Below are 72,089 nucleotides of genomic sequence, written 5' to 3' on the forward strand. Positions count from 1 at the left end.
GAAGTGGTAAATCCGAGTGACCCCCGGGTGGCAGAGGTCCTCGTGGAGGGTTTGGAGGTGGTCAATTTGTGCGTTGGCACATGTGCCGCGGGATAGGGCATCGGACGGCTCGTTCAGCTTTCCGGGCCGGTACAAGATCTCATAGTTGAAGGTGGAGAGCTCGATCCTCCACCTTAAGATCTTGTCATTTTTAATTTTGCCCCGCTGTGCATTATCGAACATGAAAGCTACCGACCGTTGGTCAGTGAGGAGAGTGAATCTCCTGCCGGCCAGGTAATGCCTCCAATGTCGCACAGCTTCCACTATGGCTTGGGCTTCCTTTTCCACTGAGGAGTGGCGGATTTCTGAGGCGTGGAGGGTTCGGGAGAAAAAGGCCACGGGTCTGCCCGCTTGGTTAAGGGTGGCCGCTAGAGCTACGTCGGAGGCGTCGCTCTCGACCTGGAAGGGGAGGGACTCGTCGATGGCGTGCATCGTGGCCTTTGCGATGTCCGCTTTGATGTGGCTGAAGGCCTGGCAAGCCTCTGTCGACAGAGGGAAGGTCGTGGTCTGTATTAGGGGGCGGGCCTTGTCTGCGTACTGGGGGACCCACTGGGCGTAGTACGAAAAGAACCCCAGGCAGCGTTTCAGGGCTTTTGGGCAGTGCGGGAGGGGAAATTCCATGAGTGCGCGCATACGTTCGGGGTCGGGGCCTATTATCCCATTGCGTACTATGTAGCCCAGAATGGCTAGCCGGTTGGTGCTAAAAACGCACTTGTCCTCGTTGTACGTGAGGTTCAAGGCTTTGGCGGTCTGGAGGAATTTTTGGAGGTTGGCGTCGTGGTCCTGCTGATCGTGGCCGCAGATGGTTACATTGTCGAGATACGGGAACGTGGCCCGTAACCCATGTTGATCAACCATCCGGTCCATCTCCCGTTGGAAGACCGAGACCCCGTTTGTGACGCCAAAAGGGACCCGTAGGAAATGGTATAATCGCCCGTCTGCCTCGAAGGCTGTGTACTTGCGGTCACTTGGGCGGATGGGGAGCTGATGGTAGGCGGACATGAGGTCCACGGTGGAGAAGACTTTATACTGGGCAATCCGATTGACCATGTCGGATATGCGGGGGAGAGAGTACGCGTCTAGTTGTGTGTACCTGTTGATGGTCTGGCTATAGTCAATGACCATCCTTTGTTTCTCCCCTGTCTTCACTACTACCACCTGCGCTCTCCAGGGACTATTGCTGGCCTGGATTATGCCCTCTTTTAGTAGCCGCTGGACTTCGGACCGAATGAAGGTCCGGTCCTGGGCGCTGTACCGTCTGCTTCTAGTGGCGACGGGTTTGCAATCCGGGGTGAGGTTCGCAAACAAGGACGGGGGTTGCACCTTGAGGGTAGCGAGGCCGCAGATAGTGAGTGGGGGTATGGGGCCGCCAAATTTAAACGTAAGGCTCTGTAGATTACATTGGAAATCTAATCCCAGCAAGGTGGGGGCACAGAGTTGGGGAAGGACGTTAAGTTTGTAGTTTTTGAACTCCCTCCCCTGCACCGTTAGGGTAACTATGCAGAATCCCTGGATCTGTACGGAGTGGGATCCTGCAGCTAGGCAAATCTTTTGTGCGCTGGGATAGGTGGTCAAGGAACAGCGTCTTACCGTGTCGGGGTGTATAAAGCTTTCCGTGCTCCCGGAGTCGACTAGGCATGGCGTCTCGTGGCCGTTAATTAGGACCGTTGTCGTCGTCGTCTGGAGTGTCCGGGGCCGAGCCTGATCGAGCGTAACCGAAGCGAGCCGTGGTTGTAGTAATGGGGTGGGGTCCGTTGTTGCCGTCCAAGATGGCGTCGGGGATGGACAAAATGGCCGCCCCATACATCGCACGTGGCTGGGGGGGTCACAAGATGGCGGCGGGGGTGGACAAAATGGCCGCCCCCATGCGTCGTACAGGTCGGGGGCGGTCCAAGATGGCGGCGCCCCTCCTCCCCTCGTGGTGGTCGGGACCCAAAATGGCGGCGTCTGCGGGTCGCACAACGGCGCCCCTCCTCCCCTCATGGTGGTCGGGACCCAAAATGGCGGCGTCAGCGGGTCGCACATGGTGTGCTGGGGGGTCTGGGGAGCGCTAGGACCGCGAGCGCTAGGACCGCGCGGAGCTCCCTCACCGCGAGCGCTAGGACCGCGAGCGCTAGGACCGCGCGGAGCTCCCTCACCGGGGACAGCGGTGGTCGGGGCCCAAGTCGGCGGCGCCGGCGGGTCAGGCGTGGGGCCGCGAGCGCAAGGAGCGCGAGGAGCTCCCTCACCGGGGGCAGCGGTGGTCGGGGTCCAAGTAGGTGGCGCCGGCGGGTCAGGCGTGGGGCGCGGGACGGGGGTGAGGGTGGTGTTAGGGACGCGAAAAACCCCCTCCTCTCCGTGGAGAGTGTTGGCCGGGACCCAAAGCGGTAGCGCCGGTGGCGGGTCGTACATGGGCTGCGGGGAGGGGGGTTGGGGAGCGTAGGCGGCGTGAAGAGCTCCCAGTTCTCCCGGGACCGCGGTGGTCGGGACCCAGAGCGGCTGCGCCTGCGGGTCGCACATGGCGTGCTGGGGGGGTTGGGACGCATAGACTGCTTGTAGGGCTCCCTGTGGCCCCGGGACGGCGGTGACCTCGCGGGATCGGCACACCACCGCATAATGGCCCTTTTTCCCGCAGCTTTTGCAGATGGCTGCGCGGGCCGGACAGCGCTGTCGGGGGTGTTTCGCCTGGCTGCAGAAATAACAGCGGGCGCCCCCGGTGCGACTCGGCGTTTGGACTGCGCAAGCCTGTGGGGTGTCCGGGGGGGGGGGGTTGGGGGTTTGCCGCGACGGGTACGTACGGGGCCCAATGGCCTGCCGTGCGATCGGGGCCGTAGGCACGGGTATTACGCGCGGCCACGTCTAGAGAGGCTGCTAGGGCCCGGGCCTCTGAGAGTCCTAGCGACTCTTTTTCTAGAAGTCTTTGGCGGATTTGGGAGGATTGCATACCTGCCACAAAAGCGTCGCGCATTAACATGTCCGTGTGTTCGTTTGCATTCACCGACGGGCAGCTGCTGGTTCGTCCCAAATTCAGCAGCGCGGCGTAGAACTCGTCCATCGATTCTCCAGGAGCTTGCCGTCTCGTCGCGAGCTGGTAGCGAGCGTAGATTTGGTTAACTGGGCGAACGTAGAGACTTTTGAGTGCTGTGAACGCCGTCTGGAAATCATTGGTGTCTTCAATGAGGGTGAAAATCTCCGTGCTCACCCTCGAGTGCAGGACCTGCAGTTTTTGTTCGTCTGAGACTCGGCCGGTGGTCGTTCTGATGTAGGCCTCGAAGCAAGTCTGCCAGTGCTTGAAGGCTGCTGCCGCATTCACTGCGTGGGGGCTGATCCTCAGGCATTCTGGAATGATCCTGAGCTCCATAGTCCTTTTTAGGCACGCTTAATAAATTGTAGCGCACAAAGACTCCATGAGACAAATAGAGTGAAGTCGATGAGGCTTTATTAAGCGTGTCTGTTCCCCAGCAGCTCGATAGTAAACTGGCCTGCGGGGGAAGACACCGGCTTCTTATACTTCGCCTTCAGGGCGGAGCTTGAGGTCAACGGCCAACCAGGACCCGGGATCTGTCAGCCAATGACATTAGGGCTTCCAGTCCCACATGACCCCCAATACATACTACCACAGCCCCCTAGTAATTGACCCCTCTACCCTGGGAAAAAGTCTCTGACTATCCACTCTGTCTGTGCCCCTCATAATTTTGTAGACCTCTATCAGGTCGCCCCTCAACCTCCTTCGTTCCAGTGAGAACAAACCAAGTTTATTCAACCTCTCCTCATAGCTAATTCCCTCCATCCAGGCAACGTCCTGGTAAATCTCTTCTGCACCCTCTCTAAAGCCTCCACATCCTTCTGGTAGTCTGGCGACCAGAATTGAACACTAGGAGAATTAAACACAGAATTGAGCACGGTAGCACAGTGACTAGCACTGTAGCTTCACAGCACCAGGGTCCCAGGTTCCGTTCCCCGCTCAGTCACTGTCTGTGCGGAGTCTGCATGTTGTCCCCGTGTCTGCGTGGGTTTCCTCCAAGTGCTCCGGTTTCCTCCCACAGTCCAAAGACACGCAGGTTAGGTGGATTGGGCATGTTAAATTGCCCTTAGTGTCCAAAAAGGTTAGGAGGGGTCATTGCGTTAGGGGGATAGGGTGGAAGTGAGGGCTTAAGTGGGTCGGTGCAGACTCGATGGGCAGAATGGCCTGCTTCTGCACTGTATGTTCTATGTTCTAAGCATCCTATCTGGCTGCATCACAGCCTGGTGTGGCAACTGCTCAGCCCTCGATCGTAATAAACTACAGAGAGTAGTGAACATACCCCAGTCCATCACACGAACCCGCCTCCCATCCGTTGACTCTGTCTACACCTCCTGCTGCCTTGGGAAAGCAGGCAGCCTAACCAAAGACCCCTCCCGCTTGGGTTATCCAATCTTCCAACCTCTTCCATTGGGAAAAAGATACAAAAGTCTGAGAACATGCAATAACAGTCTTCCCCACTGTTACCAGCCCCCTGAATGATCCTCTTATGCACTGAACTGATCTCTCCATGCTTATTCTCTACTGTGTAGCACTACACCCAATGTATATGTCTATGTATTTACATTGTGCATTTAACATATGTCCTATGTTTTTCATGTATGGAACAATCTGCCTTAACTGTACGCAGAACAATACTTTTCACTGTACCTCGGTACATCAAAATCTAAATCTAAGCCTTGGATGTCCTGACACATGGCGCTGACATCTTGCCCAAGGTCACCATGCTTTGTCGGCATCATCTGCTGTGCCTGAAGGCAAGTGGAATCCTTCGGCTGTCTTTCCAGGCATTGCAATGTTGCTGATACCCCCTCCTGTAGCTCCTGGCTCTGCTTTTGCATCTGCACCAGTGATGGAATCATCTTTTTTCAGAAGCGCAAAATTTGTCTGGGTGACAGCTGTTTCCTGGGATCAGGCAGCCCTCCGACCCTCCGCTCCCTGGAAGTCACAGCCTCCAACTGATGTGCTGCAGCATGTGTGTGGTGTTCGCCAGTGGATGATCCAGGAGCCTGATCATGAACATTACCCATCAAAGTGATAGTCTCTTCTATGGTGGATGATTCTTGTGAAAGCAGTGGCGAGACATCAGTGTCTTGCCTGGAGTTGTGCTCTGGGATGTTCTGAGGGTCTGGATGGTGGGCCTTTATTGGCCTCCAGTTATTGGGGACAGATGCGATGAGTGAGGGAGGGAGTGATGCCAGAGGCATAGAGGTGGTTACTCACCTGAGCTGCTTGAAGGAAGTTGTTCATCATCTTCCAGCATTACATACCAGTCTTCTTGGTGAGGCTGGCAGAACTGACAGCCTCTGTCTCCTCATCCCAGGCCTTGTTCAGAATGGCTGGCTTGAGTCTCCAGCCCACCTTGGAAAGAAGGTGTCCCTCCTCTCCTCAATGACATCCAGAATGCATTCAATTTCTGAGTCCAGGAACCTTGGTGCTGGTATTTTAGCTGCCATCATCTTGGCTCAGTAAGTAATCTGACATCACTAGGTTAAAGTCCAACAGGTTTATTTCGAAGCACTAGCTGACTGGTTGCCAAGTTCCGCATGAATGAATACGGCCTCAACTGGGACCTTGGATTTATGCCACATTACATTGATCCCCCACCATCTGGCCTGGATTTGTGAAGTCCTATCAACTGTCCTGGCTTGAGACAATTCACAACCCTTTCACCTGTGATTATCCCTCTCTCCAGTCGCTCTGTCTGGACTTGTAAAGACTTAATTACCTGCAAAGACTCACATTCAAAGTATCATCTTGCAGTGATTCGAAAGCTAGTGATTTGAACTAAACCTGTTGGACTTTAACCTGGTGTTGTAAGACTACTTACTGTACCCACTCCAGTCCAATACCGGCATCTCCACATCATCATCTTTGCTGGAATGACAGCCTGTGTTGAATGAAGCATTTAAAAGCTCCTCCGGTTTGTCAGCCTCTGAACGCAAATCCCGACCCCAGCGAATCAGACGCCTGCGGGGCTGGGAATCGGGCAGGCTGCATGAGGGCTGCGCGCTGGCCCATTTGCATAACATGAATCCCTCCCAGCCAGCACTCCTAGCGGGAGCGTGCAGTTACCACAATTCTCCACCTGTGGCAGAAGTTTGTGCCGGATTCTACGGCCTCCCAGCCCAGTGTTTGCCGGCGGTGGGAGCTGGTGTTATGTTTGCTGGTGGCAGGATTCTCTGCTGCCATTACTGTCAATGGGAATTCCCATTGAAGCCATCCCACGCCACCGGGAAACCCGTGAGAGGGGGTGCACTGCAGACGGGACCAGGGAATCCAAATGGCCGTGGAATTTGTGTGGGTACAATGATGTAGAGGTTCATTATGGGGAATAGAAATGGTATGTTGAAGCACCACTTCAGCAGTTGGATTTTCCTGCAGCCATCTCTCCTGCCCCATTATTATACAGGTGCAGAGTCCCTGAAATGCAGCTCAGGTTTGCATCAGACCTGACATTTCGGTCCTTCTGGCAGTCAGTGGATTTCAATTCAATTGCAATTACTGCAAGAATTGAATTCAGTCTTCAGCTGCACACATGCCCACGTGAAGGCACCATTGTATTTGAGCACCTGTGTCCTTAGGCACCTCAAATTTCCTGCTCAACATATCCTGCCTCATTTGCATTCCTACTAGTGGTGCAAGTCAAAGTCAACCCTCCCCTACTTTTCCGATCTTTACACCCAAGGCATGTTTGCTCCATGGGCCAAATGCCCAGAAAGTATGACATCTGAATGTCTTGACAAATCACCAAGGTCCCGAAGATCATTCTCATCTGGTACATGGTTAGGCCTCTGTACGTTCCAGAGCAAAGAGGCGTACCTGGGGAGGATGAGATAGCAGACAAGGCGAGAACTTTATTCAAATTGTAGAATCACAGAACCCATACGGTATAGAAGGAGGCTATTCGACCCATTGAGTCTGCAATGAACCGCCGAAAGAGCACCTCACCTCAGCCCAATCCCCCACTCTATCCCCATAACCGCACCTCACCTTTGGATGCTAAAGGGCAATTTAACATAGCCAATCCATCTAACCTGCACATCTTTGGACTGTGGGAGGAAACCGGAGCACCCGGAGAAAACCCATGCAGACACGGGGAGAACATACAAACTCCGCACAGTCACCCAAGGTCGGATTTGAACCTGGATCACTGGCGTGTCAGATAGCAGTGCTAACCACTGTGCCACCAAATTAGGATTTGAGTAGGAGTCATTCTGAAGTCAAGGGTTCTGAGTCTGAGTGTTAAGAAGTAAGATCCAAAACTGAAAAGAAATACAGTTTGTAGCTGCCCTCTCTGAATTAACACATTTTTGTGTAGCAATTTTTATTTCCAATCCTTTTTGAAGCCTCCATAAAAGAATAACAAAGAGAAGCAAAGGAAGACCTTGCATTGTAATAGCTATGTGCTTACTCCAATGAGGGGGTCATTCAGTGTTCAGTTAACAACATGCTACTGTCTCGCATTTGGCAACCTTGAATTAATGGCAAGTGATGTTGCATTCTGCCATCCATTTATTGAAGAGGAAATGGTGGACAAGAGATGGTTGCGAGGAACAAAGAACAATACAGCACAGTGTCATGTGAGAGTACCTTTAAGGGATGGGTGTTTCCTACTGCAGTGATGTCAGAGAGTGGGTGGAGCTGGGCTGTCTGTCAGCTTTTTACTTTCATTTTTGAGCAGGCTGCAGGGTGTGTTTTAGTTTTGTTTTCAGAGCTGGATAGCTGCAGTCACAGCCAGAAGGTGTATGAATCTCTCTCTGTAATCTAAAGACTGTAAATCAATCCTGGTGATTTAAAACTAATAACAGTAGTGACTTTAACCTGCTGTGCTTCTGGTAAAAGGTGTTTCAAGTCTTATGGATGTTAAAAGGAAAGCTTAAAGGATTACTTAGTGTTGTATTCTTTGGGGGTTGTATTTGAATTAATGGTTGCTAAGATGTTCACTGTTTGTTTTAAAAAGGTTAACTTGAGTTCATAGAATAAACATTGTTTTGCTTTAAAAAATACTTTTCCATTTCTGCTGTACCACACCTGTAGAGTGTTCCCCATACCACAATCTATTAAAAGTTGTGGGTCAGGTGAACTCCATGCTACACTTTGGGGTTCTCTAAACCCTGGCCCATAACAACAGGAACAGGCCCTTTGGCCCTCCAAGCCTGCGCCGATCACGTGTCCTATCTAGACCAACCACCTGTATCCTTCTGTTGCCCGTCTGTTCATGTGCCGATCCAGATAAGTCTTAAAGGTCACTAGCGTATCTGCCTCAACCATCTCACTTGGCAAAGCATTCCAGGCCACCTGGAGAATGACCCTCTTTACTATTTTATGCACCATCCTCATTGGCAGCAAGAATATGGAAACTATTTGAAGGTTGCAGCTGACTCATATCTTGTTGGCGTGGATCAGTCCTATTGTAAAGTCTCAGGCAAGTGGCACTCGGAAGCGACAACTGTAGAAAAAAGTTAGATTTATTTCCTTATTTATTTACACCTCCCACTCACCAAAGTGTCTCCTGCTCCCGGCCCACACTAGGTAGAGCATCAGGTCCCTGGGTCCAGGGTCAGAGTTCAAAGGAATAGCAGCGAAGGAGGACACACCCCTTTTGAATGGCACTAATTGCTTTAAAGCCGTTGAGTTGGGAGTGGGGGGGGGGGGGCGCTGATGTTGGACATCGAGGGTGGGGGGGGAGGCACAGACATCAGACATCGACACTGTTGGGTGTTCATACATGGGGGTGGCCAGTCATGGGTTTTCCAGACATGGAGGGAGTGTTGGACATCAGCGGGGGTGGAGGTGGTTGTATATCGGGGAGGGGGGGGGGGCGTGATGTCATGCTAAAGTCCTTGAATCTCACCTCTCGAATCCATGCTCATTTTTTCTGCAATCCCATGTTCACAATCAGAATTCTTTCCCCAACACAATGCTAAAAAAGCACTAATCAAAGTCACAGATGACATTTTTTATGAATGTGAGCATTCTTCCTAATCTTTCTCGGCCTAGCTACAGCATTCAACATAGTTAAGCATGGCAACCTTCTCCAATGCCTCTCCTCCTGCTGGGTGCAATGGCCCTTGCTTGGTTCCATCGCATTTATTGAATCATGGGCAGAGAATCGCCTGCTTCACTTCTCAACCAACACTGTAACCTCTGGTATTCCCATAGGATCTATCCTTGCTTCCTTCTATTTGTCATCTATAATAATAATCTTTATTGTCACAAGTAGGCTTACATTAAAAACTGCAATGAAGTTACTGTGAAAAGCTCCTAGTCGCCACATTCCGGCGCCTGTTCGGGTACACGGAGGGAGAATTCAGAATGTCCAATTCACCCAACAGCACATCTTTCAGGGCTTGTGGGAGGAAACTGGAGCACCGGGAGGAAACCCAAACAGACACGGGGAGAACGTGCAGACTCCAAACAGACAGTGACCCAAGCTGGGGATCGAACCTGGGACCCTAAAGCAGTGAAGCAACAGTGCTAACCACTGTGCTACCGTGCTGCCCCTGCCCTTTGGTGATATCATCAGGTTCTACATGCACACTGATAACACTTTATCTGACCTCTATCCCCCTTGACTCCTCTGATTTGTAACATTGCTTGTTCAGCACCAGGTACTGACAATATTGAATTCTTCACCCCTTCAGTCTGGCCTCATTAAAACACGAGATGGATTTGTAGGTATAGTATTATTTATTTTTAACCAACTTGCAAGGCTGACTCGCTCCACAGAGATTCAGAACACACAAGCGGCCTCCTGGAGCTCCAGAACCGAGTGATATCGGAGACAAAGAAATCTTTACAAATCTCATTCAAATGGCATCAAGTTTCACATACAAGATTCCCATCGGTCATCCTATACACCTGACCTGGTCATATATCCTGATTGGCTCACTTCGCATTCCTTAACCCTGGGCCTCTTGTTACCCAGCATCCTTTTCCCCCTCCTTGCCATGCTTTCTGAATCCCTTTGTCCTTTGTTTGTGAACTCACTACTATCAGACTGGCTCACATCTACATTATTGTAACTAATATTTGAACTAACTATTTTATATCACATTTGTTTGTTCAATTCCTCAGTACTAGATTAACAGCCATTTCCTCCAACTAAATAATATTGGAAAGATTGAAGACATCCAGTTTGGTCCCTGCCACAGATTCCATTTTCAAAACACCGAATTCTTGCCTCTCCCCGACAACTACCTGAAGTTGATGAAGACTGTTCGTAAACCTGGAGTTGTATTTCATCCCGAATCACATATGCGTGTCATTACGAAGACTGCTTACTTACACCCCTGTAACATTGCTGGACTCTGACCCTGCTCCAGTTCATCTGCTGCTGATCCTTATCCATCGTCTGAAGATAAAATTGAGGCAGGCGACGGCAGGTACCTGGGAACATCACCACCTGAAAGTTCCCCTCCATGTCACTCACCACTCTGACTTGGAAATATATCGCCGTTCCTTCATTGTCGCTGGGTCAAAATCCTGGAACTCCCTCCCTAAGAGCCCTGTGGGTGTACCTACACCTCAGGGACTGCAGCGGTTCAAGTAGACAGCTCACCATCACCTCCTCAAGGGCAATTAGGGATGGGCAACAACTGCTGGCCGAGCCAGTGACGCCCACATCCCATAAATCAATACAAAAAGGATACTGACTCAAGTACTCTTCAGTTGATCAGTAACCTGATGAGGGAGGTTAGATTTAGGATCGGGCAGAGCACAATGGATGAATGGATATGAGATAATGATATTTACATTCACTGGATAAATGCCAACATTAGAATAATTAAACATTTCTGCAATTATGTATGTAAGAAGTTGGCAATAACATGTTTGCTATTATCCTACTTCCACTTTTTTAAAGTAGCTATTTGTAAGCATAAAATCATGCACAGAGAGTGCCAACCTTCAAAATACTGAATGAATACAACTTTATCATTACTTCCAGGCTGAGCCACCGTAAATTCCAGGAGCCATCAGCAACACTCCTGAAACCTAACCCTTTTTTCCTGTAAATTGTGTGTATTCACGACTTCTTGTTGCCTGAGGCTCAATGGTAAAAATTTTTAAAATACAGCAGATTTTATTTGATAAAATTTTTTAAAAATGCAACCAGATAAATGGAAAATAATACCTCAAATGAACACTGGTTGAATTCTTATTTTGCCATCCTATTCCATCCCCATTGATTTTTACTCATCCCTTTGAGACATCACCCTACGCCAAAGGCCTTTCTCGTCATTCGGCTGTTTATTCCGCCAAGAGCTGGATTGAACTGTCGGGAGGCACCTCTCTGCCCGCTTGTGCTGGAAAAATTACCCAATCATCATTTACGAGCAATAAACACAATGTCCTTGCACCCTGAGTGGTGCATTCAGTTATGAGCTCCAAATATCAGGGTCGACATGTCAGCATTCCTGACAAAGGCCAAGAATTTTTTTTTTAAATTATTTTTATTCAGATTTTTATCAGAACATAATTTTTGCATAACATTAATAACATTTAACACAACAAGGTAAATGTTAACATTAAATACAGAAAAAAGAACAAGAATATGTAACATCCCCCCCCCCCCCCCACCCCCCCAAGTTGCTGCTGCTGCTGACATTTAGTGCTCTCCTAGAAAGTCGAGGAACGGCTGCCACCTCCGAGAGAACCCCATCATGGACCCTCTCAAGGCAAACTTTATTTTCTCGAGACTGAGAAACCCAACCATGTCACCAATCCAGGTCTCCATGCTCGGGAGCTTCGAGTCCCTCCACATTAAAAGGATCCGTCTCCGGGCTACCAGGGAGGCAAAGGCCAATACGTCGGCCTCTTTCGCTTCCTGAACTCCCGGATCGTCTGACACATCAAAGATCACTTTCTCTGGACTCGGCACCACCCGCGTGCCTAAGATCTTGGACATTGCCTTAGCAAATCCCTGCCAGAATCCCTTCAGAGCCGAACATGCCCAGAACATATGGACATGGTCTGCTGGGCTTCCCGCCCACCTCGCACATCTATCCTCAACCCCAAAGAACTTGCTCATTCTGGCTGCCATCATGTGTGCCTGGTGGACCACCTTAAACTGGCACATGATGATGAGGAATTAACCCTGCTTAGGGCATCCGTCCACAGGCCCGCATCTAGCTCCCCACCTATCTCCTCCTCCCACTTGCCCTTAAGTTCCCCCACTGGGGCTTCCTCCTCCTCCTGTAGTTCCTGGTAGATGTCCGACACCTTCCCCTCCCCTACCCAGGTGCCGGAGACCACCCTGTCTTGTATCCTGCGTGGGGGTAGCAACGGAAATGTCACCACCTGTTTCTTAAGAAAGGCGTGTACCTGAAGGTATCTGAAGGCATTTCCAGGGGGCAAATTGAATTTCTCCTCCAGCGCTTTCAAGCTGAGAAAAATCCCGCCTATGAACAGGTCCCCCATCCTTTTAATAACTGCCCTATGCCAGCTTTGAAACCCTCCGTCTATTTTGCCTGGGACAAATCTGTGATTGTTGTGTATCGGGGTCCAAACTGAGGCACCCTCCACCCCCCTGTGTCTTCTCCACTGACCCCAGATCCTTAATGTCATGATATTCGAGTGAACATCACAGCATATACACACATACACAATGATAGACAGAGCAACGGACCAATTAGCACACATAACACGACAGCCAATCACAGACAAGAGCATACACAGTACAAAACAAGAAACACCACACTTCCTGGGCAGTCCATCAGGAGACGGCACAGGGCAAGGACCTCAAAGCCAGACACTCACACAGTCACCACATGCTGAGTACCAAGTTTGTTATATAAATAGTTTAAAGGAATAAAACTGCGTTGTACCAATCGCAGCCGTGTTGGTTTGTCTGTATCTCAGCGCACCCAACACATCACTTAATGATGCCGCCACCACCGGACTTGAGGAGTAGCATGCCGGCGAGAATGGCAGAGGTGCCGTTACAAGTGCCCCTAAGCCGGTGCCTTTGCATGAGGACCCCTCTAGCCGCTCCCACGTCGACCACCCCCCAGTACCCATTTCCTAATCATGGCTATATTAGCCGCCCAATAGCGTCTGCAGAAACCCGACAGCGCCAGCCCCCCCCCCCCCCCCCCCCCCCCCTGCAGACTGCGCTCTAGATACAGTCTCTTTACTCGTAGGGTCTTATTTGCCCATACAATCCTGAGATGATCTTGTTCACCCGCTTAAAGAAGGACTTAGGGATGAAGATGGGAAGGCAATGAAGACGAACAGAAATCTGGGGAGGACCGTCATCTTAACGGTCTGCACCCTCCCCACTAGAGAAAGCGGGAGCATGTCCCACCTTTTAAGTCCCCCTCCATTTGCTCTACCAGCCGGGATAAATTAAGCTTGTGGAGGGCATCCCAGTTTCGAGCCACCTGTATATCTAGGTACCGAAAGCACTTCTCCACCATCTTAAGCGGAAGCTCTCCCAGTCTCTTCTCCTGCCCTTTACCAATGCTCTATTGCAAGGGCGAATAATAACGGGGAGAGGGGGCACCCCTGCCTCGTCCCTCGATGGAGCCTAAAGTATTCAGACCTCACCCTGTTTGTGCAGACAGTTGCTATGGACCCACTCTATGAATCCCTCACCGAATCCAAACCTTCTTAGCGTTTCCCACAGGTACTCCCATTCCATCCGGTCAAAGGCTTTCTCTGCATCCATCGCAGCCACTACTTCTGCCTCCCCTCCCTCTGAGGGCATCATAATAATGTTTAGGAGCCTCCGTACATTGGAGTTCAGTTGCCTGCCCTTAATGAAGCCTGTCTGATCCTCCCCTATCACCCCTTGGACACAGTCCTCAATGCTAGCGGCCAAAATCTTGGCCAGCAATTTGGCATCCACGTTCAAGAGCGATATCGATCTATAGGACCCACATTGTAGCGGATCTTTCTCCCGTTTGAGGATGAGTGAAATCGAAGCCTGTGACACTGTTGGGTGGAGGGTCCCTCTTTCTTTAGCCTCATTGAAGGTCCTTAGCAGGAGTGGACTCAACAGTTCCAAAAATTTATTATAGAATTCTACAGGATAGCCGTCCGGCCCCGGGGCCTTGCCCGACTGCATGCTCCCTGGACCCTTAACAATCTCCTCCAACACTTTCGGGGCCCCCAGTCCCTCCACCAGATCCTCTTCCACCTTTGGAAACCTCAATTGGTCCATGAATTGCTTCATTCCTTCCCCTCCCGCCAGGGGTTCCGACTCATACAATTTACCATAAAACACCGAAAAGACTTTGTTCACCCCCTCTGGGTCCAAGACCGTGTTACCATCCTTATCCTGAACTTCCCCAATTTCCATGGCTGCCTCCCTCCTACGAAGTTGATGCGCCAGCATTCTACTCGCTTTCTCCCCATATTCATAGACAGCCCCTTTTACTTTCCTCAGCTGCGCTACCGCTTTCCCTGTGGTCAGCAGATCAAATTCCGCCTGCAGTCTCCGGCGCTCTTTCAGTAGCCCCGTCTCGGGGGTCTCCGCATAACTCCTGTCTACCCTGAGTATCTCCTCAACTAGCCTCTCTCTTTCCGCTCTTTCTTTCTTCTCCCTATGGGATCTGATAGAGATCAACTCCCCCCTAATAACTGTCTTCAGAGCCTCCCAAACCGTAGTCGCCGTTACCTCTCCCATATCATTAGTTTCCAAGTAGTTTTGAGTGTTCCTCGTTATCCGCCCACAAACCTTGTCATCCGCTAGCAGTCCCCCATCTAGCCTCCATAATGGGCGCTGTCCTCTCTCTTCACCAAGTCGCAAATCCACCCAGTGCAGAGCATGATCAGAGACTGCAATGGCCGAGTATTCCGTCCCCTCCACCCTGGGATTAACGCCCTGCTCACAACAAAGAAATCTATACGGGAATCCACTTTGTGGGAGAATAAAGAGAACTCCTTTGCCCTCGGCCGAGCGAACCTCCGTGAGTCTACGCCCCCCCCCCCCCCCCCCCCCGCCCCCCCCAACACCTGTTCCATGAAACCCCTCAGTTCCTTAGCCGCCGCTGGTCACTTTCCCGACCTGGGCTTTGACCGGTCCAATACAGGGTCAATGACTATATTTAAATCACTCCCCATGATCAGATTGTGTGAGTCTCAGTCCGGAATTTTACCCAGCATGCGTCTCATGAATTCCACGTCATCCCAGTTCGGGGCGTAGACGTTCACTAGCACCACCCGGGTCCCCTGCAGCTTTCCACTCACCATTATGTACCTGCCCCCTTTATCAGCCACAATACTCCCTGCCTCGAATGCCACCCGTTTACTGACCAGAGTTGCCAGCCCTCTGGTCTTTGAATCCAGCCCCGAATGGAACACCTGGCCCACCCACCCCTTTCTCAATCTTGTTTGATCTGCGAGTTTTAGGTGCGTCTCCTGTAGCATGGTTACATCTGCCTTTAACCCCTTTAGGTGCGAGAACACGCGAGCCCTCTTGACCGGTCCATTCAGACCCCTCACACTCCACGTGATCAGCCCGGATGGGGGGTTAACACCCCCCCCCCTCCCCTGCCGACTGGCCATCCCCCTTTTTCGGCCAGCCACGAGCCCGCGTCCCCCGCTTACTCGAACCCTCCCATTGGAGGCCCCCCCGACTCTCATTCTGTTCCCCCAAGTTGGCTCCTTTTCTGTCAGCAAAGCAGCATCCTGCCCTCCCCCCCAACAGCCCCATGATCCCAATCCCCCAAGTCAAGCACCAGCTTAACACTAACTCTCCCCCCATCACGCTTCCGTGCGTCAGCTAACCCATGCTGACCCCGGATGTTCCCGCCTCTGCCTCCGATCATCCTGTTGCCTCGTTATTCGGGCCCCTCCCTTCCTATGAAAAGCCCAACTTAACTGCCTTAACAGCCCCCAAAGAACATTTTCCACCCCCTCCCCCCTCCCACCCCAGCGAAACAAACAACAAATCCCGGGCCAACCTGGCCCCACAAAAGAAACGGCTCCAGATGCCTGAAGAGCAGCCCACAGTATAGGGCCCCTCTCCTCCCTCTGTGGCCAAACTTCACAAAAGCCGAGAACATGGCCAGAGAAACAGGGAAAAAAAAATAGGGAACACCATAACATAGCTCCCTCCGGCTATCAAACAATTAACATCCCCACCAGAGCGTTTCGCCCCAGTGTGGCTGCCCTTTAGTTCGAGTCCAACTTTTCCTGCTTGATAAATGTCCACGCCTCGTTGGTGTATCAAAGTAGTGGTGACGATCTTGCTAAGTGACCCAAAGCCTCGCCGGATGCAGCAGTCCGAACTTCACCCCTTTGTTGTGGAGGGCTGCCTTAGCACGGTTGAATCCAGCGCGCCTCTTGGCCAGTTCTGCTCCCAGGTCCTGGTAAATGCGAATTACGCTGTTCTCCCACCTGCTGCTCCGCTCCTTTTTAGCCCATCGCAGGCCATGTTCCTTGTCTGAGAAGCGGTGAAATCGTACCACCATAGCCCTCGGCGGTTCGTTAGTTTTGGGCTTCCTTGCAAGGACTCTGTGCAGTTCCAGAGGCCGAGGAAATGCTCCTGTCCCTATCAGGGTCCCCAGCAACGTGGTCACAAATGCACTCGTGTCCGACCCCTCCACCCCCTCTGGCAGGCCCAGAATTCGCAGATTTTGCCTCCCGGACCTGTTTTCAAGGTCTTCCAACCTCTCCTGCCATCTCTTATGCAAGGCGTCATGTGCCTCCACCCTGACGGCCAGACCAAGTATCTCATCTTCATTATCCAAGACCTTTTTCTCAATCTCCTTGATCTCCTTCTCCTGCATCGTCTGGGTCTCAACCATCTTCTCCATTGAGGCCTTCATCGGGAAAACAGCATCTCCGTTTTCAGGTCAGCAAAACAACTTCTAAGGAACTCCTGCTGTTCCCGCGACCACTGGGCCCACGCTGCCTGATCCGAGCCGGCCGCCATTTTATGTTCCCGCGCCCGTTCCAACCGCTTCTCGGTGCTCGTTTGTTTCGCCGTCCTGCTCCTGGTCCCCTCCATAAACTGATGTGGGGGGCCTTATAGCGTAGTTTGCCTGCCGAGTTTCGCCGAGGAGAAGCCGCTAAGGCTCCTTAAAAGGGCCCGTTAGTCCGTTCGCGGTGGGAGCTGCCGATTACACGACCTACAAGTGCATGGCCACCACCGGAAGTCAAAGGCCAAGAGTTGATATTGAAGGACGTTCACGATGGACATCCAGTGGTATCCAAAATGAAGATGTTGGCACGCAGTTATGTCTGGTGGCCGGGCCTGGATGCGGACATTGAGAAGATGGCCCAGTTATTCTCATTCTGTCAGGAGCACCAGACGTTCCCACCGGCTGCACCCTTCACCTTTGGGAATGGCCAGGCTGGCCGTGGGCATGATTGCATGCCCACTTTGCCAGTCCATTTCAGGGTTCAAAGTTCCTCCTCTTAATTGATACCCATTCAAAGTATATCGAGGTCCACAAGATGGTGGCGACCCCCTCCCGCGTGACCATCGAGAAATTGTGATTTTGGTTTTGCACGCACGCCATCCCTGAAGTGCATGCTACGCCTTTCACGAGTGAGGAGGTCCTGGGGTTTATGAAAATGAATGGGGTGCGGGACATTCGTACCGCCCTGTACCACCCGCCTTCTACTGGCTTAGCAGAAGGGGCAGTGCAGACGTTTAAAAGAAGCCTCAAGATGCAGGTTCGGTGGACACTAGGCTGGCTCGTTTCTTATTTTGCTACAGGGCCATTCCACACACCGTGACTGGGGTGGCCCTGACTGAAATGCTGATGGGGCATAGGCTTCAAACCCACCTTAGTATGATTTTGCTGGACATACGTGAGAAAGATGCACCACAGCCAGGAGCTGCAAGGCCGTTGCTCCATTTGGCGTCAACAAACTCAACGCTTGTACCAGGTGATTTAGTGTACATTCGGATCTTTGCAGATGGCACCCAGTGGGGTCTCCAGGACAGGACTGGTTTCCTATCAAGGACAAGTCCATGGTCGGATCCTGCGAAAGTACCTTGATCCAGCCTCCCTTGATGTTGAAGCAGCCCATAACGGGACACCACGTGGGTCAAGACGCTTAGATGATTGAGGTCGTGGACACTGATTCAGAGATGAAAACTTAAGCGCCGGAAATCTGCAATGGGGAGTCCTTAGTTCAGTAACTGAGGGGGAGGGATGTTATAAACCGGAAGTATCTTATGGGATGGGAACAATTAACTTATCTGTCAACCTTGCAGAATATGAGCTCCCAGTTAAGGGGCGGGAACCTATAAACAATGTCTAGTTGTATAGTAGATAAAGCCGGCCAGTTAGGCACCAGCAAGGCAGTTGGGATCTACCGTGTGATGAATATAATAGTTATTGTAAATAAACTAAGTTTCTGTGGACTACTTCGTGTGGACTCCTTAATGGCCTTACAAAACTTTAATTTTAATGGTATGCCTGCATTAGTTAGGACTTAGCAGCAGCTTCACTCCATTCATACCATCACATTCTTGAATCATCCCATGACCTGAATTAGGTCACCCCTCATCCTGCTATGCTTGCGGGATTACAGGTCTAGTTTATGCAATCAAGCATCATAATTGAATCCTTTTTGTCTTAATCACTCTATTGAATCTACACTCTGTTCCAAGGCATTAACTTCCATGCCTTGTATGACCTGCACCCCTTGCTCTGCGCTTTTCCAGGTCAGTGAAATGTGTATGGCTTGTAGATTCATGGAAGATCGGCAGAACAGTGGCGCAGTGGTTAGCACTGCTGCCTCACGGCACCGAGACCCGGGTTCAATCCTGGCCCCGGGTCACTATTCGTGTGGAGTTTACACATTCTCCTTGTGTCTCCCCACAACCAGAAAATGCACAGGGTAGGTGCATTGGCCACGCTAAATTGCCCCTTAATTGGAAAAACATCATTGGGTATTCCAACTGTATTAAAAAAGTCAAACAAAAGATTCATGGATGGCGAGGCCAATGATTTTTTTTTAACCCACCATTGGGAAAAATACAACATGATTTTACGCCAGCGGGTTTCTGACATTTTGTCTCTCGTCAGATTCTTTGCACCCGCCCACCACCAAACCAGCCGTGGGTGGGTTGGGATAATTCCGCCCTTTGTGGGATTACAATTTAGCTTTCAATTTTTCTAGAATGGCAAAACCTTTTATTTTATTTGTTGAGGGGATGTATGCCCTCCAAGTCACACACTGTCCTGACTTGGAAATGTATTGCCCTTCCTTCACTGTTGTTGGATCAAAACTTAAACTCTTTCCGTAGTCACATGGCTGGTGCTTCTATACTACCCATGGACTGCAATGCTTCAACAAAAAGGTCACTATCACCTTTCCAAGGTTAGCTCAGAATTGATAGTTCTGGATCATGGTGCACTAAAATTTCTTGAGAAATTTGAAGATTTTTCATCTTGTCAAAAGTCCACATTCAAGTACTACTGTTGACCTTGTATCAAAAGCTGCCTCAATGGTTTTCCTGCTTGGTTGACCATTCTTAGAAATCTCTGTAGCTCTGTGATGTTCCTGAATTGTGGAAAGTCTATAATTACCTTTGTTTTCTCTTGGCCAATTGTTCTTCTTGATTCTGTTATTGGGACTATGTCCCCAAGCCATCGTAAAAACTGTGGACTTTCATGTCTGAAAAACTGTTGTGAAAGGGCCACATATTACTAGCCCTGCAGGGGGCTAGCAGGGAAATGGCGTAAAACTAGCAGCTTGTGTTGCAGATACGGGCCCCCGCATCTCCGGGTCAGAGGCCGCGCATGCGCACGGCGGCGGCTTCCAGCGGCCGCGCCGTGCTCCGTGGTGGACTCAGACCACAGAGTTGGACATTAAAAATAGACCCCCCCCCCCCCCCCCCCGATCGGCCACGCGCCCGACTCTGACCATCCGCCCATACATTGCCTGGCCGCATATAAGGCCCCCCTGCCTTCCGATTGGCCCGTGCGGAGAATCCAGTCCATTGTGTTTGGCCTTAGATGATGCAAGGAGCCATGGGTTGATGAATTCAGGTGTTGAGTTTGCGTTTTGCATTTCTGTTCAGTTTTGATCTGTCTGTGATCAGACCAGCAGCTGCCCTCGAAGCAGTTTAGTTAAAAAGATTTTGTCTGTGAACAGAACAAAGGTTTCTGAAAAGGCTGGCAGGTTAAATACTAGTTGACACAGGCAAGAATCTGCATGCTGATCTCCTCAAGGATCACTCTCAAAGTGGTTTATCCAAGACATCTCTTAACAGCAAGTATCCCTGGGTTGGCTAACTGTATTTAAAAGTGGATTTCAATCTGAGATGGGTTTTGCCTGAGTGGAGATGAAAGATAGCAGTTAGGACACTGTGTCTCATTTCATTGTTAAGCATCGTTTAACTGATAATTGCTATTTTCTGTATGATGTTAACGTTAGTAATGTTGCATTGGTAATAAAGTTTGTTTTAATTCACCATATCCCTGGAGCATTCCTGGAACAAAGTATCCTTTCGTCACAGTCTTACAAATTAAATAAAATATTGGTGTTTCTGTCCGGTATCCTAGCATTGGTTGGGGTTTGGTCAGGAATCGTAATACATGTTCACATTTCTCTTTCAATGTCAAATCTGTAGCCTTTACAGCTTTCAGGACGGCTCTCATTCGATAGTCACGCTCTTTCCTCGTGGAGCAGTATACAAGCATTTAATCCATATTACATATTACTCTTCCATGCTTTCTAGGGTCTGCGATATTGTTCTCTGGAATATTTCTGGAGCACTTGTAATTCAAATTGGTAATCCATTAAAGCAATAATGATCAAATGGCATTATAGAAGTGGTCAACAGTCTGGATTCTTTGTCCAGAGGCAACTGCCAAAGTACAAGTCCACTTTTTACATAGAAGTTGCTTGCACTCAAGAGGGTGCTTTTAGCTCTTTGGCAAGACTGTCATCCACTGTTGTTATAATAATAATCTTTATTGTCATAAGTAGGCTTACATTAACACTGCAATGAAGTTACTGTGAAAAGCCCCTAGTCGCCACATTTTGGCGCCTGTTCGGGTACACAAAGGGAGAATTCAGAATGTCCAATTTACCTAACAGCATGCCTTTCGGGACTTGTGGGAGGAAACCGGAGTACACGGAAGAAATCCACGCAGACACAGGGAGAAGGTGCAGACCCCGCACAGACAGTGAGCCAAGCAGGAATCAAACCTGAGATCCAGGAGCTGTGAAACGTTATCGGGTGGATCTCCTGATTTGTTTAGTTGAGTATAGTCCACACAGATTCGAATTGAGCCATTTGGCTTTGGGGCTGTGACCATTCCAGAACATCATATTGTCAATATGGTTCACCTTTTGCTGAAGCATGTGCCCTTGACTTTGTCCAAGAATGGGTGAGGGGCCTTCCTCAGTGTGAAGGGGCAGATTGGTTTAGCATCAGCTCTTAGTATAACATGGTATTTGATTTTCATTTTCCCCAAGCCTGTAAATAACCTTGGAAATTCATTCTTGATTCATTCTCATCAGCAACTTCATCAACTTTGCAGATCAGTTTGAAATGTAAGCGTGCCTTCCCTGCTATATAACAATGCTCGTTTGTTCTGTATGGCATCCAGAGGTTCAATGATTTCTCTATCTTTGTATTTTAATTTTGTCAGGTGCTGTCCTATGATTTTCAGTGTAGTTCCACCTTGACCTAGTCATTGGATGGATGATGGTAGTGTAATATGGATCGAATTGCTTCATTCTATGCTGTATCACAGTATCATGCAATGTTTCTTTCTACAATTACTTCCTTAGTTTAATGTTTCTTCTGAAAGATAATGGGGCAATTTTCACTTTGGTTTTCGTGCAAAGAGGTGTTGAAAATAGGCTGCAAACTGTGGCGCAATACTTACTGCCCTCATTAGGCTGACTTCTTTACTGTCACAACTTTGGAACAGACAAGAAAAAGGCAAGCAGTGTTCTGGACTGAAATAGGAGGGTGCTTGCATAGGGTTGCCAAGTGGATCCCACACTGTTTTTAGGGACCCAATGCCATTTTTTATCATACATTGTGTGGAACAGTGCAGTTGTGACCAGCCAAACCCCGTGTGGGGCAGCACGGTAGCATTGTGGATAGCACAATTGCTTCACAGCTCCAGGGTCCCAAGTTCGATTCTGGCTTGGGTCACTGTCTGTGCGGAGTCTGCACATCCTCCCCGTGTGTGCGTGGGTTTCCTCCGGGTGCTCCGGTTTCCTCCCACAGTCCAAAGATGTGCGGGTTAGGTGGATTGACCATGATAAATTGCCCTTAGTGTCCAAAATTGCCCTTAGTGTTGGGTGGGGTTACTGGGTTATGGGGATAGGGTGGAGGTGTTGACCTTGGGTTGGGTGCTCTTTCCAAGAGCTGGTGCAGTCTCGATGGGCCGAATGGCCTCCTTCTGCACTGTAAATTCTATGTAAACCAGCAGTTCTTAAAGGGATGCTGAGGGCTGCTCTGAAAACCACAAAAAATAATGCAGTGCTAATGATGTTTGATTGGCCAGTTTGAGTTCCTCCTGACCCACAAAGATTTTCCTGCTCATTGCCAGTTCCTCAATGACATCCCTTGGATTGAAGATTGAAGTGTTTCACTGGTAAAATCAATAGGTTTAGAGACAGATGATAACAGAAGATGATAGATATGAAGTTGAAGTGAGAAGAAGAATAGAGATAGCCAAAAATAATTTTGTGAATATGAAGGATGTGTTAACAACAGGAAATCTCCAACTTTTCGCAAGGGGAAAACCCAGAAGATTCTACATTCTATTCACTTTCCTCAGAAAACTGCGCAATAAGTAAAGATCAGTGAAAGAAAATAGGGGTCTTTGAAATGTAGATGCTTACATTTCCATGTGCAGAGTATAGGCCAAATGAAGAGGAATCTGGAATTGCAACAGCAAAAAGGATTGCTTTTGTGCAGATGTGCAGGTTAGGTGGATTGGTCATGTTAATTTACCCCTTCTTGTCCAGGGATGTGCAGGTTAGGTTACGGGGATAGGGTGGGGTGGGTGGGGGACTGGACTTAGATAGCGTGCTCTTTCAGAGGGTCGGTCTAGACTCGATGGGCCAAATGGCCTCCTTCTGCACTGTAGGGATTCTATGATTCTAACTCTAAGACCAGAAGAAAAATGCCAATAATCCAGCCATTTGATCAGAGCTGAAAAACTACAGAGGGTAAAGAACAGGAACGCAGAAAGTGGCGATAACCGAGGCATATTTGGATGACGGACGTCACAGGGTAGTTGCAGATGAGCTACAATGAATGTGTGAGAATGGTGCAGACGAGTGTGACTGACCAAAACAGCAAATCACAAGGTAGCAGTAGCTGCAAGCAGCAACAGCAGAAACAACCAACCATGGTATAGTTTATTGTATTTCGGGAGAGTCAGGTTTAATGTCTTCAATCTGAAGCATTTCAACCTGCTTATAAAACACTTCCAATGTTTCTAAACTCTGTACAAAGAGGATGAATTTTTGTCTGAATGATGAATTAACAATTCCAGGTTAAACAGTGTGTAGGTGAAGATTGAATGCCTATCCAGTGATGCCATACATGTTTAGGAAGCCAGTAAATGTAATCTGAAACAAAATCTTGTATATTCTTCGATAGATTGGAATATTAAATGCAATCCATTGCATCAATAGAACTTTATTTTATTATTTTCTTTATTCAGTGTTATTATAGTTTGAAAGAGTCAGTGAAAAAATAAAAATGTAAGGAATAGTTCTATGAGTTCATGCTCCTAGTTGTGAATTTGCACCTGCTGGGGTTGCATACACAAATGTTTGGAAAATTGTGGGAAATGCATACCTAATTCACACGTCTTCCAATCAGGACCAAAAATGAAACTTGGTGGGATGATGCTGGTAACAGAATGTGTCTGTTAAAGAAGTATTTGCAATCTTCTGTACGTCAGCAACAATTCTTTATTAACTACTTTTAACTATATACATATATACAGGCAAGGAGCTATTCCCATGTCTTGGTTCTTACAGATCTCTACTCAATATCACACTGATCCTAGGTCAGGGTCACATGACTTCTTACATCACTGTGTGGGCGGTACTGTACTCAGTCCCACCTTAACGCTATATGTAGCAGACCCTTATACTATACCTACTCCCCACCTTTATTACATGGATGTGAAGTTACACATGGATGTCTTACACTATTATTAGTCTTATGCATTTTCCTGGTTGTTGCTGTCTTAATGCTTTTGCAACATTACTGCCATTATTATATTAGCATTATTACAACATTCTCACTACCCTAAATTCTGTCAACAGAATGGTAGTTTCTATTGGTTCTGGTTCTTGTTTTTGGCTTGTAACTTTGACAAGCCCTCTGATTTTGTTCTGCGGGGTCTTCCCTCGGAGCCACTGCATGTTGCTGTTGGGGTCGGTGCTTCTCCAGCGCAGTGATTAGTAAGATAGCTAGCTCCACTGGTTCCATCCCGATATCGTTCGGAATCCTGCAAGGGATGAGAGCGAGACAGAGTTAGGTTGGTGTCGTAGTTGCTGACCCTCATTATGCCCCATGCCCAATTGGCCTTCCTGACCTAGAAGCAGCCAGTTCCAGAGCTTCGCAGGCAATCATCGCAAACTCACGGCTCAGGTGCCCTCCCATCTCCAGAATATGACTGGCCATGGTCTTTGCCCTAGCCCAATTAAATACACCTGTAGTCTTCCATCTGAATTTACCCTCCCTTAAGCTCACTACCACTGGGAGCTCTCACAAGTGGGTCCTGTGCTCCCTCATCCCGACCGGACAAAGTCAACTGGACGGCTAAGTCTGCCTTCCGGGGGCTGCTGGATCCTGACTGGCGGATGTTGGGGTCCCAGCAGAGAAGTGACCCCATTGTCTCTTGATCCCTAAACCCTGAGGATTCATCCCATTCCTTGACTTTGTGATGAATACAGGAATTTCAGATGTATTGTATGATATGCATTTGGTGCAGAAAGGGTTAAAAGTCTGGGGTAGTGTGTGTACGACTGCTGCAGTAGGTTTTTCAAAAACCTGGTTTGCAAGACAACCAGGACTTTGAGAGCCAGAGGTACAATTAAAGCATCGTAAAAGCTTGGGCTAATGAATTTTTGTTTGGATTAAAATGTTTCCCTGTGGAGTAATTAATTGGAGACATTGAGAGCGATTCAACGGAAACATTTTTAAATGCTACCTAACCACTCATTCAAAGTCAACACACAAGCATGGCAGAGCACAGACCTGGCCCTCGCTTTGGGGATGTTGACCTGGCCAGGCTTCTCGATACTGTTCCCCCCGAGGAGGTCAGAGGAACAGCAGCAGGGTCAGAAATGCTGCCTGGGAAGCAGTGGCAGCAGTTTTCAGGTTGGGCAACTTGAGCAGGAGGGCCGCCGTCCAATGTGATAAGAGGACCAATGACCTCCACCGAGCTGCTGGAGCAAGTTACCACCTCTCTCCTGGCATGAGTTCTGCCTGTCACCCCATATATTTCCAAACACCCACTCGCTCATCAAATCACTGGCTGACACCTAACACCCTCCCCAAATCTGATCTTTGTGATTCTCAGAAACCTCCTGCACCCATGAGCACAATTCTTTCATGTTCATGTGCAGTGCCCACACATAGAGCTGCCTGTCCCATCAAGCATGTGGTCCACAATCTGAGGCACAATCTGGTGAGCACCACATAGTTGCTGCTGAACATCAGATGGATGCAGAAACGCCCAAGGCAGTTAGCACTCAGAGATCTGCTTGGTCCCAGGACTCAGATGGGTCCAGTCAGATGCTGAGGTTCTGGACAAAGTTCTCTCCAGAGCTGATGCAGATGACAGGACACAGCTGTGACATTCAGGAGAGGATGTCAGATACATTCCAGCGAGTGCATAGGTGATTGGACGAGTCTCAAAGGCTTGGGGCGCGTGAAATGATGCTGACAATGCACCAAGGCCAACACTGCTCAGGTGGTGTCCACGGTGGAAAGTCTAGATCACAACATCCCCATCTTGAGTGGTGATGCCCAAGGCACAGCTCAGTCTGTGATGACCATAGCTGAGGGCCTCAATATCATGTCTCAGTCACTGAGGGATGTGTCACAGACACAGGTGGACCTTGCCAAGGCACTGCGGAGCATGGCCCAGTCGCTGATGACAATCGCTGAGGGTGTTGACACCATGGTGCAGACAATGGGGAGCCATCAGGATTGACAGAGCCAGGTGGCCCAGAGGCCTCTGGAACTCACTCCAGCTACCTAATTTGTTCCATGGAGTCCCCCAGGGCCCTTTGGGCAGCATCAGGGACGAGTAAATGCAGGTGGCCACCCCAGGGCCAGCCACCAAGGAGACTACGGTGGTCTCCATTTCTTCCAAACTGCCATCTGACACCGGCACATCTCAAGGGCAGCAGGCAGAACAGGGTTGCACAGCAACACCAGTGACACCAGTCATTCGGCTGGAGCCCTTCAGCTCCGGGCCCTCCAGAGGACGTCCACCAAGGGCAACAAAGGCCACAGGGAAAGTAGCAGGCTACCTCCACCTCTGATGTGCATCCTGGGGACACACCTAGATGTAGCCGTAGACGGCGAAAGATCAAGAAGATTGAGCCAGTGGGAGTCACTATCTGTAGCTCGGTGAAATAGAAATGTCAAATGTCAATTGTTCGCTATTAAAAATGTTACAGCAGATACATTTGAAGCCTCTGTCACGTTACTCTTCACAGTGGGCCTGCCTGCACCCCCACCCCTGTTGCCCTCCATTCCCCCTGGGCACAGTGGTCCAAGATCAAACACCCACGATGCAGACCCTGTTCAGAGGATGGGTGTGACGTACTATCAGCAGAAAGACAGGAGTCAGACCTTTTTTGAAACTGAGGAGCACCAGAGCTTTCTTCACAGTGAGTTATCATCACTCTCCTGCCTTATTATATTGACTTGTTGACAGTGCCGAAACAGGCCCATCACCTTTGAGGGATGTTACACAGAGGGTTGGAGGGTGGAACAGAGTGGTAGGGGAGGAGGTGTGATGAGGGGGAATGGCAAGGTGGATGGGAGGGAGGAGGGAAATGGGGGGAAGGGGAGATTGATGGGGATTGGAGGGAGGGTGCATTGGGGGGATTGGGGTGAAGAAGGGAAATTGGGGGAGTGGTGTATTGGGGAGGGAGGGAAATTGGAGGGGGGGCTTGAGCTGACTGACAGAGCCTCATCCTATAAGAATAAGAACATAAGAACATAAGAACTAGGAGCAGGAGTAGGCCATCTGGCCCCTCGAGCCTGCTCCACCATTCAATGAGATCATGGCTGATCTTTTGTGGACTCAGCTCCACTTTCCGGCCCGAACACCAGAACCCTTAATTCCTTTATTCTTCAAAAAACTATCTATCTTTATCTTAAAAACATTTAATGAAGGAGCCTCTATTGCTTCACTGGGCAAGGAATTCCATAGATTCACAACCCTTTGGGTGAAGAAGTTCCTCCTAAACTCAGTCCTAAATCTACTTCCCCTTATTTTGAGGCTATGCCCCTTATTTCTGCTTTCACCCACCAGTGGAAACAACCTGCCCACATCTATCCTATCTATTCCCTTCATAATTTTATATGTTTCTATAAGATCCCCCCTCATCCTTCGAAATTCCAACGAGTACAGTCTCAGTCTACTCAACCTCTCCTCGTAATCCAATGCCTTCAGATCTGGGATTAACCTAGTGAATCTCTTCTGCACATGCTCCAGTGCCAGTATGTCCTTTCTCAAGTAAGGAGACCAAAACTGACCACAATACTCCAGGTGTGGCCTCACTAACACTTTATACAATTGCAGCATAACCTCCCTAGTCTTAAACTCCATCCCTCTAGCAATGAAGGACAACATTCCATTTGCCTTCTTAATCACCTGTTGCACCTGTAAACCAACATTTTGTGACTCATGCACTAGCACACCCAGGTCTCTCTGCACAGCAGCATGTTTTAGCATTTTATCATTTAAATAATAATCCCTTTTGCTGTTATTCCTACCAAAATGGATAACCTCACATTTGTCAACATTGTATTCCATTTGCCAGACCCTAGCCCATTCACTTAGCCTATCCAAATCCCTCTGCAGATTTCCAGTATCCTCTGCACTTTTTGCTTTACCACTCATCTTAGTGAAGTCTGCAAACTTGGGCACATTGCTCTTGGTCCCCAGCTCCAAATCATCTATGTAAATTGTGAACCCAACACTGATCCCTGAGGGACACCACTAGCTACTGATTGCCAACCAGAGAAACACCCATTAATCCCCACTCTTTGCTTTCTATTAATTAACCAATCCTCTATCCATGCTACGACTTTCCCCTTAATGCCATGCATCTTTATCTTATGCAGCAACCTTTTGTGTGGCACCTTATCAAAGGCTTTCTGGAAATCCAGATGTACCACATCCATTGGCTCCCCGTTATCTACCGCACTGGTAATGTCCTCAAAGAATTCCACTAAATTAGTTAGGCACGACCTGCCCTTTATGAACCCATGCTGCGTCTGCCCAATGGAACAATTTCCATCCAGATGCCTTGCTATTTCTTCCTTGATGATAGATTCCAGCATCTTCCCTACTACCGAAGTTAAGCTCACTGGCCTATAATTACCCGCTTTCTGCCTACCTCCTTTTTTAAACAGTGGTGTCACGTTTGCTAATTTCCAATCCGCCGGGACCACCCCAGAGTCTAGTGAATTTTGGTAAATTATCACTAGTGCATTTGCAATTTCCCGAGCCATCTCTTTTAGCACTCTGGGATGCATTCCATCAGGGCCAGGAGACTTGTCTACCTTTAGCCCCATTAGATTGTCCATCACTACCTCCTTAGTGATAACAATCCTCTCAAGGTCCTCACCTGTCATAGCCTCATTTCCATCAGTCACTGGCATGTTATTTGTGTCTTCCACTGTGAAGACCGACCCAAAAAACATGTTCAGTTCCTCAGCCATTTCCTCATCTCCCACTATTAAATCTCCCTTCTCATCCTCTAAAGGACCAATATTTACCTTAGCCACTCTTTTTTGTTTTATATATTTGTAGAAACTTTTACTATCTGTTTTTATATTCTGAGCAAGTTTACTCTCATAATCTATCTTACTCTTCTTTATAGCTTTTTTAGTAGCTTTCTGTTGCCCCCTAAAGATTTCCCAGTCCTCTAGTCTCCCTCTAATCTTTGCTACTGTGTATGCTTTTTCCTTCAATTTGATACTCTCCCTTATTTCCTTAGATATCCACGGTCGATTTTCCCTCTTTCTACCGTCCTTCCTTTTTGTTGGTATAAAGCTTTGCTGAGCACTGTGAAAAATCGCTTGGAAGGTTCTCCACTGTTCCTCAACCGTTTCACCATAAAGTCTTTGCTCCCAGTCTACCTTAGCTAACCCTGGTGGGTATGAGAGCCTCCCTCTTCCTCCGGGTATGCCAAACCTTTGCCGCTGCTGGTCTTCTATCCTCTGGCCCCTCCTCCAGCCTCTGTCAGTGCTCAGTCTCCAGCCCCTCCTGGTGCACCTCCTCCTCAGATGAGGCTGCATATCCCTCCTCCTCCTCAAGTATGTCGCTCTTCCACTGTGTCTGGTTGTAGAGGGCAATACAGACCACCACAAAGCAGAGACCCTCTGGGGTGTATTGCAGGACATTACCAAAAAAGTCCAGACAGAACTGCATTTTTAGCAGTCCGATGATTGCCCTGATTATAACAGGCTCACTGCATAGCCTCAGTCTCTGGCCTCCGTACTGGCGTCATCAGCCAGGACCTCAGCAGGTATCCTTTTCCCAAGAGCCAACCCATTACCATTGGAGTCCTTGAAAATGCCGGGGCTATCTGAGTGTCCCAGGATGAAGCTGTCATGCATGCTGCCTGGGTAGCAGGCACACAGGTGTATTATTAGGAGGCGGTGGTCGTACACAGTCTGAACATTCAGGGAGTGGAACCTCTTCCTGTTAATGAAGGGCACTTGGTGATGTCCTGGTGCACGCAGGGCAACATGCGTACCATATATTGCCCTATGGACCTGGGGCATCCCACGATTGTAGAGAATCCTGCAGCCCAGGCATCCTGGTAGGCCTGGTCCAGGTTGAAGGTGATAAAGTCAGATGCCTGGGCATATAGGCATCTGTTCCCTCCCGGATGTACCTGTGGGCTGTTGATTGTGAAATGCCACACAGGTCCCCGCTCGAGCCCTGTATGCCCGGTGGCATACAAGTTGAGGACTGCAGTGATCTTTACAGCCACCAGGAGCAGGTATCCTCCTCCTCCACGGCGTGCCAAGTCCACAAGGTTGTGGCACAGGTGCCGCACTGTCTCACTCCCAAGACAGAATCTTCTGAGGCACATGCTGTCCGTCATCTCATTGAAAGACCAACGGCGTCCGTGTGCCTTGGGCCATTGCTGGTCTCCCCCTCTGGGTCCCCAATCAGCCTGATGGGTGGCCGGATCCTCAGGATGTGCGGCATCCCCCTGCACATGGGGTGCCACCTCCAGCCTACGTCACCACTGCTGCTGCCTTCTCTGATATTTGGCTGCCTGGGCTTCCACCAGCAACGCGAGGGCAGCCGCTGCAGGACTGACATCATCAATTGGAGGAGGAGAGCGAGCTACAATCAGTCAGGGCTTCCATCCGGCACCGTCAAATCCCACAAGCCGCACCCACCGGCCAACCTTACCATGACGTCTCACCTTCCCCCAGAGTGCCATCCAGTGAGCCAGTTGTGCTGGCAAACCTTGCTCTGAACTCTCACCCTCAGCCACATCAGGAGCCCCAAGACCCCAGACCCCAGGCTTTGCCAGGAATATTAGAGAGGCCATGCTCAGGTGTCCTCCCCTGATCCACACACTTACCTTTTTGTAACGAGAAGATCCCCAGTGCTGAAGTCCTGTTATCATAGAATCATAGAATTTACAGTGCAGAAGTAGGCCATTCGGTCCATCAAGTTTGCACCGGCTCTTGGAAAGAGCACACTACTTAAGCCCACGCCTCCACCCTATCCCCGTAACTCAGTAACCCCACCTCACCTTTTTTGGAACTAAGGGCAATTTATCGTGGTCAATTCACCTAACCAGCACATCTTTGGACTGTGGGAGGAAACTGGTGCACCCGGAGGAAACCCACGCAGACACGGGGAGAATGTGCAGACTCCGCACAGACAGTGACCCAAGCCGGGAATCGAACCTGGGACCCTGGAGCTGTGAAGCAACTGTTCTAACCACTGTGCTACCATGCTGCCCATACCGTGCTATTCTTTAGTGTTTGATTGTTGGCAGCTGCCCCTATGGTGCTGACGCTCCTAGAGTTCAAGCACAGTGTTCAGGCTTTCCTTGAAATGCTATGCACTAATCATCCTCTGAGACATGGCATGTGTGTCCTTGAGGAGGCACTTGATAGTTGAGAATATTTTGTTTATTAAACAGTCAACAGTAACAATGATTTGAAACTAAACTATGTAACATTCCACATATCACACTAACCATTCAACAACAAGGAAACATCACCGTTCCATATTGGTACCATCACAAAGCTATATCAGCTCATTTTCAGACAAAAACTAACACACGGTATCACCCCTCGCAGGTTCCTCAGCAGAAATGGAGGATAAGCCTGAGAATGTGTTATCATGTCCAGAGCTTTGTCATAGAAATGATCTGTCCATCAATGTATTACTTGTTCCACGTATCAGTGCCATTTTCCATCCAGGATCTGCAGTTGTGCAGGCCCTCCCATTGACCCATCTCACCGGAACCAAATCCTGGCATCCACATATCCCATTGGCACTCAAGGTGCAGTTGAACATCCGAGTTAAACATCTGTTTTGCCCTGTCCACCTTCTTTGCTTTGCATTTCCTTCTTGGTGTTTAACAAGTTTTTTACCAAAATTCGCTTTCAGAGCCATAGTTCCTTCCTAAGCGATTGTTTTTGTCTTCGACTTACCTCACGTGGATTCCAACTCAAGTTCCACCCCTCATGTTTTGAATCCACCCAGGATTACAGGTATATCCAGAACATACAACGTTCCTCAGACTGCTGTTCCCACCTAATTCATGCTTCCTCTGATGGCCTACATCATATCAACAACTTCCAGTTCCCCGGCCCTAACCACCTCCACTTCACCATGGATGTCCAGTCTCTCTATACCTCCATTCCCCACCAGGATGGTTTGAGGGTTCTCCGCTTCTTCCTCGAACAGAGGCCTGAAAAATATCCATCCACCACCACTCTCCTCCATCCAGCTGAACTTGTCGTCTCACTGAACAATTTCTTCTTTAACATGTCTTATTTCCTCCAAACCAAAGGTGTGGCTATGGTTACCCGCATGTGTCCCAGTTTTGCCTGTGTCTTTATGGGAAAAGTGGAACATTCCTTGTTCCAGTCCTCCACCGGTCCTATCACACAACTCTTTTATCGGTACATTGACGACCGTTTTGGTGCAGCTTCATGTTCCTGCCTGGACCTGGAAAAGTTTATTAATTTTGGGTACAATTTCCACCCTCTAGCACCTCCACATGGTCTATCTCCGACACTTCCCTACCCGTCCTTGATCTTTCTATTTCAATTTCTGGTGATAGACTGTCGACTAGTATCCATTACAAACTCACTGACTTCCACAGCTACCTTGATTACAGCTCTTCTCACCCACATCCTGTAAGGACTCCATCCCATTCTCCCAGTTCCTTCACCTCCGTTGCATCTGTTCCGATGATGCCACTTTCTGGGGCTGGTTTAGCACAGTGGGCTAAACAGCTGGCTTGTAATGCAGAAGAATGCCAGCAGCGCAGGTTCAATTCCCGTACTGGCCTCCCTGAACAGGCACCGGAATGTGGCAACTAGGGGCTTTTCACAGTAACTTCATTGAAGCCTACTTGTGACAATGAGCGTTTATTATTATTATTACTTTCCAAAACGTTGCTGCTGACATGTCTTCGTTCTTCCTTAATCGCGGTTTCCAACCCACAGTGGTTGACAGGACTCTCCTGCGCCTCTGCTCTCACTGCCCTCCCTCCCAAATCCAGGATAGGAACCCCTTGTCCTCACTTTTCACCCCACCAACCTCTGCATCCAAAGAATCATCCTCCGCCAGTTCCGTCAACTCCAGCATAATGCCACCACCAAACACATCTCGCCCACACTCCCTCATCAGCGGGCTGCCCTGGCCCACACCTCCATCACCCCCAACACCTCACCCTCTTCCCACGGCATCTTCCCATGCAATCACAGAAGGTGTAACACCTGCCGCTTTACCTCCTCCCTGCTCACCATCCCAGGGCCTAAACACTCTCGTCAAGTGAGGCAGTGCTTCACGTGCACCTCCTTCAATCTGGTCTGTTGCATTTGCTTGTTCACCAGCCTCATTTTGCTTAAGAGCACAACGAGGTCGGAGAAACAGGTCCTATGACTAAGATGGCATCACCATTAATTGCAGTACAAAGGATTTCCTGAGCTTGCTGGTTTTGTGGGGCTCTACAAATGGAAGCAGCGCACTTCTGGAAGAAAATATTATAATAAAGGTTGCATGGACCAGCTGTCTGCCAACTAATCTTATTCAGTAATTTACTGTCACAAATAGTGAATCATTCAAATTCAACCCAGGCTCGCTGTTTTACGAATTGGACATTTAGAACTTCCCTGACAGGCTGATTTGTTTTTTGCTTTTTGAAATCTGAGGTCATGTGTTGTGGTGCAGAATTGGGGATCAGGTGTAGCAATGAGTTTTGTTCAGGCTGCACTTCTTAATCTGGATTAATGAAGGGGGTTGACAGGGGCAGCTGCAGCCTGGAATTTTAAAAGATTTAACTCACCCTTGTAGGCTCTGAACACTGCGAGCTGAAATTGGACTTCCAAGGAACATTCAATGGAGTCTTCGACTGCACTAAAATATCTGCCTTCAGCTTCCAGGCTCTTTTCTCTGGAGCTTTTTTTGGCAAGTTTTCTCAGCATCTTCACCTTCAGTGGGGAGCTTCTTTCAAGTCAATTTCTGATGAAGGTTTTCTTTTTCTTAGTCTTTCAACATTTCTGTGAGGTTGAAGGTTTTTGATCCCACAATTGTCATCATGTTGGGATGGTGTTGGTTACAGACATATCTGTTAAATAAATCATTTTAATCTTTTGTATGTTAACAGAAAATCTTTATTAACTGCTTGTTATATACTGTAAAAGGTAGAAGCAAGGTGTTATCTCCATGTCTAAGTCATAACACATCTCTGTTCAACACCAACCCAGCCCTCTGTCAGGGGTGTGCTTTCTTACATTACTGTATGGATGGTACTGCACTGAGTCCCACCTTTACCCTGTATGTGCCAGACTCTTATACCACATAGCTCGTCCTAAACCTTTACAAAACTCTGGTTATGCCTCAGCTGTAGTACTATTTATTGTTTGGCGGTGGAGTCGTGGTATTGTCACTGAACTAGTAATCCAGAGATCCACAGTAATGCTCTGGGGAATTCCACCTTTTCAGATGGTGAGATTTGAATTCAACAGAAATATGGAATTAAAAGTCGAATGGTGGCCATGGAGCCATTGTCGATTGTCATTAAAAAAACCATCTGGTTCACTAATGTCCTTTAGGGAAGGAAATGTGCCAAACCTGGTCTGGCCAATATTTGATTCCAGATCCATAGCAATGTGGTTGACTCTTAAATTCTCTCTGAAATGCCACCCCGTTCAAACAAGGGCAATTAGAGATGGACAATAAATGCTGGCCCAGGAGCAATGCCCACATTCCCTGAACAAATGTCAAGACCTTGGAGAGAATAGGGAGGAGCTTCACCAGGATGATAACATGAATGAGAAGTCAAGTTATGAGGAGAGTTTGAAGAAACAATTGCTCTTAGAATCGTGAAGTGTAAAGAGGTACAATAGAGGCATCCAAAATTTTGAGGAGTCCTCACAGAGCAAGTAAAGAAAAGTTATTTCTCCTGGTAAGTGGATCAGTAACCAAAGGCCATGGGCAGGATTCTCCATCGGCCGATGCCGAAATCAGGAAAGGCGAATGGGCGGAGAATCGATCTTGACATCGAAATCGTGATGCGCGCTGGGTTCACGCCAAATCCAATTCTCCGGCATCGCGACAGCGGATTCTGCACGTACAGTAAATGCCGTTTGCATAGCATTATTGCACACACAATTATCCCAGCCGACAAGATGGTTGTTCTGGAGAGCGCCCATACAGCTGATGGGTCAGCTGGGGCCAGAGAGCACCGAGGGGAGTGGCCTGCGGGGACACCTATACGACCCATGTTCACAGTGGGCTGTCAGCAGTGTGTGCAGCTGTATGGTTGCCTTGCCGGATGCGACAATGGTGTTCCGTGCCCGACCACCCGACCCCACAACCCACCACCTGCCCCCCCCCCCTCCCGCGCTACTCCCATGGCCCTGGCAGAAGCCCCCTGGACAGCAGCGCAACTGTCAGAAAACTATGGCGACTTTGGACACATTCCGTATCCCCTCCCTCTCCCTCAGCAGCCACCATGCCGGTTTCATGATTTTTAAAAGCACAAGTGAACTGCGCCTTCGGGAACTCAGCCCATTGGAGGTGGAGAATCGCGGAGAACCTGGCGAATACCGGGTCAGGCCGCTAATGACATGCAAACAGTGTTTACTGTCCGTGCGTTCCGGACCGCATTGGCGCCGCTGTCGAGGTGGCAGAGAATAGCGATTTGGCGTCAAATTGGCGCCTGCCGCGATTTTACCGTTGGAACCTTTTCTCCACCCAATACCATTTCGCGATTTTGCCGTCAGCTAACAGAGAATCTCGCCCAGGTTCTCTGTTAGTGGGAACTTCCGCTTCGCTGGCAGCGCACCCACGCCTGTGGGGTTTCCCAACGACGTGGGGTGGCCACAATGGGAAACCCCATTGGCTGGCTGCGGGAACGGAGAATCCTGCTGCCGGCGTGGGTGTGCCGCGCCGGAAAACGGGACTGGTGGGATGGAGAATCCCTCCCTTAGTCTCAGCAACAGAGAATCCAGCCGCATAAATTCTAACTAATCAGTAAAGGAACCAGAGGAGAATTGCCGTCACACAGAAAGTCAATGTGATCTGGAACGCACTACCTGCAGGAACAATGGAATCAGATTCTATCGGAACTTTTAAAAAGGCAATTGGACGTATTGTTTGCAGGATTCGGGGAAAAATCTGGGGTGGAGGATTAAATTGGATTGCTCTTTCAAAAAACCAGCCTGGGCATGTTGCTATAGAATTCTATCAGAATTCCGAGCTGTAACCATTGAGTTCCAAAATTATTCATGTCAACACAAAAGAAGGAACTAACATTTACATAACACCTCAAAAAACCCTCAGTATGGATAATTGCATTTCAGAACCTAGGAATTGCATTTGAAGTGAAGCAACTGTTGTTGTGAAGGCTGACGAGAGGCAATGGAACTCGCCGAACAATTTAATAGCAAATGTAGAATACATTTGGAAAGAGGTCAACAAAAAGTTATTAGCTAAAGCAGCAAGGGATGTATTTCAGCACCATAAAGAATTTCTACAAATAAAACGAGCTGTACTTCATGAACTCTCAGTACCAATCAGTGCATGTTCTTCCTTTCAAGCAAATTACATTTTCAGCTCCAAGTCACTAATCTTATCTTGAGCAGTAAATAGTCTCATTACTGAAGATCAGATTAACAACAATCATGTGAACGTTTAATGTTTCCACTCCAGTAGCACAGAATTTTGCAAAGCAGGGCTGCCAATTTGAATGAGTAAATGTTCATTGAAAATTAAACGTGATGAACCACTTGGGATAAGCGTTTAAATCTTTTGTACTAAAAAGGCAAGTTGGGTAGTGGACTGCATTGTGGAGGGAATAGTGCAAATTAAAAGACTTTGGATTATTACCATGTAAAAGGCTGATTGTGCATCTTTGCAGTGCAAGATTTGTGATTATGTTGACGAAGAATACTGAGGTAGTTATTGTCCATGAGAGGCCACATTAGTAAGCAGTGAAGGGGGAGATAGGAGCACGGTGGTAATGCCACTGGAATGGTGATCCAGAGGAGCGGGCTAATGTTCTTGGGACAAGGGGTTCAAATCCCATCATGGCAGCTGGTGGGATTCTAATTCAATTAATAATCTGTAATTGAAAAGCTAGTCTTAGTAATGGTGATCATTGTCGATTGTTGTAAAAACACATCAGACTCACTGAGATACTTTCAGGAAGGTAATCTGCTGCTCTTAATTGGTCTGGCCTACACGCGACTCCACGCCCTCAGTGATTTGGTTGACTCTTCACTGCCCTCTGAAATTCTATGGCAAGCCACTCCGTTCCAAGGCAATTAGGGGTGGACAAAAAATGCTGGCTTTGCCAGTGTCGACGACCACATCCCATGAAAGAATTTTAAAAAGAGGCAATATTCAGGGATTTGTAAGCTAAGTTCTGAAGGAAGGTTTAGAAATTTGGCTTGCTTACTTTGACCGAATTAAAGTTTCACCATTGTGAAGGGCTTTATCAGGCAAATGGTTCACAGTTGTCAGGAGTTTGAATATTAGCGGATGCAAGTTTAATAGAAGAAAGCGAGGAGTGAGAAGGCAAGTCAGGCAAAACCTTTTTATACAAATTGCAATTAGCTTGTTGAATATGTTATCAAGGAAGGCAATGGATGTCATGTGAATGATATAAATTGGTTCAAAATGGAAGTCGATGGGCTGGATAACCCCCCCCCCCCCCCCCCCCCCCCCCGCCGTGCCACATTTCCATTTCACCCCCCCCCCGCCGGGATGCTCCATTATGCCGGCTGTTCAATGGGGTTTCCCATTGTGGGGCAGCCCCACGCCGTCGGGAAATGCCTGGGCTGCCAGCAAAATGGAACATCCCGCCGGCGGAGAATCCAGCCCGATATGTTTCTGAATAAAGGATTGAGATACGTTTAGGAAAGTTGGCTGGTAGAGAGTGAATTCATTCAAAATAGTCTGTAACTTATTGGAGTATATTTTCACCTTCATTGTCTGGCTGGTAATTGGTAGAATCAGTCATAAACTAGCCCATTAAGTTGTAGAATCAACTTGATTTTCATTCCGTTGAGATAAATTGTTTTAAATTGCAGAGATTCATTCAGTCTCTCTAATCCACTTGCCCCTTCTGCTCATCCTAGAGCCAAAATCATGTAATAATATTAATCTCTATTGTCACAAGTAGGCTTACATTAACACTGCAATTAAGTTACTGTGAAAGCCCCTAGTCGCCACACTCCGGCGCCTGTTTGGGTACACTGAGGGAGAATTCAGAATGTCCAATTCACCTAACAGCATGTCTTTCGGGACTTGTGGGAGGAAACCAGAGCACCCAAAGGAAACCCATGAGGAGAACATGCAGACAGTGACTCAAGCCGGAAATCGATCCTGGGTCTCTGGCACAGTGAAGCAACAGTGCTTACCACTGTCTTACCGTGCCGCCCATAAATCAAAGTAAAGATAAATTGGAAGAAATGTCAGACCCATACCCGCCATATGCAATTATTAAATCAACAAACTTGGTCAGAAGATACCAATTTTCCAATTTAGATATTTATAACTGGATGCTCATTCCCTCCATTTCTGCATTTCTTTCTTCAATTCTTTTTCTTTTACTCTTCCATGGGAAATGGATTTCACTGGCAAGGACAGCACCTATACTTCCTCAGGAAACTAAGGAAGTTTGGCATGTCCACATTAACTCTTACCAACATTTACAGATGTACCATAGAATGCATCCTATCTGGCTGCATCACAGCCTGGTATGGCAACTGCTCGGCCCAAGACTGCAAGAAATTTTAGAAGTCGTGAACACCGCCCAGTCCATCACACCAACCTGCCTCCCATCCATTGACTCTATCTACACCTCCCATTGCCTGGGGAAAGCGGGCAGCATAATCAAAGACCCCTCCCATCTTGCTTATTCACTCTTCCAACTTCTTCCATTATGCAGGATACAAAAGTCTGAGAACGCGCACGAACAGACTCAAAAACAGCTTCTTCCCCGCTGTCACCAGACGCCTAAATGACCCTCTTATGGACTGACCTGATTAACACTACATCCCTGTATGCTTCACCCAATGCCGGTGTTATATAGTTACATTGTGGACCTTGTGTTGCCCTATTATGTATTTACTGTTATTTTATTTTATTTTCATGTACTTAATAATCTGTTGAGCTGCTCACAGAAAAATACTTTTCACTGTACCTCGGTACACGTGACAATAAACAAAATCCAATTCAAACGGAATGGCTTGTTATGCCTTTTCAGGCAGCATTAAGAATCAAACACATCGCTGTGGGTCTGGAGCCACATGTAGGCCAGACCAGGTAGCAATAGCAGATTTCCTCCCCGAAAGGACATTCGTGAACCAGGTGGGTTTTTCCAACAGGCAATAATGGTTAGATGGCACCATTACTGGAATTGGCTTTTGGTTCCCAAGTAACTGAATTTTTATTAATTCATGGAATTAAATTGCACCAGTGGCTCTGGTGGGATTTGAACCCATGTCACCAGGGCATTATCATTGTACCACCGTCTTGCCTGCTCCCCTGTTTGCTTGCTGCTTGTGGCTCTTTATGTTTGTCAAAATTTGTCAAGGTCCTCTTTTATACCACGTGCCATTTTAGAAATTATTCTGTAATCAGTGCTGAATAATCAGTTTGTGACAATAGAAAAACTAATTTTGAGCAGTTCAGATAAAGGCTTTTTGACTGAGGTGTGGGGGTCAGTTGCTTAAGGTGGATTCTCCATCAAACTATGGCCAGAAATGGTTTTCCTTCAAAATTATTTCGGCTGCCCCGGGGACCTTTGGATAATAATGCTCTTAGTTCCACTATAGGCCCCTCAATGTCGTACCTTTCAAGCAGCTTTTACTTGCATTGAATGGTGAATAACATGGCCCTGTAGGCAACCCCTGTGCTTAGTCTTCCATTGGGGCAAATCACAGTGATGGTTTAGGCCAGCTCTGGGCCTGTGATCCTGAAGAGGAATGGGAATCCCAAACACATTTCAGTTCATTCTCAGTCATCTGACCATTGGGACTGGAGCGAGAAAGTAGAGCAGCTTTCAAAAACATCTTTCCAACACTGCTAACTTCATATTTATTCTTCATACACTCTAAAGCTGCGCCAGCAGTTCATTCAACATCAACCAATGTCACTTACATAGATTACATAGAACATACAGTGCAGAAGGAGGCCATTCGGCCCATCGAGTCTGCACCGACCCACATTAATCCCTCACTTCCACCTTATCCCCGCAACCCAATAACCCCTCCCAACCCTTATAGATACTACGGGTAATTTAGCATGGTCAATCCACCTAACCTGCACGTCTTTGGACTGTGGGAGGAAACCGGAGCACCCGGAGGAAACCCACGCACACACGGGGAGAACGTGCAAACTCCGCACAGACAGTGACCCAGCGGGGAAACGAACCTGGGGCCCTGGCGCTGTGAAGCCACAGTGCTAATCACTTGTGCTACCGTGCTGCCCACTTAACGGCAAGTTGACAACAATTACCCAGTTTGAGCTGTCATGCCAGAAATTCTACTCCAGTCATTCGCAAACCAGTCAAATACCACTTCCGTCATCTAATAAGGCACCACAGGAACAGCAGCTCATAAATCAACAAAGGTGCTGGACTTGCTATTGCTCTAATTTTTGTGTTTTTGGGTTATATGGTCCATTCAATCACTCAGTCACACCTACCATCAGTAAAAGTGAACATTTACAGTGTTGCAATAAAATGATCACTGTGTCCTTTTGCATCATTTCAGTCAGAACATCATATATAAATACAATTTGAAAGCCACCAGAATTTAGAAAACGTTGTCTTCGTCAGCATCCTTCCAATTGTGAAAGATGAGGGACTTGCAGAAAAAAAGCAATTTCTGACGGGGGTGTCTGTTATATTATTTGGAGTAATATTTGTTACTCATTTGTTTATGCCGAGATGTACTTAACTTTGATGATGATGAATACTCGAAGTCGTCCAGTGATAACAAATAATTTATTGAGTAACTAATCAATTAACTTGTGAGTTTGATTCTTCAATCATAGAATCATAGAATTTACAGTGCAGAAGAAGGCCACTCGGCCCATCAAGTCTGCACCGGCCCTTGGAAAGAGCACCCTACCCAAGCCTACAACTCCACCCTATCCCCATAACCCAGTAACCCCACCCAACACTAATGGCAATTTTGGACACTGAGGGCAATTTAGCATGGCCAATCCACCTAACCTGCACATCTTTGGACTGTGGGAGGAAACCGGAGCACCCAGAGGAAACCCACGCACACACGGGGAGAACGTGCAGACTACGCACAGACAGTGACCCAAGCTGGGAATCGAACCTGAGACCCTGGAGCTGTGAAACAATTGTGCTAACCACTATGCTACCGTGCTGCCCTACTTTTACTAGTAGTCAAATTAAACAAGATAGAATTAGATTAACTATGAATAATATATTTTACAGTCTGAGCTAACTATACACTTCTGTTCTCTAGCCACAACACACCCGAAGAGAGCGGGAAAACAGATTGAGTTTGTATTAATACCCCCTGTTAGCGTTGCCCCCTAGTGATCTTCTGATTGTACTGACTACACATTAACCCTTCATTATATACATACAGAGATCACTACAGTGTCTTCCTATGGTGGAACATGCCCATGGTAGACAAGGCCAGTCCTTGAGATATACAGTTCGCAAGTGCCGCAGAGTAAAACCCACACCTAAATACTGAAGTATCTCTGGATTCCTCTGTCACAATGCTAAAGCCCTCTAATAGGTTGCCGTTACAGCACTAGCTCCCCCCAACAGCCCCTCAGCACAGCAGTAAATTCTTTCACTAAACTCCCTCACCTCAGTACTAGATCCACCAATAATTCCTCAATGAACTTTGTAGCTCCAAATACCACCGAAGGACTCCCACCTCACCGCAGCACTAAATCCCCCAAATAAAGCCCACTACAGCACTGATAACCACCCAACAACCCCTCACAGTCACCACAGCAATCAATGCTCCCCAAAAAAGAACCCTTACCACAGCACTAAACCTCCCAAAGATAATTCCTTACCACAGCAAAATTCTTCCAATATTAATTAAAATATCGCTCCAATATTTATTAATGGCCCTTCACTATGAGACTAGGTGGGCAGTCAGTTTTCCAGAAGAAGTGGAGGGTAATCTCCCAATTAAATTCTTTGAGAACTGACTGCCATATTTTCTGAAACTGGACATGAAAGCTGGGCATATTAAGTTAGAAAGGGCACATTGTACCTGTCCTTAAGGCCAAAGGACATTCAGCATCCCCGGCCTGGAATCATTCATTTTCATAACTTCAGAGATCGCCAAAGAAATTTGGAAGGATCAAGGTGTAATAGAGCCTTACTCTATGAGGGATCAAAGGTCTTTTTCTTCCAAGAATTTTCGGCAGTGACAGAAGTTCAGATGTTCCGAGGCTTTGATGAAGCTAGAAACAACTCAATGGTGTTGGAGTGAATTATACACTGCTTCATCCTGCTACACTAAGGGTGGTGTCCAACAACACTGCAAAGGCATTCGACTATCAAGCTGAGGCCTTTGCTTTTGTGAATTCTATGGAAGGCAATAATCGAAAGTAACAATCTGCAGTTCACTGAAAAGTCTGGACTCTTTTCCTTGTTATTTCCTGCCTGATCATATGTTGTTATTTATCATGTTATCAGGGTTGTGTTGGTATTTAAGTACAACAATGAATGTTTTTTTCTTAAGAAAATCAGGGCCTTCCATTTGGTTTGAATGCAAAATACCCTTCAGCATGCTCCTTCTAGTTAAGGGGTGTGCTGTGTAGGCAATATGGTGCCAGGACTGTGTGATAGATATCGGTCTTTTCTTCTTATATGTACATTTATGATAATAGTATATGCTTTATGGTGTCCTTGCTTTAACCATGATAAATATGGGGCGTGTTTCTCAGTTTGGGAGACCACGGACTGGATTCTCTGACCCCCGATGCCAAAATCGCATTCGGCGACGGGGCGGAGAATCCCCGATGACGGCAAAATTGGGGGCGGCACCGCTTTCACGATGCTCCACTTCCTGAAAAGTGGCGTACTCTAGGAGTATGCCGCACGCCGAATCCACGGTCTCAGGCCATTGCCTGAGGCCCGCCCTGCGATGCTCCGTCCCCGACCGGCCGAGTTCCCGATGTCACATGACTCTCATGGTCTCACCCGTCGTGAAATCAGCGTGGCGGCTGCGGACTCAGTCCAGCGCCACCACAATCGGGGGAGGGCTGACCCGCGGGCAGCAGGGGCTTCATTCGGGGCTAGGGGCAATGTGGTGGGGCGCTCCGGGCCGCGCGAATGGCCGAAGGGGGGGGACTATCTTTGTGTTCCGGGTCCGCAGGTTGCGTTCGCCATGAAGCACGCTGCTGCCGCTGCAGGCCTGCCGCCGTGCGCATGCGCAGCCATGGACCTGGCAATTCACCGGACCGTATCGGCAGCTAGAGCTGGGTGCTCTACACTGCCTGGCTGCTAGCCCCCCCTTCCAGAGCTGCAAATCAGTGGCCATTTTGCACCAGTTTTCCTGGCGTATAACACCACCATTTTCACGCCGGAGTGGGCACTTAATCTCCCAAACGGAGAATTCCGCCCCATGGATGCCCAACTCGGGGCCGGCGGCAGTTTGACGCCGGTCAGCCATGCTCTGCCCCCATCAAAATGGCATCATCGCGTCGCGCGCCGCGTGCCGTTGCTGTTGCAACAGTGTCGGCACATTATTGGAAGGCACTCCTTCGATGCTCCACCCCCGATGGGCCGTGTTCCTGACCGCGCAGGACACGTGTGGTCTCAGCGGTCGGGAACCTGGCATGGCAGCTGCGAACGGTGTGCAGTGCCGCCACACTCGGCTGGGATCCGTGCCGCTGGTCGGGGGTGCATCTGCGAGGGGTGGCGGGACTGGTGGGGGGTAGGCATGGGCTGGCCTTTCAGGTCGCAAGAGGCAGGTCGGGTCCACGCACGGCCGTGCCATGTTGTACGGCGAGGCCGCTTCAGGTCCCGGAATCGGTGAGGGTTTGGCCCCGATTTTGGCATCATAAAATGCCCGTGAATTCTCCATTCGAGCCGGCACTTAGCCGCTGAAGCAGAACCAAGCCCCATGTTCTCCCACCGGAGCTGAATCGCACCTGATTTGCGTTCATGCTGGGAGCTCAATAGGAGGCAAATGGGTCTTAATGAATAATTTGCATCCTCCCACTAACAGGGGATCGGGTTTCCCACCCCACGCCAGCGGAAGGATGCAAATTATTCATTAAGACCCATTTACATCCTATTATGGGCTGGGAAACATATACTCGATCCCGCACCAGCGGGGGACCAAAGCATTGGATTTTTGCCTGACCTTGGATTCTCCGCCACCCGCTGCTGGTACAGAGTTCCCGCTGCAGCAGAGAATCCAGCCTTTGATTAGCGCCATTGCTGGGAGATGAGTGAGTGGTTTAAGTCCTAATGGGTGGGGTCAGAGTGCAGGAAGGGCATTTGGTACTCTTCATTGTGGCATATCTTACCTCCTCCTTTTTGAAGGGGATAACTCCTGGGTGTAATGATAGAAAGGGCCTCACATGCGGTGAAGAATACCACAATTTTTTGTTTCTATCTAAAGGCCCAACATTTACTTTCACTATTCTCTTCCTCTTTATACACTGAGAGAAGCTTTTGGCATCAGTATTTATGTTTTCTGCTAATTTCCTATCATTGTTCATCCTAGCTCTTCTGATTTTATGTTTAGTAGCCTTTTGCTGAAACTCTAAGTTTTCCCAATGCTCCAGCTTACCACTAGCTTTTGCAGTATAGTATGCCCTAGTTTTTGCCTTTATGTCTTCCTTGACTTCCTTGTTTAGCCATGAAACATTTTTCTCCCTTTTACAATTCCTCTTCCACTCAGGGATTTACTTCAATTGAGAGGTATTTAATTTCTCCCTGAACATCTGCCATTGTTCCTCATCTGTCATCCCCTCAACTATTTGTGCCCAGCCTACTTGGGCCAACTCTTTCCTCGGGCCTGTGCTAAAGCTCTAACATGGCACTTCGTCTTCAGTCGCTCAATCTGAATTTGAAATACTACCATGCTGTGATCACTCCTTCCAAGAGGATCCTTAACAGCAAGACTATTTATCAACCCTTTTTCATTACATAATAGAATGAGATCCCGGAGAATCCCACCCATTGTGCGTGGCCCTGTGTTGAAAAGGTGTACTTAAAGAGCTGTAATCCTTCCTGGGAATGGTAAATTATTATGGCAGGTTCATTCCAAATCGGGCTACAATGTTGGCACCACTTCACCAGTTAGTAAGGAAACAACAACATTGGCAGTTGAAGGAGCTGCAAAAGGAATTTTGTTGCTTATTAAAACAAGCTCTGCAATCTTTGAACCTCTTAGTTCATTTCAACCCGGGGAAGCCAATTGTTCCCACAGGTGATGCCTCGCTATATGTGAATGGGCCGTTCTATCCCATATGATGGAGGACGGATCAGAACAGTCAATTGCCTTGCCTCAAGGACCGTCTCTGAAGCAGCGTGAAATTATGCTCAAGTTGAAAAGAAGGGACCGGCCGTCATCTATGGTGTTTAAAAGTTCCACCAATACATTTATAGATGGTGAACCATAAGTCGCTATTGGGTCTTTTAACAGAAGCCAAGTTAATACCCTCAATTGCCGCCACTAGAGTGCAACATTGGGCCTTGCTGCTAGCGGCTTGCAATTACACCTTCCAACACAGACTTGGCACCCAAATCTTCAATGCGGACATATTGAGTCGGCAACCCTTACCAAAGCAAGTGGTGCTACCACCAGTCCCCAAAAAGATCATCTTGGCGCTGAGTTTCTTGGATACTTTGCTGGTGTTGTCCGGACACATATGAAATGGCGGGACAGTGATTAGAACTGCGGCTTTACAGCGCCAGGGACCCCTGTTCAATTCTGGCCTTGGGTGACTGTCTATGTGGAGTTTGCACATCCTCCCCGTGTCTACATGACTTTCCTCCAGGTGCTACGGTTTCCTCCCACAGTCCAAAGATGTGCAGGTTACGTCGATTGGCTATCCTAAATTGTCCTTTAGTGTCCAAAGACATTCAGGTTTGGTGGGGTTCGGAGGATATGGCGGGGGGGGGGGAGAGCCTAGGCAGGGTGCTCTTTCAGAGGGTCTGTGTAGACTCGATAGGCCGAATGGCCGCCTTCTGCACTGTAGCAATTCTATGGTTCTATGGAAATTGGTCTCAGTGCGATCGGGAATTTTCCAAAGTGAAATGAATGATACAAAAAGGTTGGCACCATGAGAAATCTGAACATTTGAGGTCCTACTCAGCTGAACTAACCTGCAAGTATGGAGTAATACTTTGGGGCTCTCAAGTAGTCACTCCATCTCCCGTGAGGGAACACCTCATCCTACAGGAATTACTTATCTGGGCAAAACACAGATGATGCTGGCTCACAGCTCTATATAGTGGTCAGGAATCAACAAAACTATTGAGGAAATGGTATGGCAATGCATTCCTTTTATATTCAACAATCGTTACCTCCTTCAGCCAACCTTCAGCCCTGTGAGTGAAAGGGTCACCCATTGACCAGAATGTATCTCGACTATGCAGGATGTTTCTTGTCTTGCTATACCTTCATTCCAAATGGCTATCCATACAAGAGATGGGGTTTACGACTTTGGCCGCTGCTGTGGATGCCTTAGTCCCTATTCACAGGCTATTAGAAGCCATTGTGTCCGATAATGGTACCCATTTACTGGGGCTGATGTCTAACACTTTGTTTAGTCAAACGGAATCTGGCATACCAAGATGGCCCCATATCACCCTGCACCCAACGGATTGGCGGAAAGCACCATACAGAGTTTTAAGAATGCCACAAGGAAGCAATCAGACCGGCCCTTGCACCATTGACCGGCCAACTTCCTGTTGTCCTACCACATGACCCTCCACGTTACCACAGGGGTCACGCGAGCTGAGTTGCTTAGAACATGTTTGGACTTGATATTTCCAAATTTGGCGGGGAGGGTGGAGGCATGTCAGGCCTCCCAGGAAAATCAACATCTTTCACAGATCATTCCAGTTCAGAATTTCGCCTTGGGCCTACTCTGGTTCGCCGTTGGATCGTATGCCCATCGGGACCTGTATCACATGTGTCAATGTCAATGGTAGGAGCATGTTGACCATGTGAGGAGTTTGGGAGTAGTAATACCTATTCAAGATCAGATGGGTCCAACTAGTGCCACCGGTGCTTCTGTGACCGTTCCAGAGCGGAGGGAACCAGTAATCTCTGAGTCAGCCATGCCAGCAGTCCAGTAGGAGCTGGTGAGACAAACAGCCCTACAGACGAGGTGGAGTAACCTGAACCATCACCTCCTGCAGACAACAAGACTACCTCGGAGACGGTGGTGCTGGCTGCAGGGGCTAAGTAGGTCTGCGAGGACTCGTAGGTCCACTGGCAGACTAACTATTTTGCCTTACGCCTCTTGATCTTGTAGATAGCACTTGTATATATCTTACTTATAAAATGTAATGAGGCACTTAAGGGGGGAGGGATGTGGTCACATGTCCACTTTAAGCGGGCGGGCTTTGTGGTCTATGTGACTGGCTCGGGACCAATTGCACGGAAGGGCGTGAACTCCGGCCAATAGAGAGAAAGCACAAAGCCCTGGGACAAGGGGCCGAGGCAGTCTGGACCCTGGAGCTGGTGAGTTAAGACCTATCCAACAAAGCTCTGTGCCTGTATATAGTTGCCTTTGCCTACTGTTAATAAACCACCTTTAGCTACTGGAAGTCTCTCGTGTATTGTCTCAAGCCACTACATGCTCTCCATATTTCATTTTAAGAGTGTTGGATGATCTGGTCAGAAAGCTTGGCTGTGTTGCTGGAGAGAATCATGCTGGTTTTCAGTCAGAACCTGACGCTTTGCAATTTTGTTTGGAAAGTTCCACCCCAAGTATTTGTTTAGACTAAGCAAGGTAGTTTAAAGGGGAGGTTCCTGTGATGACAACAGTGCAAACAATTTTTTTGATGCGTGGAAGTAGCTGGTTTTCGATGGCTCCCCCAAATAATTGAACACTTGCTTTTCGAAGAACCTTACTCCTCCATTGCCCATGCAATTAGTTGGAGTGTGCTCTGCACAGGCTCTAAATAGCTCACATTTAAAATGGCAAGCTTGATCCTATTTGTGTCACAGGATCCCAATTTCCATTATTCATATCAGTGGTAAGCACCTTTCAAAATGGAGTTGGTCTTTTCACTATTGTTAGCAGAGTGATTTGGTTTATAGTCCCATTTTTGAGATTATTGAAGTCCTGTACCATCTCAAAACTCCAACAGGGGCATTCAGAATCCATGCCAATGAGGATGAGGACAAACCTGAGGCATTTTAATCAGATGAAGTTTGTGGAAAGTTGATGTGGGAGTCCAGATACAATTCAGTTAGAAAAGTGAAGTTTTAATTTAATAGATGCATGGAATATATTGTTTTATTTTTCATTCTTGCTTCGAATATGCATGTCATGGGCAGGTCTTTAGTATGGAACATCATGTGTTAGAGTGGCAGACTCTCTTTCTCAGAAGGACTTGAGCGAACCAGTTGCATTTACATGGCCATCTGAAGGCTTCACTAATTATTTTTCTGGTGAGCAGATTAGCAGTCTACCATATTACCAATTTAACTCATGACCTCTGCTTCCCAGTCCAGTATCAATATCTTTGACATTCTTTTTTTTTAAGAGTACCCAATTAATTATTTCCAATTAAGGGCAATTTAGTGTGGCCGGTCCACTTATCCTGCACATCATTGGGTTGTGGGGGCGAAACCCACGCAAACACGGGGAGAATGTGCAAATTTCACACTGACAGTGACCCAGGGCCATGATCGAACCTGGGACCACAGGGCAGCACGGTGGCGCAGTAGAAAGCACTGCTGCCAACGGCGCTTGAGGAACTGGGTTCGAATCCTGGCCCTGGGTCACTGTCCGTGCGGAGTTTGCACATTCTCCCTGTGTCTGCATGGGTTTCACCCCCACAATCCAAAAGATGTGCAGGTTTGGTGGATTGGCCATGCTAAATTGCCCCTTAATTGGGAAAAAAATAATAATTGTGTACTCTGAATTTTAAAAGAAAGAAGAAAAAAAAAGAACCTGGGACCACGGTGCCGTGAGGCAGAAGTGCTAACCACTGCACCACCGTGCTGCCCACCTTTATCATTCTTTCGGATGTGGCATCATGGTAAGACAATTAATAATTGCCATTTATTTATTATTATTATGGTGTGACCACAGATTAACCCAAATCTTCCTGTGTGCTTCATCACGGGAAGAATTGCAAACTGAGTGTAGAGTCATAGAGGTTTACAGCATGGAAACAGGCCCTTCGGCCCAACTTCTCCATGCCTCCCAGTTTTTACCACTAAGCTAGTCCCAATTCCCTGCATTTGGCCCATATCCCTCTTTACCCATCTGACCCATATAACTGTCGAAATACATTTTAAAAGACAAAATTATACCTGCCTCTACTACTGCCTCTGGCAGCTCGTTCCAGACACTCATCACCTTCTGTGAAAAAATTGCTTCTCTGGACCGTTTTGTATCTCTCCCCTATCACCTTAAACCTATGCCCTATGGTTTTAGACTCCCCAGCCTTGGGAAAAGATGTTGACTATTTACCTTATCTATGCCAGGCATTTTCAAAGTGGGGGTCACGACCCGCAGGTGTCGGAAGGGTCACAGAGCCGTCCATCGCGGCATTCCCAATCGCGTGAATTCACGTGCGACAGCCGCAGCAGCCGGCTTTTAACAATGCCGGCTGCGAGCGGCATTGAAAATGATGGCTGTGATGATAAAAAAATGCGGGCGCACTGCGCATGCGTGCCAGCTCATCGGTGCGCATGCACAGAACCAAGCGAGAAGCACCGCCTCCTCCTGATGTCGGCATGCTGACGCAGGAGAAGATATTTTTTAAATTCATTGCAATCTTCCCGCCTGCAGCGAGGCAAAGAGCAGGTCACGCGCCCTGAACGCTGACGTCCCGTGCTTTGGGCACGATTGCGATTCCTCCATATTGTCAGCAGCAAACAAGTAAAATTTAAAATGGATTGTTTTGTTAGAAGGAAGCGAGGGCTGCAGCATTAGATATAGTTCGTATGGTCATAGATGAGAGGTTCGTTGAAAAAGTGAAATGCATCCCACTTAGTGATAGCACAGTGGCTCGTCCAATTTGTGATATTGCTGAGAATTTAGAAGCCCAGCTTGTTACTCATTTAAAATCAGCGCAGGAGTTCTCAATACAACTGGATGAAAGTACAGATATTTCAGGTTGTGCAACCTTACTAGTTTACATTAGGTATGTTTGGCACAATGAATTTGTTGAAGATTTGCTGTACTACCTGACTTTACCAACCCACACGACTGGTGCAGAGATTTTTGAAGTGTTGAATAGTTTTGTGGTTGGAACGTGCGGGCTCGATTGGGTTCGTTGCAGAGGAATTAGACGTGATGGAGCAGCCAACATGACTGGGAAAAACAGCGGAGTTATAGTAAGGATTAAGGAGCAGCTAGTTAGGACATTGTTTGGAATCATTGTTTTATTTACTGTGAGGCACTGGCATCGAAAGGAATTCCATCCGATCTTCAAATGGTGTTGAAAGGAATTGTAAAAGTTGTGAATTTCATTAAACGCAGCCCCCTCAATACCAGACTTTTTGACACTCTGTGTTCTGATATGGGGGCTGAGCATACACATTTATTGTTCCACACAGAAGTATGTTGGCTGTCAAGTGGTCAGGTGCTACTCAGAATTTACAAACTGAGGTATGTAATCCATGCTTTCCTCCTCAAGAAATTGTCCTCTCTGGTTGATTCATGTGCTGATGAAACTTGGATGCTAACTATGTCTTACCTTGCATACACCTTTTCAATTGTAAATGAACTGAACCTCAAAGTGCATGGGAAGGATGATGATTTCTTTTGGCACTCTGAAGAAATCGAAGCTTTCCAAAATACATTGAAAGCTTGGCAATTGCGAGTACAAAGCCAAAATTACCACATGTTTCCCATACTGCTTCAACACATCGAAGAAAACAGCAGTAGTAAGGAAACTGTAAATGGACTGGCAAGCCTTGTTCAGTAGCATCTGGCTGCGCTGATCAACAATTTTTGTCTCTATTTTCGATTTCGGAGAAGTTTACGATTTTGAGAGAGAAGAGGTGGATGAAAAATACCTTTGAGTTTGAGACACCAGAATCAGTTCTTAACTTGCAGCTGACTCCAAATGAAGAAACTGAGTTTCTGCGCCTCAACTGTGACAGCATATTAAAAACACGGCACAAGTCAATGAGGCTGTCAGCATTCTGGAGTAGCATCTCTGAGGAGTATCTGGAGCTGAGTAAAACAAGAATTTTGTTGCTTTTGTCTTTCACAATGACCTGCATGTGCGAGCTTAGATTTTCCATCCTCACAAAGGTGAAGACAGCACAAAGGAGCCGGCTGAATCCTGCATATGATATGCGTATAGCCCTCTCTTCCTGTGAACCTGATTGGAGTGGGATCGTGAGGACCAAGCAAGCCCAGCTCTCGCATTAAAGGTAAGAGGTGGGTCACAAATGTTGGCCGGCGTGGGCCGCGAAGGTCGGCCGACGTGGGCCGCGAAGGTCGGCCGGCGTGGGTCCCGAAGGTTGGACAGTTGGTAAAAATAGGTCCCCGGGTAAAATGTTTGAAAAACACTGATGTATACCCCTCATTATTTTATAGACCTCTATATGATCACCCCTAAGCCTGCTACGCTCCAGGGAAAAAAATCCCAGTCTATCCAGCCTCTCCTTATAACTCAAGTCCCAGTAGCATCCTAGTAACAGGAAATCCCAATGAATTCCGGCCAGGATGTAGCTGAGTAATTTTCTATATTGTTAGGTAAGTGCCAGCGTTATACCTGTACTGGAACAGCTTTGTTAGAGGTGCAGTTAGCTCAGAAGCACAGTTCTTTGGTAGAAGTTATTAAAGATTTAAAGTAATTGACAAAAGAAGTAAATGAGAAAAAAAAAATTCACACAGTGAGCAGTTATGGTCTGGAATGCACTCCCTGAGAGTATGGTGGAGGCAGGTTCAATCAGGGCATTCAAAAGGCAATTAGACTGTAACAATTTAGTGATTTTGTGAAAAAAGAGAAAAGGGAATTTGGGAGTAAACTAGCAAGGAATATAAAAACATTCTTAAAGCTTCTGTTGGTATGTGAAAAGGAAGCAATTAGTGAAAGTACAAGTGGGTTCCTTGGAGGCCGTGATAGGAGAAACTAGAACTGAGGATAAGAAAATGGCAGAGACATTAAATGAATCATTTGTATCTGTAATCGCAGTAGAAGACTCAAAAAGCTTTCCTGGAATAGTGGGGAATCAAGCGTCTGTGAAAATGAGGAGCTCAGGGATATTATTAATAGTAAAGAAATGATACTGTAGAAATTAATGGGGCTTAAAATCAACATATCTCCTGGATCTAATGGCCTGCGTCCTAGAAGAGGTAGCTGAAGTGAAAGTGAATGCATTGGTTTTGATCTTCTAGGACTCCCTGAATTTTCAAACAGTCCCCATGGATTGGAAGGTAGCAAATGTTACACCAGTATTCAAGAAAGGAGCGAGTGATAAAACAGAGAACTCTGGACTTATTAGCCTGGCATCAGTGGGAGGGGAAATAATGAAATATATTGTGAAGGACATGGCAACAGAGAACTTAGTGAATCATAATATGATGATGCAGAGTCAACATGGATTTATGAAAGGGGAATTGTGTTCGACAAATCTTGAAGTTAGATAAGGGAGAACCAGTCGATGTAGTGTATTTGGATTTTCAAAAGGCATTTGAGATAGGAAGACACAAGATATTCTTACACCAAATTAAGTCTCCTGGATTGGGGTAACATATTAGCATGGATTGAGGATTAATTAAAAGAGAAAACAGAGGAGAGAGACTTTTAAGGATGGCGAGCGATCGGCATTCTCCAGCCTTGCTGATTCTCCGAAGCCCACTGCTTCAACTTAGAGCATTGATTGGTAGTGGGAAGGACATACATCCCCCCATGGAAGGAGGTCCTGTCCATGATTGCTGCCCAATCTGTCCAGGCACAGTGCTGCAGTGACCAGAAGAGGTAATGCTGTGCTCTGCCTGGAACCAAGTCCTTGGACCATCCTCAAGGAAAGTCCTGGGAGTCCGGGGGCAGGAAGGTGGGGGTTGCCCTGGGGTTTGGAAGGGGACAATCGTGATTTTATGCAGGCAGGCCAGGAGGGGAGGGAGGGAGGGCTGGAGATACATAGTCCTGGAGGGACGGGCCCCTCAAATCTGAAGGTACCTCTTAAGGGCCTTAATAGGTGAACGGGTGGGTTTCCTGCCTGGGGCCCTGCCGCCCAACTGTGAAATTGCCTGGGTAGGGCCAGGTGGGATCGAGCAGGGAATCCTGTCCATACAATTGTATCCTGCCGCACCCCTCTCCTCCCCCACCCTCCTCCCTCCCTCAAGAGCAATATAAACAGATCATTTTCAGGTTGGCAGGCTGTAACTAGCAGGGTCCTGCAAGGATCAGTCCGTGGACCTCAGCTATTTAGTCTACATTAATGACTTAGATGAGGGGATTGAGTCGAATGTTTCCAAGATTTCTGACATTATAAATTTAGATGGGAAAGTAAGCTGTGGCAAGGATGTGAAGAGGCTGCAAAGAGATGTAGAGATGTAAACAGGTCGGCAAGAACATGGGGATGGAACATTATAGATAGATAGATAGAACAATACAGCGCAGTACAGGCCCTTCGGCCCACGATGTTGCACCGAAACAAAAGCCATCTAACCTACACTATACCATTATCATCCATATGTTTATCCAATAAACTTTTAAATGCCCTCAATGTTGGCGAGTTCACTACTGTAGCAGGTAGGGCATTCCACGGCCTCATTACTCTTTGCGTAAAGAACCTACCGCTGACCTCTGTCCTATATCTATTACCCATCAGTTTAAAGTTATGTCCCCTCGTGCCAGCCATTTCCATCCGCGGGAGAAGGCTCTCACTGTCCACCCTATCCAACCCCCTAATCATTTTGTATGCCTCTATTAAGTCTCCTCTTAACCTTCTTCTCTCCAACGAAAACAACCTCGAGTCCATCAGCCTTTCCTCATAAGATTTTCCCTCCATACCAGGCAACATCCTGGTAAATCTCCTCTGCACCCGCTCCAAAGCCTCCACGTCCTTCCTATAATGCGGTGACCAGAACTGTACGCAATACTCCAAATGTGGCCGTACCAGAGTTCTGTACAGCTGCAACATGACCTCCTGACTCCGGAACTCAATCCCTCTACCAATAAAGGCCAACACTCCATAGGTCTTCTTCACCACCCTATCAACCTGGGTGGCAACTTTCAGGGATCTATGTACATGGACACCTAGATCCCTCTGCTCATCCACACTTTCAAGAACTTTTCCATTAGCCAAATATTCCACATTCCTGTTATTCCTTCCAAAGTGAATCACCTCACACTTCTCTACATTAAACTCCATTTGCCACCTCTCAGCCCAGCTCTGCAGCTTATCTATATCCCTCTGTAACCTGCTACTTCCTTCCACACTATCGACAACACCACCGACTTTAGTATCGTCTGCAAATTTACTCACCCACCCTTCTGCGCCTTCCTCTAGGTCATTGATAAAAATGACAAACAGCAACGGCCCCAGAACAGATCCTTGTGGTACTCCACTTGTGACTGAACTCCATTCTGAACATTTCCCATCAACCACCACCCTCTGTCTTCTTTCAGCTAGCCAATTTCTGATCCACATCTCTAAATCACCCTCAATCCCCAGCCTCTGTATTTTCTGCAATAGCCTACCGTGGGGAACCTTATCAAACGCTTTGCTGAAATCCATATACACCACATCAACTGCTCTACCCTCATCTACTTGTTCAGTCACCTTCTCAAAGAACTCGATAAGGTTTGTGAGGCAAGACCTACCCTTCACAAAGCCATGCTGACTATCCCTGATCATATTATTCCTATCTAGATGATTATAAATCTTGTCTCTTATAATCCCCTCCAAGACTTTACCCACTACAGACGTGAGGCTCACCGGTCTATAGTTGCCGGGGTTGTCTCTGCTCCCCTTTTTGAACAAAGGGACCACATTTGCTATCCTCCAGTCCTCTGGCACTATTCCTGTAGCCAATGATGACATAAAAATCAAAGCCAATGGTCCAGCAATCTCTTCCCTGGCCTCCCAGAGAATCCTAGGATAAATCCCATCAGGTCCCGGGGACTTATCTATTTTCAGCCTGTCCAGAATTGCCAACACCTCTTCCCTACGTACCTCAATGCCATCTAATCTATTTACCTGGAGCTCAGCATTCTCCTCCACAACATTATCTTTTTCCTGAGTGAATACTGACGAAAAATATTCATTTAGTATCTCGCCTATCTCTTCAGACTCCACACACAACTTCCCATCCCTGTCCTTGACTGGTCCTACTCTTTCCCTAGTCATTCGCTTATTCCTGACATACCTATAGAAAGCTTTTGGGTTTTCCTTGATCCTTCCTGCCAAATACTTCTCATGTCCCCTCCTTGCTCGTCTTAGCTCTCTCTTTAGATCCTTCCTCGCTACCTTGTAACTATCCATCGGCCCAACTGAAACTTCACACCTCATCTTCACATAGGCCTCCTTCTTCCTCTTAACAAGAGATTCCACTTCCTTGGTAAACCACGGTACCCTCGCTCGACGCCTTCCTCCCTGTCTGACCGGTACATACTTATCAAGAACACGCAGTAGCTGATCCTTGAACAAGCTCCATGTGGGGATGTGCAAAGTTTTATAATTTGGAAGGAAAAGCCAAAAATCTGAATATATTTTAAATGATGCGAAACTGGAAGATGTTCGTAATGAGAGGAATTTTAGTGTCCTTGATATAAATCACAGAAAGGTAATATGCAGGGACAGCAAACAATTAGGAAGGTGAATGGTAATTTAGCACTAATTATAGAGGGTTTATCGTATAAGAATACGTTTTACTGTAAATGTACAGGGCTTTGGTGAAATCAGACCTGAAGTACAATGTGTAGCTTTGGTCTCCTTAAGAAAGACATGATATGGTGCCTTAGATGGAATGCAACAGGTTCACTAACTAGGTTCCTGAGATGAGGGCATTGCCCTTTGAGGAGAGATGTATTAAACTAGGCCCGTATTCCCTAGAATTTAGAAGACTGAGAGGTGAGCTCATTGAAACAAGGCCCGGATCTTCCGTCTCCAGATAATCATAGCACAAAGGTACCCCAGAAGATGTGTTGGGGACCCCAAATGTTCCCGTGTAAGTACTCTATGGGAACTGCCCAGGAAGTTACAACTTCTGATGGGTAATTCCCCCATGACCGCAGCTCACCGATAAAGTCCCTAATTTGGTGGTGAGGGGCTTTTTGTCTGTGAGGCCTACAAGCCATCTTTAAATATTGTGGAGACCCATAACAGGGGCAGCTGCAGCCTGTCTGTCCTACCAAAAACTTCCAGAACAGAGCCCTGCTCTTGGTTATATGCTGATGGTCTCTTTAACTTTGTTTGTGAGCAGCATCTAGCTTCACAGCGGAAGAATATTTCTAATAAGACATTGGCCTTGTTAGTTGTGAGAGCACTTCACAGCTGCAGGTTGTGTTTGTTGCTTGCTCCTGCTGGTGGCTGCAAATGCCTGGAGGCTGCTGTTTCTGTTTCATTTCTTTTCTATAGTTGGAAAGAAGGACACTATTTTTGAACATATCTGCGTCCTGGATCACCAGGCTCAGGGGGACACATGAGTCCAGAAGGCAATCCAGTTTGAAGCAAGAAGATGCTGCAGGACCTGGTGTGTGACATTAATCCAAATGGACCACCTGATAATGCCGTTGAAGAAATGCTTTTGCAGATTGCTGGTACTTTTGTTGCTGGTGTGGTGAGTGCTGCATGTCACTGACACGTCACCGCAGGGTAAACACACTGGAAGTCAAGGACGTTAACTGCAACTTGAATGCCAATCGAATATGTTGATTCTAGGATTTAGTCTTATATTGGACCGTGTGGGAGGACTTGCATAGCTGTGGTTCCTGGATAGAGAATGGCATTGATACGTGCAACAAGTAACATATTGATGGACAGATCATTTCTATGACAAAATTAAGACACGATAACACATTCGCAGGCTTATCCTCTTTCTGTTGAGGAACCTGCGAGGGGTGATACTGTGTGTTTATTTGTTTTGTGTAAATGAGCTGATATAGCTTTGCGTTGCTACCAATATGGAACAGTGACATTTCCTGTTGTTTAATGGTTAGTGTGATATGTGGAATATTACATAGTTGATTTTCAAATCTTTGTTACTGGTGACCGTTTAATAAACAAAATATTCTCAAGTGGCTTCTCGTGTGTATACATGCCATGTCACAGACGATGGTTATTGTATCACATTTCATAATTTCAATCAAACTTTGAAGCCTGAAAAGTTTGCCTGACCTCTGGAAGCGTCAGAACCATAGAGGCAACAACAAACAATCAATCATTCAAGAGCTGGGCTCCAGCACTGGGGATATCCTCTTGACCAGAGGGTAAGTGTGTGGATCAGGGGAGGGCATCTGAGCATGGTCTCCCTAATGTCCACGGCAGGGGTCTGGGGTCTTGTGGCTCCTGCTGTAGCTGGGGGTGAGTGTACAGAGTGAAGTTCTCCAGTACAACTGGCACGTACAAAGAACAAAGAAAAAAGAAATGTACAGCACAGGAACAGGCCCTTCGGCCCTCCAAGCCCGTGCCGACCATGCTGCCCGACTAAACTACAATCTTCTACACTTCCTGGGTCCGTATCCCTCTATTCCCATCCTATTCATGTATTTGTCAAGATGCCCCTTAAATGTCACTATCATCCCTGCTTCCACCACCTCCTCCGGTAGCGAGTTCCAGGCACCCATGTAGGCACCTGGAGGTCTCCATGGGATGGAGAGGCAGCTGAAGTGAGCTCCCGAGGCCACTGAGTTGTCTAACTTTGCCAGCCCTTGCATCTCCCTATTGTCAGCACCATAGTGTCAACACCCTCAATGGAGGTCCTCAGTGATTCGGCCATGCTCTGCAATGCCTTGGCAATGTCCACCTGCATCTGGGATATGTCCCTTAGCGACTGGGACATGATGTCGCGGTCCTCAGCCATGGTCGTCACTGACTGAGCTATGCCTTGGGCACCATCACTCAGGGTGCTGACCTCGTGCTCCAGGCTTTCCACAGCGGTTGTCACCTTAGCAATGTTGGTCTCAGTGCCACACATTGTCGGCATCATCTACTGCACCTGTAGCCTTTGGGCCATCTCCAGTCAACTATGCTCACTGGAATGTCACTGACATACCTTCCTGAACCTCACGGCCCTGTCCAATCAACTGCATCAGCCCTGGGATAGCCTTGACCAGAGGCTTGGCATCTGACTGGGATTCAGCTGAGTCCTGGGATCCAGCAGATTGCCGCTGACTGCTGACTCCCTTGGATGCGCATCAGCATCAGTGTGGTGCTCACCAGATGGTGCCCCAGAGGCCTGTCCACTAATGTCTCCCACAGAGGTGTGTGTATCTGTATGGTGGAAGGTGGGGGTGATAGATGTGACTCCTCGCTGTTGATCTCCAAGGTCTTCTCTTGGGTGGCCCGGGGGGTGGGGGAATGATTCTGGATGGCCCCGCCCCATCCGATGGAGATCCTGTGAGACAATGGACATGTGGTCAGTGAAAGGTAAGGACCAGTTTTTCTGACATGAACAATTCACTTGAGACAAGTCATCTGGGTCAAGGGGCAGTGGATCCTCATCTCTGTGGTGCAGGTCAACCTCGCTGTTGGTGACTGCTCTCTCCTCGGTCAACCCCACGATCTTCAGAAGACTGTGCGGAGTCTGCACATCCTCCCCGTGTGTGCGTGGGTTTCCTCCGGGTGCTCCGATTTCCTCCCATAGTTCAAAGATGTGCAGGTTAGGTGGATTGGCCATGATAAATTGCCCTTAGTGTCCAAAATTGCCCTTAGTGTTGGGTGGGGTTACTGGGTTGTGGGGATAGGGTGGAGGTGTTGACCTTGGGTAGGGTGCTCTTTCCAAGAGCCGGTGCAGACTCGATGGACCGAATGGCCTCCTTCTGCACTGTAAATGTTATGATTCTAAATCTAGTTTAAACAATGGGGTGAATTCTCTGCCGGCGGGATTCTCCGTTCTGCAGGCATGCCCATGCGTTTCCTGGTGGCGTGGGTTGGCTACAATGGAGAATCCCATTGGCCAGCTGCGGGAACGGAGAATCCCGCTGGCAGCGATGATGCATCACTGAGAAACACGCAGCTGGCGAGGCGGAGAATTAACCCCAACATTATAGTATTGCCTCAAACTTAGAAGAGGGAAGGTGAAAATAAAGTTTTGCTATAATTAACTTTACAAAGAGGGGGTGAATGGACTGCCAAGAATGTGGCAGCAAATTCAAAGAGAGTTGTATTGAATTAAATTATCGCGAGGTCGGAGATGCCCTGGGATACGGTTGATCCAATTTTCCTCTCCCTCTTCGCTTTAGACAGGCCAAATGGATTGTATGTGATGTGTGCTCCACCTGGGATGATCAGAACCTGGCTGAATTTGTGGCATTAGGTTATTTGCATTGACTCAATGCCTCAAAGGAACATAGGATCTGTGACTCTATACAGTTAGACAGTTACATTGGCAGGGTAGGTATAGAGGGATATGGGCCAATTGCGGGCAAGTGATATTAGTTTAGTGATAGAAACTGGGCGGAATGGACAAGCTGGGCCGAAGGACCTGTTTCCATGCTGTAAACATCTATGTCATCTATGACTTTGGAGCAGAAGTAGACCATCTGGCCCTTCGAGCCTGCTTCACCATTTAATATGATCTTGGCTGATCTGACTGTGGTCGCGACTCCACTTTCCCAGCCTTCGGCCTGCTCCTTTGCAAGGTATACCTAGAACTGGAGATGGAAATCCAGCTTTTGCTTCCAGTCCAGAGACCTACAGTGGTATTATTGGCCATTTATTATGGGATTTCCAGCACTTGCCCAGGAACAGCTTCCAAAAAGTCCACAAAGCCAAGATGCTTGGGTACCTTGAACACAAAGTTTTGACCTATCATTTGAAGTATCCCTGCCTCGCTGACCTCTACTCTTTGATCCAAAGAGAGAATACAGATCCAAGAACAAAAAGAGCTTCTTTAGTGAACCAATAATTGGGTGGCCACCCAGTGTATCATAGAATTATAGAATCCCTACAGTGCAGAAGGAGGCCATTTGGCGCATCAAACCTCACTGACCCACTGAAAGAGCACTCTACCTAGGCCTAAGCCCCAACTCTGTTACCCATTAACCCTACCTATCCTTTTGGACACTAAGGGGCAATTTAGCATGGCCAATCCACTTAAGCTGCACATCTTTGGACTGTGGGAGGAAACCAGAGCACCTGAAGGAACACCATGCAGACATGGGGGAATGTACAAACTCCACACCGTTACCCAAGGCTGTAATTGAACCCAGGTCCCTGATCCTGTGAGGCAGCAGTGCTAACCACTGTAAAACCATGCCACCCTGGTACCTGAAGGAAACTGAGACAGAAAGCCCTATACCCACCTCTATTCATGACTGCCCAAAGCATGTTCCATGCCAAAATATTACCCTTCCTTAGGGGTAGACCTCAGCAACCTGGGAAAATAAGGCACACACTGACTAAAGGACAGCAGAAGAAAATTAGCCATGATCATTTTGCTATCATACCAATAATTTTGCCATTTGTATATTTCTCCTGAATGAATGCATCCAATGACAGTTTTCATATTCAGTGTCCCTGTTCTAAGGCTCTACTCTTTGAGTAAATACTCAAACCTGCTTTCATATTTTCACCAGAAATTATCATCAAAAATCAGCTGTTAATGTGAAATGTTTGCTTAGAAACCTGGGGGATATGTTAGCTGCTGCGCAGATTGGAAAATGCACCGGCCTTAGTTGCAAATAAGTTTAAAATCGAAGACCGGAAGTTTCCGATTGTTCATGCCGGCGGGATCTTCCAGTCCTGCCGACTGTGTACAGCGGTGAGGGGTGCATTCAACCGGAAACTCCGTTGACAACGATGGTACCGGATGATCCTGCTGTTGGCCAATGATGGGCTGTGCGGCCACCTTCCACCATCGTTCCATGGTAAACCCTGCCCATTGTGCGCTTTCCCTCCTTGGCAGCTCGTGGCAAAAAAAATCTGTCACTAACTGAATGGCCATTTGTGATTATTCCCAGCCCCTCACTTTTGGCATTAATGCTGATTAATAAATTACTTTGATGGGCAACATTCAATTACCCATGCCAAAATGGGCACATATAACTGACTACAATTAAGAGCAATACTGAACAGCTGCAATAATGTCCAATAAATTCTCAAGTAGGGCACTCACCCAAAATTATATCAATTAATTGGTACCTTCCTTTTCTCGAGGTTGGCCAGGGTTTTCTGTTTCAGGAGCTTCCAGCCTGTGTTTTTCCTTCCAATCATTTTAATGGGTGGAATCCATTGCAGAATGGTGAGAATGGGAGTAGGAAAACAGGCTGTTGGCGAACGTGCTGGATATTTGCAGCATTTTCAGCCTATTTACTAATTTTCCACTGGACAGCTGTAAATAAGACAAATAGGGCGTCATTCTCCGACCCCCCAGAGGGTCGGAGAATGGCCGTTGGCCGCCGTGAATCCCGCCCCCGCCGAAGTCTCCGAAGGGAGAAAAGTCGGCGGGGCGTTAATGGCGCCGCTGCCGCGGAGAATGTCACGGGTCTGCGCAAGGCAGCCGATTTTCGGCCTGCCGATATTCTCCCTTCCGGATGGGCCGAAGTCCCATCGACGTGATGACCGTTCACGTCGACGTGAATCAAACCTCCTTTTCATCGGCGTGACCCGGTGCTCCAGGCTCACGCCGACCAGCAAGGAGGTGAGTGACGGCCTGGGGGGTTGGCTCTGGGCAGGAAATGGCGTGGCCGCAGTCTGATTGCATGAGGAGAGGTGTGTCTCGGCTTGTGTGTGTGTGTGTGTGGCGGGGGGGGGGGGGGGTGGTTAGAGTAGGCTGGGCTCCGGGGGAGTGCCGGGAGGGCGTCCGTGCTGGGATGGAGGTTGGGGGGGGGGTCCGTGCCGGGGTGGAGGTTGGGGGGGGGGTCCGTGCCGGGGTGGAGGTTGGGGGGGGGGGCGTGCCAGGGTGGAGGTTGGGGGGGGTCCGTGCCGGGGTGGAGGTTGGGGGTTGGGGGGGGGTCCGTGCTGGGGTGGAGGTTGGGGGTTGGGGGGGGGTCCGTGCTGGGGTGGAGGTTGGGGGGGTCCGTGCCGGGGTGGAGGTTGGGGGGGGGTCCATGCCGGGGTGGAGGTTGGGGGTTGGGGGGGGTCCGTGCTGGGGTGGAGGTTGGGGGGGGTCCGTGCCGGGGTGGAGGTTGGGGGGGGGTCCGTGCCGGGGTGGAGGTTGGGGGTTGGGGGGGGTCCGTGCTGGGGTGGAGGTTGGGGGGGGGTCCGTGCCGGGGTGGAGGTTGGGGGTTGGGGGGGGGTCCGTGCCGGGGTGGAGGTTGGGGGGGGGTCCGTGCCGAGGAGGGGCATGGGAGGGCAAGTGAGTTGGTCCACCTGGCCAGGTGCCAGCCTCCAACAGTTGGACCCATGCGGTCCATGCCACCTGGCTGGGGGGAGGAGGGGATATGGGCAATGATGACATGTCGTCGTTCCCCTCCCCCCCACCAGGCCGTCATGTTTTCAGATCATCCAGCGATGTTGGCCGCCGTGGTGGCAGCCGCTCATGTCTATGTTGCCCTGGATGAGGAGGAGGAGGAGGAGGAGGAGCGTGCCAGAGAGGCGGCGCAGGCTGCCGCAGAGGGGCAGGCGGCAGCCGCCCAGGCTGGAGGGACACCTAACCGACAGGACGAGGAGGGGGAGGAGGACGTCGCGGCCCCACGGCAACGGAGGCACCCGAGGGCGCCCCGTGTGTACCGGTCCCGTCAGTCATACCAGGACCTCACGGACCGGGAATGCAGGAGGAGACTCCGGATGAGCCGGGAAACCGTGGCACACATCTGCCACCTGCTGGCACACCTGTCACCGCGTGGCACTGGCGGGGGACACCCTCTCCCCGTGTCCGTCAAGGTTACGGTGGCCCTGAACTTTTATGCAACGGGGTCATTCCAGGCACCGAGTGGGGACCTGTCGGGCATGTCGCAGACTTCGGTGCACCGGTGCATCCGGGCAGTGACAGATGCCCTTTATGCCATGGCGCACCGCTACATCCGCTTCCCCGTGGACCGGGCCAGCCAAGATGCCCGGGCCGTGGGCTTCTCTGCCGTGGCCAGGTTCCCCATGGTCCAGGGCGCGATCGATGGGATGCACGTCGCCGTGCGGCCACCTGCAGATAACAGGGCCGTGTTCACTAATAGGAAGGGGACCTATTCGATGAACGTACAGGTGGTCTGCGACCACCGCATGATGATCCTGCATGTCTGCGCCCGTCACCCAGGCAGTGTACATGACTCATTCGTGTTGTCGCGGTCATCCATCCCCGGCATGTACGAGGGACGCCATCCCCGGCTGAGGGGCTGGTTGCTGGGCGACAGGGGCTACCCATTGCGATCGTGGCTGATGACGCCTATACGGAGGCCACGCAATGAGGCGGAGAACCGCTACAATAATGCCCATGTACATAGAACATAGAACATAGAAAATACAGCACAGAACAGGCCCTTCGGCCCACGATGTTGTGCCGAACCTTTGTCCTAGATTGATCATAGATTATCATTGAATTTACAGTGCAGAAGGAGGCCATTCGGCCCTTTGAGTCTGCACCAGCTCTTGGAAAGAGCACCCTACCCAAACTCAACACCTCCACCCAACACCAAGGGCAATTTGGACATTAAGGGCAATTTATCATTGGCCAATTCACCTAACCTGCACATCTTTGGACTGTGGGAGGAAACCGGAGCACCCGGAGGAAACCCACGCAGACACGGGGAGGACGTGCAGGCTCCGCACAGACAGTGACCCAAGCCGGAATCGAACCTGGGACCATGGACCTGTGAAGCAATTGTGCTATCCACAATGCTACCGTGCTGCCCTTAAGAACAAATAAATCTACACTATATCATTTTCCTGTAATCCATGTACCTATCCAACAGCTGCTTGAAGGTCCTTAATGTTTCCGACTCAACTACTTCCACAGGCAGTGCATTCCATGCCCCCACTACCCACTGGGTAAAGAACCTACCTCTGATATCCCTCCTATATCTTCCACCTTTCACCTTAAATTTATGTCCCCTTGTAATGGTGTGTTCCACCTGGGGAAAAAGTCTCTGACTGTCTACTCTATCTATTCCCCTGATCATCTTATAAACCTCTATCAAGTCGCCCCTCATCCTTCTCCGCTCTAATGAGAAAAGGCCTAGCACCCTCAACCTTTCCTCGTAAGACCTACTCTCCATTCCAGGCAACATCCTGGTAAATCTTCTTTGCACCTTTTCCAGAGCTTCCACATCCTTCCTAAAATGAGGCGACCAGAACTGTACACAGTACTCCAAATGTGGCCTTACCAATGTTTTGTACAGCTGCATCATCACCTCACGGCTCTTAAATTCAATCCCTCTGTTAATGAACGCGAGCACACCATAGGCCTTCTTCACAGCTCTATCCACTTGAGTGGCAACTTTAAAAGATGTATGAACATAGACCCCAAGGTCTCTCTGCTCCTCCACAATGCCAAGAACTCTACCGTTAACCCTGTATTCCGCATTCATATTTGTCCTTCCAAAATGGACAACCTCACACTTTTCAGGGTTAAACTCCATCTGCCACTTCTCAGCCGAGCTCTGCATCCTATCTATGTCTCTTTGCAGCCGACAACAGCCCTCCTTACTATCCACAACTCCACCAATCTTCGTATCGTCTGCAAATTTACTGACCCACCCTTCAACTCCCTCATCCAAGTCATTAATGAAAATCACAAACAGCAGAGGACCCAGAACTGATCCCTGCGGTACACCACTGGTAACTGGGATCCAGGCTGAATATTTGCCATCCACCACCACTCTCTGACTTCTATTGGTTAGCCAGTTCGTTATCCAACTGGCCAAATTTCCCACTATCCCATGCCTCCTTACTTTGTGCAGAAGCCTACCATGGGGAACTTTATCAAATGCCTTACTAAAATCCATGTACACTACATCCACTGCTTTACCTTCATCCACATGCTTGGTCACCTCCTCAAAGAATTCAATAAGATTTGTAAGGCAAGACCTACCCCTCACAAATCCGTGCTGACTATCCCTAATCAAGCAGTGTCTTTCCAGATGCTCAGAAATCCTATCCTTCAATACCCTTTCCATTACTTTGCCTACCACCGAAGTAAGACTAACTGGCCTGTAATTCCCAGGGTTATCCCTAGTTCCTTTTTTGAACAGGGGCACGACATTCGCCACTCTCCAATCCCCTGGTACCACCCCTGTTGACAGTGAGGACGAAAAGATAATTGCCAACGGCTCTGCAATTTCATCTCTTGCTTCCCATAGAATCCTTGGATATATCCCGTCAGGCCCGGGGGACTTGTCTATCCTCAAGTTTTTCAAAATGCCCAACACATCTTCCTTCCTAACAAGTATTTCCTCGAGCTTACCAATCTGTTTCACACTGTCCTCTCCAACAATATCGCCCCTCTCATTAGTAAATACAGAAGAAAAGTACTCATTCAAGACCTCTCCTATCTCTTCAGACTCAATACACAATCTCCCGCTACTGTCCTTGATCGGACCTACCCTCGCTCTAGTCATTCTCATATTTCTCACATATGTGTAAAAGGCCTTGGGGTTTTCCTTGATCCTACCCGCCAAAGATTGTTCATGCCCTCTCTTAGCTCTCTGTAGCGACAAGGGGAGTGATCGAGAGGTGCTTTGGCGTGCTGAAGATGCGTTTCAGGTGCCTGGACCTCTCTGGGGGCGCCCTCCAGTATCGGTCAGATAGGGTCGGCCGCATCATTGTGGTGTGCTGCGTCCCGCACAACATAGCCCAGCAGAGGGGCGATGTGCCGCAGGCAGAGGAGGGCGGAGTGGAGGAGCAGCAGGAAGAGGCACAGTCCTCCCCAGATGAGGGGGATGGGGGCAATGGTCAGGGCAGACGGGGTAGACACAGGCGGGTGGCTGTCCACCGTTACCGGCTGGCCCAGCGGGCACGGGACAGACTGATAGATGCCCGCTTCACTGACTAGATGGGCGTGGGAATCGGGTAGTATGGCCACAGACCGCACACCATGGCAACAGCCGACCACCCACACCCCCCACCCATCCACCCACCCAGCACCCTCCCCCCCCCTCCCCAACCCCACCCACCCCACCCGCATGCACACCACCGCCCCCCCCCCCCCCATTGCCGATCCACCTGCGGCACAACGGGACGGGCTCACACAGTTGCGAGTGGACGCGTTTCTATCGCAGGCCATGGAGGATGATGACAACCCGCCCTGCGATGAGCTCCTGGCTCTACATCGTTGGACTATGTCTGACCCATGGCCACAGTACCACCATCCACCCGGACCATCCCTGCATGCGGCTGTGACACTGCAGCGCACGGTCCCGTCCTCTGCCCGGGGGATGTTGATGGCGGCCCAGGGGGAAGGGGGCAGACTCACCTGGGGCTGAGGTAAGACCACCCCTCACACACACACTTGCGCTCAACGTACATGACACCCCCGCACACTTTGGACAGAGCACAAAGGCAGCTTCGGTAGGTGTAACATTGACTTTAATAACCAAAGGAGTTCATGCACGTGCCATAGCCCCTAAAACTCATCTGTGCCCTGCACCCGTGCCAACTTACTCAGTGTCTAATTGTTTGGCCTTATGGGCCCTTTGACTACGTCTACGTGGTTCCCCAGACGGTACAGCAGAACTGGAGGTGGACTCCTGTGATTCCTGCCATCTGACACTGGATCCCTTTGGCGGCCGTTTCCTGGGGCATCCTGGCCTAGATGGGCCAGGCTGCGGCCCGGGCGACTGGGATGGCGAGCTGCCAGCCTGTCCTGCCCGTTGCCCACCCGATGCACCTGGGACGGAAGGGGGGGAGTCCGAGGTGTCGCGGTGTACCGGGACCTCCCCTACAGAGGGACCCGGGACGGACCACACCACTTCCTCCTCCCTCGGGGTGCCCGATGGCCCCCAGGCCTCTACATGGGTGGGGGATGCGAACGGACTGGCCATCCGACGCCCCCCCGACATCTGGCGCTGCCAGTCCTGGAGGCCCGTGCTGGTATCGACAGGGGTCTGCAGGTTTGCAGCCATGGAGCCCAGGGTGTTGGCAAACCCTGTCTGTGACAGTGCGACGCCGGCTCGCACATGGCCACTGGCGCCGATGCCCTCAGCGATGGCTTGCTGAGACTGGGCCATGGCCTGCAGAGACTGGGCCATGGCCTGCTGAGACTGGGCCATGGCCTGCAGAGACTGGGCTATGGCGTTGAGCGCCTCTGCTATCTGGCGCTGGCACTGGCTCATGGCCTCCTGTGAGAGGGCAGCCATTTCCTGGGCCACAGACGCCGCCTGCACGGAAGGCCCCAGGCCTCGCAAACCGTTCCCCATGTCTGACACCGTCGCAACCATTGCCTCCACCGCGGACGCCACCCGTGCGGTGTCAGCCTGGGTGGCACGCATGACCGGCACCACTCCCAGCTCCTGGACGCGGGTGGACTTCTCCACCTGCGACTGCAGCTGCCGCAAGCCGGCCGTCACCCTCTTTGCTCGTCTCCGTGTCGGTGGTTGCATCGGATCTATGTGTGGGTGTGGTAACTGCAGGAACCCGGGATCCATCTGGGCGGCAGATGTTCGCTTGGCCTGGGCTGCCCTCCGACCACCCGGTCCCTCTGCTGCTCCTACCTCCACCTGCTGTACCGGGACGGCTGTGTTGTGCGCACCAGTGAGTGTACCAGACGCCTCATCACTAAAGTGCCCAACCGTGGTGAGTGTTTCTGCGATGGTGGAGGGTGTTGGTGACAGCAGTGGCGTTGTGTCGTGCTCTTCGTCCCACTCTGAGTCCATGGCACTTTGGGGTGGGGGTTCGTCTCCACCCATCCACTCTGAGTCACTGTCCGGTATTTCGTCTTCCTGGGTAGTGCTGTCCCGGGTAGTGCTGTCCCGGGTAGGGGTGTCCTGGGTAGGGGTGTCCTGGGTAGTGCTGTCCCGGGTAGGGGTGTCCTGGGTAGTGGTGTCCTGGGTAGTGGTGTCCTGGGTAGTGGTGTCCTGGGTAGTGGTGTCCTGGCTCGGATGTGACGGGGGCCTGTGGCTGCCCCCCTCATCGCTGGGTGGTCGCTCCCGCACGTGACGGGGGTGTCGTCTCCCTGTTGCTCCAGGTCTCTCCGTCTCCCGTGGTGTGCGAGGGGCATCCTGCGGGCGTCGCATGCTGGAGGGTGCGGGTCTCTCCGTCTCCCGTGGTCTCCGAGGGGCATCCTGCGGGCGTCGCATGCTGGAGGGTGCGGGTCTCTCCGTCTCCTGTGGTCTCCGAGGGGCATCCTGCGGGCGTCGCATGCTGGAGGGTCCGGGTCTCTCCGTCTCCCGTGGTGTGCGAGGGGCATCCTGCGGGCGTCGCATGCTGGAGGGTGCGGGTCTCTCCGTCTCCCGTGGTCTCCGAGGGGCATCCTGCGGGCGTCGCATGTTGGAGGGTGCGGGTCTCTCCGTCTCCCGTGGTCTCCGAGGGGTATCCTGCGGGCGTCGCATGCTGGAGGGTGCGGGTCTCTCCGTCTCCCGTGGTCTCCGAGGGGCATCCTGCGGGCGTCGCATGCTGGAGGGTGCGGATCTCTCCGTCTCCTGTGGTCTCCGAGGGGCATCCTGCGGGCGGTGTGCATCTGCGGGGATGGGTGCCTGGACGTTTGGTCCTGCGATACACAATGAAGCATGCATGGTTAGACATCAGGCAGTGATCAGGTGATACGGGGGAGGGGGATATAGGGGAGGGGGGATATGGGGACGGGCTGTCGGTGGCTCACTCGCTAGTACGCCCCCGACCTCTGCATCAGCAACCTTCCGGTCCTCAGGTCCGCCAGCCAGTTCCAGGGCCCTTTCCTCGTGTACGGTCAGTGGCCTCTCATCAGCGGGCCCTCCTCCAGTCCTCACATGCTCCCTATTGTTGTGTGCGCGCTTCTCCTGTGGGGGGGTGGGGTGGTGGCAGGGGTAAAAGGCAACACTGTTAGGCAGGTATATGAATGCACGCCATCGGTTGCGCGTGCATTGCAGAGGTTAAGGTTAGGGCTGGATTCACTTGGGGATATGGGGGATATGGGGGAGGGGGGATATGGGGGATATGGGGGAGGGGGAATATGGGGGAGGGGGATATGGGGGAGGGGGATATGGGGGAGGGGGGATATGGGGGATATGGGGGAGGGGGGATATGGGGATATGGGGGAGGGGGTATATGGGGGAGGGGGGAAATGGGGGATATGGGGGAGGGGGGATATGGGGGAGGGGGGATATGGGGGAGGGGGGATATGGGGGATATGGGGGAGGGGGGATATGGGGGAGGGGGGATTATGGGGGAGGGGGGATATGGGGAGGGCGGATATGGGGGATACGGGGGAGGGGGGATGTGGGGGAGGGGGATATGGGGGAGGGGGATATGGGGGAGGGGGGATATGGGGGAGGGGGGATATGGGGGAGGGGGGATATGGGGGATATGGGGGAGGGGGGATATGGGGGAGGGGGGATATGGGGGGGGATATGGGGGATATGGGGGAGGGGGGATATGGGGGAGGGGGGATATGGGGGAGGGGGGATATGGGGGAGGGGGGATATGGGGGAGGGGGGATATGGGGGAGGGGGCTATGGGGGAGGGAGGATATGGGGGATATGGGGGAGGGGGGGATATGGGGGAGGGGGGATATGGGGGATATGGGGGAGGCTCACCCTGCCTGCTCTGACGAGGTCGTTCACCTTCTTGTGGCACAGGGTGCCTGTCCGTGGTGTCAGGGCCACAGCGGTGACGGCCTCTGCCACTTCCCTCCACAGACGCCGGCTGTGGCGTGGGGCAACTCTGCGGCCGTGCCCGGGATACAGGGCGTCCCTCCTCTGCTCCACCGCGTCCAGGAGCGCCTCCACATCGCGTGACTCGAACCTCGGGGCTGAGCGACGGCCAGCCATCCAGTCGGGTGTTGCGGTCGGGTGTTCCGGTCGGGTGGGGGGGAGCAGCGCGGCCTTATGAGCCGTCACGCCGTGCGGCGCGTATGACGCTGCACGGCGTGAACCACTGCGCAAGCGCGGATCCCGTCACGTCGCTGCTAGCCCATTTCGGGCCGGAGACTATCGACCCATTTTTCCGACGTGACGCAAGTGGGATTTACGCCGTTTTTTTCGCCGATCGGCGGACTCTCTGCCGATAACGGAGAATTTCGCCCATTATGTCAGCGACATCCTGAAATAAAAGGAAAATATGAGAGGTTCTGGAAATCTGAAATATTAAACAGAAAATGCTGAATTTACTTGGCCGGTCTGGAGTCCATATTGGAGTCAAAATATTAACCCTGTTTCTCCCTCCACAGACCCTGTCAGACCTGGGGGCGATTCCCCGAGCCCCGCGCCGGGCTGGAGAATCGCCGCAACTGCGCCATGCGCCCTGACGCCGGCGCGCGATTCTCCGAGGTGGGGAGAATCGCCGCCATTTGTGCTGGCGCATTTGGCGCGGCAGCGGCCATGGGCCGCTGGAATCGGCGGGGCCGCTGATTCTCCGGCATGGATGGGCCGAGCGGCTGCGCCGATACGACAGAGTCCCGCCGGCACCGTTCACCCCTGGTCGCTGCCAGTGGGAACTCTGCGTGAATGGTCGGGGGGGGCGGCCTGTGGGGGCTCCTTCACCGGGGGGGGGCCTCCGATGGGGTCTGGCCCGTGATCGGGGCCCACCGATCGGCGGGCCGGCCTCTCCCCCCCTCGGGCCTACTTTCTGGCACGGCCGGCCGCTGAACACCGACCCCATGTTGGGTCGGGCGTAAGAAGTCCCCCGCGTGAACCGCTCCAGCGCCGTGCTGGCCCCCTATGGGAGCCAGAATCCGTCGTGCCCTGGCCCGGTTCGCGCCGTCGTGAAACGCAACGGCGTTCACGACGGCACGAACACTTGGCCCCAATATTGGAGAATCGCCGTTTTTGCAGCATTTCTTGTTTTTGTTTCAGCAACATCGTGACCCATATGTCTCACAAATATTATAATTTTTATTTTTTAGCTATTTCTTTGGGGTTTTTATTGCACACTTTAAAATTACAATTGGCTGAATCATCTTTATTTCTTGTACAATGCATTCAAAGTAGTGAACAGTAATAGAAATGACACAACGTGGGGTGAATTTTACCTTTCCCGATAGATGTGTTGTTCGCGAGGTGGAGGGGGCACATAAATTGAGGTGGACACCATTCCACCACCATCCTGCTCACCCACTATCACAAACTCACCCATTATCCAGGTTGGGGGGCGGGAGGGGTGCGCATGCGGTTGCCAAAATTGGAAGCCTGCCATATTTAAATAAACTATTAAGGGTCAGTTGAGCTTGTTATCAAGTGAAGTGATCTTTGTGATATACTCCCCACACCATAAAACATTTGGCGTAGGCAGACGGGCAGCAGCGGGAAGCCTGTTTTTTAAGCTTAAATGTTTAAAAGGTGAGAAGGAAGGATGGGATCACTCTTCGATGGCTGCCCTTGGCCAATCGTCAGGTGGCCCTCCCTTAAGTCGATCGCCCCCCTCCTTCCTACCCACTGCCTCCATTTAACCCACTCTCCCCTCTGGATAACCTACCCAAATCCTTCCTGTCCATGACGCCAACGTTTTCTGTCGTCCCGGCAGTTGACTCACTGACTTCTTCCTAGAGCTTCAGGGACTGTTGAGGGGCGAAGGTCCTCCTCAGCCCTCATTATTGTGCTCCGCAGTGCTTTATGTTTGTGTGGGTAGGGCAACATGGAGCATGTAGGCTCCATGCTGATGTGGTTTCTGGGGATGGGGGCAAACGTGCCATTTTCCCCCTCCATATTATTCCAACCCATGTATCAAATCCCCAAGCATTTGGACATCCATTCACATACAAGACGTCTGCACATCAAGGCATGGCCCGTAGAAAAGCTGTTACTTCTATTACGAATCACATAATTA

General features: G+C 49.5%; 1 protein-coding gene across 1 annotated transcript; it reads left to right on the forward strand.

The window, feature by feature from the left end:
- The first annotated feature begins 23,250 nt into the window (after positions 1-23,250).
- Positions 23,251-51,516, forward strand: LOC140409386 (protein FAM200A-like). Its single transcript, XM_072497835.1, is given in 4 exon segments — positions 23,251-23,337; positions 50,043-50,493; positions 50,496-51,106; positions 51,109-51,516. Coding segments are annotated over 4 exon segments (1,557 nt in total).
- The last annotated feature ends 20,573 nt before the right edge of the window (positions 51,517-72,089 follow it).

This window comes from Scyliorhinus torazame, chromosome 3 (genome assembly GCF_047496885.1).
Source record: "Scyliorhinus torazame isolate Kashiwa2021f chromosome 3, sScyTor2.1, whole genome shotgun sequence".
NCBI lineage: Eukaryota > Metazoa > Chordata > Chondrichthyes > Carcharhiniformes > Scyliorhinidae > Scyliorhinus > Scyliorhinus torazame.